The sequence below is a fragment of the Syngnathus typhle genome, linkage group LG13, assembly GCF_033458585.1.
Source record: "Syngnathus typhle isolate RoL2023-S1 ecotype Sweden linkage group LG13, RoL_Styp_1.0, whole genome shotgun sequence".
Taxonomy (NCBI): Eukaryota; Metazoa; Chordata; class Actinopteri; order Syngnathiformes; family Syngnathidae; genus Syngnathus; species Syngnathus typhle.
In genome coordinates, this window is record NC_083750.1 from 5,014,014 (window position 1) to 5,068,576 (window position 54,563).

General features: G+C 39.0%; 2 protein-coding genes across 7 annotated transcripts; one reads left to right on the top strand and one right to left on the bottom strand.

Annotated features, from left to right (window-relative positions):
- Window positions 1–262: 262 nt before the first annotated feature.
- paxip1 (PAX interacting (with transcription-activation domain) protein 1) lies at window positions 263–9,113 on the top strand. The gene is made up of 23 exons (XM_061295769.1): window positions 263–481; window positions 1,206–1,340; window positions 1,522–1,565; window positions 1,685–1,748; window positions 1,965–2,075; window positions 2,194–2,269; window positions 2,567–3,085; window positions 3,381–3,484; window positions 3,592–4,468; window positions 4,700–4,794; window positions 5,122–5,217; window positions 5,443–5,580; window positions 5,994–6,115; window positions 6,221–6,405; window positions 6,483–6,526; window positions 6,665–6,732; window positions 6,817–6,919; window positions 7,090–7,258; window positions 7,423–7,523; window positions 8,106–8,240; window positions 8,354–8,429; window positions 8,516–8,575; window positions 8,849–9,113. Exons 1-23 carry the CDS (start codon window positions 401–403, stop codon window positions 8,863–8,865), a joined length of 3,420 nt encoding a protein of 1,139 aa, XP_061151753.1. The 5' UTR covers window positions 263–400; the 3' UTR covers window positions 8,866–9,113.
- A 2,474-nt stretch (window positions 9,114–11,587) lies between these two features.
- On the bottom strand, window positions 11,588–28,595 carry LOC133165503 (SRC kinase signaling inhibitor 1-like). 6 transcript variants are annotated; one of them, XM_061295217.1, is made up of 23 exons: window positions 28,402–28,595; window positions 26,429–26,597; window positions 26,087–26,285; window positions 25,764–25,857; window positions 24,372–24,660; window positions 24,003–24,273; window positions 23,328–23,639; window positions 23,110–23,214; window positions 22,954–22,979; window positions 22,428–22,594; window positions 22,176–22,351; window positions 21,408–21,544; window positions 21,137–21,284; window positions 20,760–21,063; window positions 20,447–20,608; window positions 19,728–19,983; window positions 19,528–19,590; window positions 19,069–19,198; window positions 18,615–18,699; window positions 17,971–18,135; window positions 15,794–17,302; window positions 15,398–15,508; window positions 11,588–13,660 (listed from the first exon to the last, which is right to left on the bottom strand). In XM_061295217.1, exons 2-23 carry the CDS (start codon window positions 26,535–26,537, stop codon window positions 13,643–13,645), a joined length of 4,836 nt encoding a protein of 1,611 aa, XP_061151201.1. In that variant the 5' UTR covers window positions 26,538–26,597; window positions 28,402–28,595; the 3' UTR covers window positions 11,588–13,642. The 6 variants fall into 6 exon arrangements, with proteins under 6 accessions (XP_061151201.1, XP_061151199.1, XP_061151198.1 ...); XM_061295215.1 differs by having other exon boundaries at window positions 19,069–19,216; XM_061295214.1 differs by having other exon boundaries at window positions 19,069–19,231; window positions 28,428–28,594.
- Between the last annotated feature and the right edge of the window lie 25,968 nt (window positions 28,596–54,563).

Consider the following 54,563-nt stretch of genomic DNA (forward strand, 5'->3'; position numbering starts at 1 on the left):
CAGTGGGGCGGAAAGGGTTACCGCAAAATGAGACAAAACACTAACCCGAATAGTATAGGGGTATCAGAGGTTTATAAGAAAAACACGCATGATCTTCATGATGATGAAGTTCACTCAATGTTTTTTTTTTCTGCGCAAGGTGTCTCCGTGGCTTGATTATAATTCTTTTTTGGACTGAATTCATGTTCGGAAGATTGAAAAAGCATGTAGACTTTGGCCTTTTTTTTACACACCCTCTTCATTTGAGAATGATCTAGTCCATGACGCGCTCACCGATTTGGCGCTAGAGAAGCCCGGGTCTCCTGCTCTAAGCACACAGCAGTCGCAGTAATGTGCAGTTTTTAAACCTTTAGCTTTAGGATCGCATAAATGTTTTATCATATGAATTTAATGGACAGTCATGTCTGAAGAGGAAAGTAAGGTTGTTGATGAACTTTTTAAAGATGTCAAATTCTACGTGGTTGGGGACATTGACCCAAAGGTGAGACTGATGTTAGCTCCTCTTAGCTAGTATGATAGCATTTTAACTTGTTAGCACTATTGAATCTCAATGGGTTTTGTTGCACAAGCTAACTAGCTGGCTAACAGGCTGTCTTGCTACGCTCGAAATAGCGCGCTTGGTCGAGCGATCATTTGATTCAATGACGACATTACTATTCTTTCTTTCATAGCATCTCCCGTAAAGTTGTGTGCTTGCTAATAATTGATCACGCAGAAGAACTTTGCTCCTAGCGACGTTTTATACACTCAAATCTCAAGTGTACTGACGCTTAGGTTCTCAGCTGCATGTAGCTCCTCAATGATCGCTCCGTTTTATAAATCTGTTGTCTCGTGGCGTAACAATATAAAGTTATGTTGTCATGCATATTGAATGACTAAAGTTGATCTGAGCTACGTTTATGTACCAAAGTGAATAACTTTGACGGTGTTGATTTGCATCAACCTGTCATTATTTTACTCCATCTGCGGTGTTTTACTTCCTGCCAAATAGTGCACCCTCCTCTCTCTTCATGTAATAATTGTTTATTCTTCCTCAAATCATTTCTAAAATGTAATATAGCAATAGACAAATGAAGTTTTGGTGGGAACTAGGATGACATAAGGACGTCATGTGGGCGTGACACGATGCTGAAATTGCGAACGGAATATGATGTTATATGCTAATCGTCATGTGACTGGGTGAACTCTTTATGGCCATATTTTAGGTGGTGCAGTTGTTGAAAGACGGAAAAGGCAAAGAGGTCTCCTACAATGCTCTGGCTACTCATATTATTGCAGAGGATGGGGACAACCCAGAGGTGGGGGAATCTCGTGAGGTTTTTGATCTTCCTGTGGTAAAGGTAAGAAGTCAATCCAATCTCGTGTTTAGTGAGCATAAAAATTGACAATTGTAACCGCTTTGTTTTGGTCAATCGGGAAAACCAAAAATAACTTCAGTCTGCTGCAGAGAAAGTCTAGTTACAGACACAGTGGGTATTTTAATGGCATGATTAATTCATGATTATTACTCCTGTTTTCCAGCCATCCTGGGTGATCCTCTCTGTTCGATGTGGAGACCTTTTACCGTATCCTTCCGAAATGTCGAATTTATGCAGAATGCGTATTCCCTGATATGATTTAAGAAAAATCTTCTAATAATTTCATGATAGAGTTGACTAGGTTTTCTTAACCAATAACCCCGCAGTGTCACAGGGTTCTCTCCAGAATCGGGTCAAATATTCTTTGGAGTGACAGCCTGTCTTCCTTGTGTGAGTGACTGCATACTATACCCATTTCTGAAATATGATGCAACCTTGTGGGGCTAAACATAGCAGAGATTTGGATATGATTGGTCAAAAATTCATGTATGGACACATTATTTTTAATAATGGAAATAAATAATTTCTATATTAAAAGTCATAACTTCTTCCACGTTTTTATTGCTATTATGTACTACTACTGTCTGACTCTTTGTTTTTCCACAGCTTCCAGACGACCTCAATGCATTGTGGGCATATATAACTTTTTATGGCGGAGAATGTCAGCTTAACCTTAACAAAAAAGTAACTCATTTGGTGGTGAATGAACCAAAGGGGGTAGGTGGAAGATTTGTTTCTGAATTTCACATTTTCTAAAAGTGAAGTGATTTTATTATTGCAAATGCAGGTATTTATTCTTGCCGAATTCAGTTATGTGTTTTTCTTTTCACTCCAGGCCAAGTTTGAGTGTGCCCTTAAACATCCTGGAATTAAGATTGTCACTCCAGACTGGATAACAGATTCAGTAAAAGGTAAAGTTCAGGTCTCTCTGCTACTGAGGTTTTTCTTTTCCTGTCTGAATAATTTAATCAAGAATTATAATTCACAACTTTCAAAAGAGTAACAGTTCATCTCCAGTGATTATTCCAAGTCAGGCAACAATTCTGTGTACACTCAAGTCTCCCTGTACTTTTCCATTGCTACACATCTTTAAAGTCCACTACGCATGTAATTGTGAGATGCATGACACACAAGTCCCTCAATTGGGCAACGTTATCTTGCCAAAAGTTCCATTATGAATGTTAAAATTTCCAAACTTTCCACTACAGCTAAGAGCCGGAATGATGAATCGCTCTATCACCCTCGACTTACTTATGTGGAGCCAGAGGAAGCGGATGAGAGTGAGCCAGAGTCATATGACCAACACTCCCATTCAGATGGAAGCTACAGTCCACGACGCTCCCGGATGTCCAGTGGTGGCTCGTCAGCAGAGTCAAGTCCTCGCAGACGACCTGGCCCCAAAAAACTGAACTCCATCTCCCCGTCGTCCCCACGGAAAACTGAACGCCGCAGCGAGCGCATGTTTGACGACTCTGATGATGACTCGTCCACAGAAAAGGAGGGCACTAACCTCAACTGGACACCTGCTGAGGTTGTGACACCAACCCCTCCATTTGCATCAGGCACTGCCAGGCGGCGAAGTGGACCACCTGGCAACAAGGATCCCGTATCCTCAACAGGCAGTGGGTTGATCAACCTGTGTGCCACTGTTCCTCCAGTCCCTGGCGCCGGACCCATATCAACAGAGGTCCGCACTGCTGCTGCCATCAGTCAAAATGCACAACAAGGTCAGTAGATACAAAGATGCAAGGCTTTGTTGACATAGTAGAGGTATAGTAAAATCTTATGCAATGTATTATTTTATTATTATCATTTGTCATTATCAATCAATATTGTGATTGCAATTTTAGATGTGATTTTTTCCAAAGCCACTTTACTATGTATTCTTTTATACAAGCAGTAAATTAATCTGTAATATTAAATTTAGATTAGTATATTTTATACATGTTTGCATACATTTTATGTTATGATTAGTTCAGTTACTTAACTTGTGGAATATTTGTCTTTTTTTTGGTGTATCAGTTCCAGACAACATGCCCGGTTGGAGCCCAGCCGCTAGAACACTTCGCAACATTACCAACAATTCTGACATGCAACCAACTATTCGACCCACTAATGTAGCACATGTAAGACATTCTAAAAGTGGATGTTTTTTTCTTCTCTTTATAATTGTTCTTATATTACTGTTATGGGACAAATTTGATAGATTTAAGATGCTTTATTTCTTTCACAGATTATCCAGAATCTGACAGCCAATCAGGGAAAGCCAATAGAGCAACAAACCAATCAAAGCCATGCTCAGACTCCAAACAGTAACAACCCCCTTCTGTTCAATCAGTCCAAAATGGCTGGGCAACAACTCACTGCGCAGCAGCAGCAGTTAATGCAACAGTCACATCAGACAGTTCAACAACATCATCAACAGTTACCCCAACAAGCGCAACATCCAGTGATGCAGCTCCAGCAGCAGCAGCAGCAGCAGCAGCAGCAGCAGCAGCAGCAACAACAACAGCAGCAGCATCAAATGATGCAGCTACATCACCAACAGCAACAGTCACAAGTTGTACAACAGCAGGGGTTCCCTCAGTTGTCCCAACAGCATCAGTTCCTTCAGCAGCAGCAGCAGCAGCAACAGCAGCAGCAGCAGCAGCAACAACAAATGCACCAACAGCAGATGTTTTCCCAACAGCAGCAACACACCTTCTCTCAGCAGCAGCTGCGCCCTCAGCAGCTCTTACGCCCTGGTCTACAGCAGCTGCAACAGCAGCAAGCTCTGCAACAACAGCTCCAGCAATTCCAACAGCAGCAACGCATGCAGATCTTACAACAACAACAACAGCAGCAACAACAACAACAACAAAATCAACAACAATTACACCAACAGCATCTACAGCAGCAACAACAGCAACACTTCTTGCAACAGCAGCAACAAATCCAGCAGCTGCAGCAACAGCAGCTGCAGAATCATCATCAGCAGGCCATACAGCATCAGAACCAACAGGCCATGCAGCAGCAACAGCAGCTTCAGCAGCAGCAGCAACAAACTATTCAGCCGCAGCCACAGCAGCCTGCTCATATCTCTCTTTTTGGACATGAGCCAGGACAAGAAAGTGAGTAGGAGATTGGCTTTTTCGATATACATTGACCTCTGAGCAAATTTAACGTTAGCTCCAAGCCATTCATTTGAAATAAGCATTATCACTTCAAAGTAAACATTGAACGCATGACTTTTTCAACATACAAAAATAGTACTAGTACATAGCCTTTATCAAAATCGACCAAGTTCATCCTTCTTGTGTAAATGTATTTATGAACTGTTTTTCTTCCCCCCAATGTCACAGTTCCACAGGACGGGTTTTTGCTGGGATGTGTGTTTGCCATTGCTGACTATCCAGAACAGATAGCAGACAAACAGCTGCTGGCCACATGGAAACGGGTAAGATGATTAAGTTTCACCAACAAGCAGTACATGATTGTTAATAACTCATTCACTAACTCATTTTAGAGCAATCGTGGCCAATTTATCCAAACGATCAAATGAAAAGAAAAAAAGACTCTTTTCACCAGGAAGAATTTTGCCTCTTTCCATTCTTTTAGAATTAGTGGTAGGAAGAAAAAAAAAAAAAAAAAGGGTAGTTATTGCTTTGCACAAATATTTCTCCCAGTGGACTCACAAACTGTGCTGATCTCATATTTAAAATGGAGCATCAGCGTCATCAAATGGTCTTAAAAGAACATTTTCTGCCCTTCCCTCCACTTGCAGGTGATCCAGTTCTATGGTGGTGTTGTTGACCCCTCCCTGACCAGTCAATGTACTCACCTGCTTTGTGAGAGTCAGGTCAGCAACATGTATGTCCAGGTAAGGATGCTTGTTTCTGTGTCTAGATTGTGAATAGAGTACAGCTGCATCAAACACTGGCTTTTCAAAGCAAAGAGCTTGTCAGCAAATGATTTTAGCTAACACATACCAACCAACAAGACGTGATACGTATGTTAAAGATAAAACATGCTTACGCAGCAGCATGTCAAGCTATTCTCTTTTTTGGCATCCTTGGCATTGGGTTGATTGTCTCTGACCTACCAGGCCCTCAGAGAGGGAAAACGCTGTGTGACAGCCCACTGGTTAGACACAGTCCTCAAACGGAAGAGGATGGTCCCTCCTCATCGGACGCTTCACCTGCCATTTGCCTTCCCTCCTGGAGCCAAGCCTTGCTCTCAACATGTATGTCCTACTACCATAAATTTTAGTAAAAAACTATATATAGTTATATATATATATATATTAGCTCCTGTATATATATATATATGCACTTTATGAGTCTAGGTCGTATATGACTCATAAAGTGCACTTTATGAGTCTAGGTCATATATATGACTCATAAAGTGCAATGTTTTTTTTTTTTTTTTAAAGCTCCTCTTGATCTTTCTGTCCAACATTATTCTCTTCTGCAAATCTTCTGTTTTGGTATATACTATGTCAAACTAAAACAGTTACTTTTCTATTTAAGTCATGTAGGGTTGGCTATTTATTTTTTTGGAAATGCATGAATTCCTTATTGTTGTTTTAGCTTTCTATTTCGAATGTCTTGATAATATTGCATGCTTCTTATTCTAATCAGCCTTTCCTCCTCTTAGATTATATCTGTGACTGGTTTTGTGGATGCTGACAGAGATGACTTGAAGCTGATGTCGTACTTGGCCGGTGCCAGATACACCGGGTACCTGTGTCGGAGCAACACCGTCCTTATCTGCAAAGAGTAAGGAGGGACTTGCATTGCCATGTTTTTTTTCTTTTTATTTTTTTTTCTTCTTGTCACTACCACAGTGTTATTAATTTGTCTGTGCTGTGGGTTTCTCTTTAGACCCACTGGGCTCAAGTATGAGAAGGCCAAAGAGTGGAAGATTCCATGCGTAAACGCTCAGTGGATGTGCGATATTCTTCTGGGAAACTTTGAAGCATTAAGACAAATTCACCACAGCAGATACTCAATTTATACGCATCCTGAGCCGCTGGTGCCAAACCTCCAGTTGGTCCAGAACTTGCTTGGTGTGTACTGTTTTGAGCAGCCTGCTTACTGTAATTTAAACATAAATTAAGATGTTTTGATTTCCAATTTTACATAGCCCCTTGGAGAACACCCGTCAAAGTATCTCAAGAAGCTTTAGCGGTGAGTTTGTTGCCACTTTTATTGGTTTCCTTTTAGTGCTTTCTTCAAGTTGTTGACATTTCAGTCCGATTAAAGACTCGAGGTACAGTTTTGTTGACTTTGCTTGACTTCCTTGTTCTCTTTATGAACTTTGTTTAGAACCTGCTGCTCATCCAGAAACAGAAGCTGGCTGACTCCACAAACCAGCCAGCCAACAAAAAGGCGAGGTTAGGCTCTCAGATCTCGCTTTTGCCTTTTTGCTTTGTGTACTTTCTTTTAGCCAGTGCTTATTTTGTGTGTGGTTCACACAGATTGGAGGAGATCCAGTCTCCCAGTAAGAAGCTTCCACCAGAGTCCACTCCAAGAGTTGTTTTCACAGGGTTCGACCCCACTGAAGTTCAGCAATACACAAAGGTGAAACCATCACAAGAGTCCAGTACAATTTCCTTTCTACAATTAAAGATTAAATGGATGGATGTACTACGGATGGATACTAGATAGATAGGTTGTTTTAAAACCACAAAAGCATTGTTCTGAGACTGCATGTAAACATCTAACTTAAGCTCCCTCCCTCCCTCCCTTAGAGGCTGCACGCTTTAGGTGGTGAAGTAGCAGAGGGCAGTCTGAAGGCGACTCACCTGGTGGCAAGTAAAGTGATGCGCACCATCAAATTTCTCGCCGCAATGTCTGTGGTGAAACATATCGTCACCCCAGAGTGGCTTGAAGAGAGCTGGAGGAGCCAGAAGTTTGTTGGTATGTTTTGTATTGATATGAGCAATATACTCTTAAGTGCAACCCTTTCAAACTAGTAGTTAACAATTATGATGTGAGGGCTAGCTATAGCCTTGTTAAGTTCACTTATCATTGTAGTTAAAGCTAATGTGGATGACAGCGCTGTACTTGTATCTGTGTTCCAGATGAACAGAACTACATTCTGCGGGATACCGAAACCGAGGTCTTGTTTGGTTTCACTCTGGAAGAATCACTCAAGAAAGCCCACAGTGCACCACTCTTCAAGGTGATATGGACAAAAGTTTAGGGACACTCACAATACAGTGGGTCCTTGGCTTGCGACAATCCTGACAAACATATGACATTTTGTGGTTATGAATGGCGGCACCATAAGACTACGTTATCACGTGGCACAACAAAAACAATTACTTCTGTACTTCTTGTTGTTAAGCCGAAACACACCACATGATATTCGTACCTACAATATTGTAGTAGTAAAGTCAAATATAATTATAGTAAATGATTTTTGATATTACTGAAATGAAATTCAATGGTGTGCGTACTTCCTCTGATTGATTACTATATTTTTTTAGACAGTAAGGTGCACTTAAAATCCTTAAATTTTCTAAAACAGGACAACTTTTGTATGGATGTCGATTCAAGGTTGATCAAAATTTGACTGTAAGTTTTCGGTACTGTTTTTTTTTTTTTTTTATGTGCGCCTTATGGAGATTTCTCAAAATAGACCTGTTCATTGAGATTGCGCCTTATAGTCTGAAAAATCATATTGTAAATGACCCATTTAACTCCCCACCTCTTCTTTACTCTATGCTTTTCTGTCTTTGTACCTTTTCTTTCTGGGATGTAGGGAAAGTATTTTTATCTAACCCCTGGAATCAGCCCCAGCCTCAGCAGCATGAAGTTGATTGTAGAAAGTGCTGGAGGGAGAGTCGTCGCGAAACAACCTTCTTACAGGAAGATAATGGAGCATAAACAGAACAAGGTGAGTTTGGTGCTTCACCTGATAAAGGATGATGACAGGGACAAAAAAATAATAATGAAGAAATAAAGTATATATACTGTGAGGACTACAAAATGCATTTTGTTTTGCTGCAGAATCTCCCAGAAATCATCTTGATTTCATGTGACAATGATCTACACTTGTGTAGAGAGTACTTTGTCAAAAACATTGGTAAAGTCTGCACACACAAACGCACACTGTGTATGAGGAGCATCTGAAAGTGTGTGTTGATTCTGTGACGTGTTTCTGTTGTCCAGATGTCCACAACGCTGAGTTCATTCTGACCGGAGTTCTCACCCAGAAACTTAACTATGATTCATATCCTTTTACAGTTCATCCATCTCTATGACTTTGAATAAGGGCAATTTGATTAGGGTTTTAGTATTGATGATTATTCTATGAAAAAACAATATAGATCAGTGTTATGAGAAATTTCTATGGCACGCACGCCCAAGCACAGAACAATATTTCAGTATATCATTTTAAAATGAAAAGTTACAAAAGAAGAGAAAAACGGACTTCACAAATGCTACAAACTGAGATGCAATTATTGAATTAATATAGCAAAATGTGATTCCTTGACATTCACACGTATAAGTTCACTTGATGAAACAATGAAGACAATGAAGAGGAGCAATCCGTGTTAAACCACACTGACTTTTCTATGTTTTTACTTTTGTGCATAGATAATCCAGTGTTTTTTGTAGTTTTTGGTATACGTTTCTGAATAAATAAATAGATGTTATTTTTGTCAGATTAATGTTCAAATTTTGGACTGTTTTAAATCTTGTTCTCACTGTTCAATGTGTACAGGCTTAATATAATGCTTTTTTGGGAATAAAATTGATAATTATTTGTGAAGTTGTTTTCCTTTTTCACTTCCAACATGTGTAGTGATGATGGTTGTCAATTTGTGACCACTGTCTTCAGATATTTATGCTTCGAATATACTAATATTTTAAGATAAAAAGGCAGACTTTTTAGAACAAAAGCTCGCTCTCCTCATTTAAATTAGTCTCGAAAGCTTTCTTGAAGGTATCCCTTCAAGGTTTGAGCCCATAATTCCTGATAGATTTGATTTAATTAATTGTTAATAATGGTTTGGGGTAGTTACTGGTGAAGTTCTAATTGCAGACTGTCAAACAGATAGCCTGAGGCCTTGTGTAGGCGGGGAGGCTGGTTAGGAGTGAGGCACTTCATGTCGCTTGCGGTGCTGCCCTCAAAACTACCAAAGACTGAATTAGACAACCTGAGCCAAGGTCATGTGCTACATTTTGTATTAAGTTAATGCTGCCATCTCTACCCAATGTATTGTATTTGTTCAGATCCATCCATCTGCTGTCATATGGGTCGTGGGTGAGCTGCACCCTTGAGGTCAGAGCTGGGCTACACACTTTGCATATCAACAAACAACCATTCACATCTAGTCCTCAATAAATGTGTAGGTTAGTTGAAAATGGACTAGCCTACAAAAAAACAACCTATGAGAATTAAATAGAATAGAATAGAGTAGGAATAGATTTACTTAAGGTCACTTCATTCATTTAACCTTTTAACTACATTGTTTTTACTCACTACGCCAAAATATTGTAGGTTCAATGTGATTGTACTGCTTTATGCGTTGTATAAAAAAAAAACAGGGATACTTAAAACTAAACAAAATATTTTGGATCTCTTGATAGTGAGATCATGTACTAATATGAAAATATCACCTCCTTTAAAGATATAATTTTGCAGTACACACACACACATGCTCACACCCACACTCACACACATGTAAAATCCTAATTAATCCCAATTATAAATGCAAATGAGGACCATCTTTGATTAAGAAGCAGCTAAGTTCCTTGTTGGTTTGTGATGTCCTCCTTTGATGCAGCCCAGTTGTGGAGGAGGGAAGGTAGACAAAGAAGTACTGGGACACTAAAAATGTTGTAATTAATATACAAGTGCTTCATGTGAGACATTTCTAATTACTCCCAGCCCCTCCCTCTGTTACATCAGACACACTTTTGGCCCACCAACTTCCTCTCTGTTCCGCAGGATGCTGTGGAATTACAGGCTAATTATGCAGAGGCGGGCACTGGGATTCATCCGGCCTCACAATTTACATATGCACTAATTATACTGAAATTGAACTAATTATGAATAATTTGGCCAATTATTGGTGCTTTCTCATTACATTTTTTTTTAAATGAAGAGTTATAGGAAAACGTATTGTATGTAAGAAGACACACAAAGGAAAGATGAGAACTCATTTAATGTGGACAAAAAAGAATAGGTTTTCTGTAACGTATATATATATATATATAAATAAATATATATATATATACGTTACAGAAAACCTATTCTTTTTTATATATATATATATTTTATTATTTATTATTTAGATATATTTTATTTTCATTTTTTTAATATATATTATATATATGTATATTATATATATGTGTGTATATATATATATATATATTTATATAAAATATACAATAATAAAGGAAATCTATTGGATTAGGTGCCACTCAGCACACAAAGTATTGCAAATTTTTAAAATTGTGATACATTTAATGTAAACTATTAACAACTATTAGCAATTGTTAAAGGTTGACTGAGAAATTTTGACAATAGAATAGTTTTTTTTTAAAAATCAGTATAGGCATCAAAGTTAATTTACTTTATTTGCTCTTTGGGCGAACATTTCTTGGAGGTCAAATGGGGCATGCTTGTGTCGCCTCTCATGTCATGTCATGTCAATCCCGCATAAATGACACATTGCCCTCTCTCCAGTTCATATTACTTTATTCAGATTTAAAACATCTTCAATCTTTACAATGTACATCATTCCCTTTAATTCAGTGTAGGTGCAAAACAAACAATGGTTTCCTGAATCACGACAATACGGCCTGCATAGATGTGTACATCGGAGGATTTGGCTTTGTGGGGCTACACTGCCCACTTCTGGACAGTCATGGTAGGAGCAGCTTCTTCTGCAATAATCTGGAAGACCTTTTTTAGAAACCTCATATACGTTTACAGTCTCATAATTTACTTTGACAAATAAATATTTACACCTATTTATAATTGAATGTTTTAATATTTCAAAGAGAAAGTGAAACAGTCAACACCAGGCATGCAGGTTTCAGCTATTTCCAACAAACAAACCGGAAACTAAAGTATACTGCACTCTACGTACATTTCACAATGAAGACAGTGAAAGGTCCATGCAGTGTGTTTTACAAAGGGGGTGTAAATAACACATTATTATATTGATTGTCTTGTGTGTCCTATTTCATACAGCATTTGATACAAAACCATCTGGAAACAAGCCTAGGTCTCTGCATAGTTTTTTTGTTTTTATTTATTTTTCACAGTTGCATATTAATTGTGCTTGCAACAATACATAATTGAAATTTGACATGATACTGACAGAAATATCACCAAGTGCATTGTAATTGATTAGCAAATATGAAAAAAATCTACATTTAGATTTTTAGCAGTAACAATAAAGACTTTTTTTTTCTTTTTTGCTACCTCAGGTTGCCTTTCCTTTTGAACCACTAGTAAATGACTATCACTCATTAAGACAATCATAAGTGCAGCATCAAATCAATATTAAGCGTTCACGCTTCATATTGCAAATTTCTTCTGTGTTTATTATCAAATAGGGTTTCAAAATTTGGGGAATTAAAAAAAAAAAGGATATTAACATAGTAAATATGTGAGAATGTATTAGACTTTATGAGAATAAACTGAAAATTGGTAATACAAACCAGGAACATGTAGAAGTTGTTATTGATTGTACTGAAGAGGACTTTAAAGTTAGCATTTCTGGGATTAAAGTCAGTATTTTTTACAGCAAAGTTTTTTTTTTTTTTTTTTACTTTAGGCTTGGTAGGTTACACATTACCATTGAAGTCACATGATCGAGATACTATACAAGAAACAACTGAGGGAACACAATAGCTATATTACATTTTTTATGTGGTAGTAGTATCTAAAAAAAAAAACCAACAACAACGACCTGAACTTTACATAGATCAACAAGAGTATTTGGAATTGGACATACTCTTTTTGATATAGAGCGGTGCCCAATACATTGTATATTCATCATCCCAATCAGAATTTGTAAATTACAGTTTATTTTTATACAGTACAACTTGACAGTGTCACACAATTAAAATTAGACTGTAAAAAAAACCACACATACACTCACTCTGCTCACATTATACTTAATAATCATATACTAATATTTTTGCATCACGGCCTGGCTTATCATATAAAAGGCAGTTTCATTCTTGGTCCATTCCAAAGGTTCAAATCCTTTCAAGCAAGTGATGGATGAGAGGTTTGGAAAAGGGAAAAATGAAAGTTTTGTTGTCGTGGGAAAATGATCATGTCACATTTAAATTGTAATTCAAAAAGAAGAAAACTCAAAAATAAAGAACAGTTAAATGAAATTTAAGTGCATTGAGCATGTGCTTAACAGTAATGCCTAGATTTGATCGCAATAGTGCATAACAGGCAAGCAGACCCTAATAAAATACAAACAAAAATACAAATACTATCGAATTGCTCATGGACTTAATAAACATAATGCATATTTTGAAACATTTAACAAAAATGGTCCAACCAACCAGTTACTTCTATGTATTAATTATATGTAAAATTTCGGGTGTAAAACTGTGTCACCATTTGAAATGGAACTGAAAATATCTATAGGCAAAACATGCCTTCCACTATCTGACCATAAAAAAATAACTTTGCCTCAAACAATTATTAAACTAGTGAGTAAAATAGTGCCATCATGTGTCATAGAATATTTGTATATATATATATGTTTTAGTTAAACCTGCCAAACAAATCATGCATGTGACTCCCTGCTGAAAGGTGCCAAACATCACAACTACAATACAAGTCCGCATTATACATCTATATTCAACATATAAATCCTCATATATAAGCATAATATCAGTGCTGCAATGATCATTTTGTGTGCAATACTGTGTTAGGATGTTGTGTCATAAGTAAACCATCACACGGTTTCTTTTGTGGCAGCCGCCACTGTGTGTTGGGTGTGGCTGAACTTCTTGCCACAATTGGGGGAACTGGGGTTGAACACAGATGCTTGGCTGCTCCCCCCTCCATGAATTACCACTGGCTGGAGGAAGGAGGAAGACGGAGAGAGTGGAGAGGATGAGGAGGACGTGGGCGAAAGGGAGGAGGAAGTGGAGGAGGATGGGGATGACGAGGAGTACGATGATGAAGAGTAGGAAGTGAGCTGAGACATGGCGGCCGTGGCGGTGGTGAGCGTGAGGCGACGATTCTGATGTTTGCTGCTGCCGCTGCGAGAACCTCTTTGGGCGAGTCTTGAGGTCGCCGGGTCACCGCTAGCGAGGGATGCTTTGCTAGATGAGGGGAGCAGACGACTCAAATTCAGAGAAGGGATTAGAGACTTGTGAGGAAGTGGGGAGGAGGACACAGACGAGAAACAATCTGGGGAGCTTTCTGAGTTTTTAAGCACTGACGAGCAGGAGGTGGGGTTAAAGTGTGCCTGCTTGGACCTTGGAGTGCCAGGAGAAGACAAACGGGAAGTGCACACGGAGGCTTTGGAAGAAGGGGATGAAAGAAGTAAGTGTTTCTCAAAGGAAGAAGAAGAAGCTGTGGGTGATGAAGCAGAAGAAGAGGAGGAGGAAGAGGAGAAGGTCTGGAGGCTATCGGTGGCATCTGAGCAGTGAGGAGTGGACAGAGAGGCGGAAGATGAAGGGTGTTTCCCAGAATTATGGCACAAGGCTGGGATCTTAGAGGCACGCAAAGCAACGACTGAATGGTTACTATCCCCAGTTGCTTTTATGCCTCTGCTGTCAGCCTGCAAACAGGAATACTGTAGGTCAACAAATGTCATCCAATTAAAATGCTGTGTTTTCCCGCGTCAGTATGTGTATATCTATTCATCTGTCCATCTATCTATTCCAGGGGTGTCAAACTCATTTTTTTCGCGGGCCGCATTGTAGTCATAGCTTCTTGCGGAGGGCCATTATGACTGTCAACCCAAAGAAATGTATGCGCACCTCATATTATATTCAGTAAAAGCTACAAAACAAACTGACAAATAACTCGTTTTCAAATCAAACGGGTAAAAACTGGTCAAATATTTGAAAAAAAAAGATATTAAAAGTGAAGACAATTTGCAATTCTAGTCATGACACATGAATTTGATGCACAATTTGATATCGCGGGCCACATAAAATGATGTGGCGGGCCGTATCTCTCCCCCGGGCCTTGAATTTGACACCTGTGATCTATCCATTTATATATCTCTGGATGTTTGGTATTTGTGGACACTATATAATCCTCAAATTTGTATATTCGGTATTAAAGTAAGCCACTTAAAGCTAAAAATATTTGATATACTGCAGTCTGTCACTGACAGAAACAAAGAAACATGCCTGCCTATCTTGCGTTTGTTTGTTATATAATGTTTGTTTGACTGCATTGACGGCATATGTACAGTAGGTGGCGGCATACACATGCAAGAACTAGTAGCTGATGATTGTGCTAAGAGCTAAGAGTGAACTTCATGGGGTTTAAGTTTTAAATGTCTATTTTTATATTAGAAGTGTAGGGATTGGAAGTTGTGGCATGTATATGCAGCCTCACACTCCTTTTCAGAAGGTGGCAGCAATGTACCGAAGGTTGTTTGCCAACTACTTAAAGGCAAAAGAAGTAGATGATAAATAGAGGAAGAATTGCTATGTCCAATGAACATGCAGGATTACAAAAATACACTCTGTAATGTGACGGTAAAAAGTGTATTTTGAATGGGGCATGCCAGAAGGAAGATTTACAGCAAATGAAGTCAGAAAAAAAAATATAGCAAGAATTGATATCATAAGATGGGAGGATTTGGAGAATCATGCAACACATATTGAATACCATAGGAAAATAAATCTCTATAAACTTATTTTTGGGTATTTCAGGCACGTGACACACTGACTGTACTTTTAATGGGTTAGCATCAATGTGTTGTTGGCTGTACGGTTACACTTGATATGATTCAAGGAAAACTACTGCCATTTGTCTTGTGCCTGTGCTTTTTAGTTTAACTTTTTTTTGTTTTTTTGTTAGTGAGGCTAAATATTTACCTGGCTCGGTTGCTTGGGAGAAGCCTCTTTTTGCACTTTGGTTGTCTTTTCAGGTGAGCCAGAAGAGTGATGTAACCTGGTGTGAGTTTGCTGAGTACAAGACGTGGTAGTCTGGAGGGAGATTCATGAACAAAAGTAGACAACTTAACCAAATAGCTATTTTAAATAGAAATGAAATAATGTCATGAAGTTAAGCAAAGACAAGATGTTATAACAGAAACTCATGATAAAACGAAATTAAATAATTTGTACTCTATAACACCAAATACTTAAAAGTCCAGTAAAGATTTAGTAGAAAAAAAACCCCTCACCAGAAATCACAAAATAACATGAATGCACAGAATAAAGAGCCCATCCATCACCAATGAAGCAAAGCAGCTACTGTAAATTTCAGACCTGTTTCTTAGTGGAGGATTTCACACAGTTAGGCGGAGGCTGTGCTTTAACTCTTTTGCTTTGGGGTGAATTTGAGTTCTTGAGGATCTGAGAGGCTGGCCTCTTTGACGGGGTTCCTTCTCTCAGTTGCTTGACCTCATCTGACAGATGAGCTCTGTCAATGGACTTGGGAGGAGGTGAAGGAGGAGTTTTTATGCTGTCCATGGTGATTTCCAACAGTTTGATTGCCTCCTCTAAATTGCCAATTGGGTGACATGCTTTCTTGCACAAGTCTTTTCCGTCCGCTATCGACTTGCCGTTGGATATTAGTTTCACGTCAACAGGAAGTGAGCTAATTTGAATGAGAGCGCCTTTGTCACCTTTATTTTGGTGTCGTTTGGTGCTGTGGTTTGTAAACCTGCTTGATTCCTTATTCAGCTTCTTGGGTGCTTTTATTGGGTCTTGCTCAAATATCACTATGTCCTCTTTATGGACTTCCGCTTCAAGATTCTTCTTTCTCGTTTTTGAAGACCCTGATCGTATAGCCTGGGTAAATCCTGACAATTTGATTTTGGGTAAGTTGAATTTGCGGTTAGTCTCTGCATTTTGGAGTAATTCTGGTTTAGTTTTGTCTTGATTTTTATCAAATGAGTTTTCTGTATGCTGATTGTGCTGAGAATGTTGATCATGATCTAAAATGTCCTTGACGTCTAAGACTTTACTTTCTTCAGACATGTTTTTAGTATCGTCAATTTCATCCTCTTCCACAATGCCCTCTGGAGAAACAATTGGGTCAACATCCTCCTCAAACTCGAAGATAGTTGATAGACGCTTAAAATCTGACTCTAAATCTAAAGGCTCATTCAAGGTATCGCAGGAATCATTTTCCTCAAAACCTTGGTTCTCATAACACAGTGCTTTCTCTTTTCTGTCTGAGCCCTTCATCTTGTCCATATCTTGAGTTTTACACTTGACTCTAATTTTTGAGATTTGCTGGGCAATCTTGCCAGATGGAGGAGGAGGAGGGGGAGGTCCCCCATCATCAACAATATCGGGACTCAAACTACCTCCTTCTTCTTCTGGGAATTGTTCTTTGTCTCCAGATAGCTGCAACTTGACCTCATCTGATTGTGTTTTTGTATCTTGCGTGCTATTTAGTAATTGTTGTTTAGAATACTCTGTAGTGTTTTCTTTTTGTTCATTATCTGGGCTTGTAATTCCCTCCATTTTCTGTCTATCAATATATTGTGAGGTTACATTTGGAGAATTCCCGCTATTTAAATTTGTTATTGTTCCCTTTTTAAGCATCATTTTCCAGTCAGGCGGCATAGGACCTTTTCTAGATTCATTGACTTCTTGTGGTACAGCCATTGAATCAAGACAACCATTAGTAGGTTGTAAATGAGGTGCTGACGTGGTGCAAATTGAAAGGATGTGCTTCTGGCCAGATTTTGAGGATATCATTTGTTGTCCTTCTACCAGACTATTTTCAACAAGCCATTTATCATCGCTTGATGTTTCTAGTGTCACCTAAAAAAAAAAAAAGGAAATGGAGATTGAATAATTGATCTCTATTCATATATACTTGTCTTTATTTATATATGTGTGTTATTGATATTGGTAATATGTATATAAGAGAAAGCGAGAGCGAGAGAGAGAGCGAGAAAGACAGAGTGCCAATGTTGGGCTCGCTTTACCGTCCCTTTACAGCAGACGTACTTCACGTGGCTCCATGTCATACAATTGCAATAGTTCTTCAAAGTTGATGTGAACATTACTGTACTTCTGTCAACTTAAAACGCCCCTTGCAAATATCAGATTGACTTCAATATTTTGAATTTCATGAGCAGAATGTTTTCCTCGCCACACTACAGGTTCTCACAAGAGCTTACTGTCAAACACGTTGATTACTGTACTTTTTTCAATAATTTATTTTAGTTTTAAATATGCATTATTATTATTGTTATTATTATCATTATTATATACCTTCGACTCAATCTCTTGGCTCATGCTTAAAGGCTGAAAGTTTCCTCTTAGTGTGATTCTGAAATACCTTTGTGAGAGGCAAAGATGTTAAAGTAGAAGGATGAAGGGTACTGGGACAGTTTTTGTGTGAGTGACCGGAGACATCACGGTGTAATGAAGTATCAAAATAAACGTGTGAGCTTCAATTGACAAACTCAATGAAATGCACATACCTGAAGTTCTTTCAGGACTCTAATATTGTCATCTTCCTTATCATCCATATTTTCTGAGGCAATAGCTTGAGTGGTGCCTGAAGGTTTGGGTTTGGGTTTGACCTCCGGTGGTTGTCTCAGAGGTTTGGGTTGAGGAATAACAGATGGTTCCTTCTCACTAACACCCTTCAAAAGATTAAACAGACATAACAGAATTAATTCTTTGTTTCTATAATATAGTACTTGATTAACTAACATATCTGCAGTGAGATTTGAAGAGCTTAAAAAAACAAATGTGAAAAAATAAACCACCCATCCACGACACATCTTCCTTCGCTCAAATCTAACAAGTTCACGTTACCTACGCCACAACGTAGACCTGCTTGATCTGATTTAAGGGTTAGTCTACTTTCTGTCACCAAACTGTTAGGTGCAGGCACGGAAAGGAAAATAACCTTGGTGTTCGGAAACGCCCAGCATGGTGCAGTTTGCTAAATTCCCAAACATGAGCACAAATTTACCGCCGAATTTACTGTAGACGAAAGTAGAGCCCATAACGGCTTATTGTTTTGTTTAGGTTTTTTACCTTTTGATGTGAGAAGCATGGAAAATTCTGTTAAGAAATACAGTGCACATACAGAAAAGTAAAACCTGCAACCACACACCTGTTCTCCACCAGATTCTTTCATGGTAGTAGAGATCACCTCTCCAGTTCTTTCAGTGGTTAGGCCGACAGTGGCTGCATGAGACCTGAGGATATAATGAACAACTTCACAATAGAGGTGACAGTTTAGAGCATTGGTGTCAAAAACAAGGCCCGGGGGCCAGATGCGGCCCACCACATCATTTTACGTGGCCCGCAAAGACAAATTGTGCATTGCAAATTGTCTTCACTTTTGAAAAATAGAGAAATATTTGAACAGTTTTTACTAGTCTTTCATTTCAAAACTAGCTATTCATCAGTTTGTTGTGTAGCCTATACTGTATATAATATAAGGCGTTGACAGTCATTATGGCCCTCCGAAGGAAACTGTATGACTACAATGCGACCCACGACAAAAATGAGTTTGACACCCCTGCTTCAGAGACTGTAAACAGGTCATTCACGGTGATAAATACCTTCTTGGGACAACTGGAGGAGACTGGCCACTCCTATCAGGACTCTGTTTCTTTTCCACACTGGAGCGTCTAGGTTTTTCCATTTGTGGACGTGTGCCCCGTTTGGGTCCTGGGGAAGCTGCTGGAGAAGCTGATGATGGCAGTTCCACTGTTGCGTGAGAAGCTAAATGCAATCAAGAACTTATTTCATGGCTGAGATATTAGATACGGTATTATAATATATTTTTTCCATTTCATTGTAGATTAATACAGCTGGAACCGTAAGATTAAATTTGTGTTTGAAGTCCAGGACTTTATAAAAAAAAAAAAAAAGTCTTTTGAAATAGATGACCCCCACCCAAAATGTGTGGGTACAAAAAAATCTTAGAACTATTGTCCTTTTTTAGGAAACATGTCAAATGCATCACAGAGCCAAGATATTGTTGATCCAAATGCAAAAATAAAAATAATATTTATTACCTGGGGGCTTCACTTCATCATTTTGCCGTGCTGGCTTTTGATGCTGAGTTCCAGACAGCAAGTCTGCAATAAAGAACCACAAGATTTATTGACCTAATTTCTGACAAATTCACACAGCTCAAAATTTGCTTTCAACTACTGTGAGCATTTGTGCTACTTCAGGTTATGTGCGTATAATTTTCATATAAATCAAAGTCAACCTTGCGGTGTGTCCAGAGGTTTAGCCATCTCAGTATGGGGATTTATGTCTCCAGAAGCCAAGTCCGAGTGACCCACTTTTGCATCTGATACATTCAGATCAGGAATGGAATTCATCAGAATGGCCTTGGCTTCCTGCAGGACCTGGTTTAGATTTTTGGTGGCGATTGAGGGCTGTTTTTTTTTATGGGTGCTTGGCTGGCTTACACTGCTGGCTTCTTGACTTAGACTTCCTTCCGGAGATTCTCGTTCAGTATTCTGTCAAACAGTCAAGTTATGTTAATAGTCATCATGGACGCTACATTTTATAATAAAGTTTATTAAGACATTAGGAATAATCAAGGTTAGGTTAAAAAAAAAAACATGGACCAGAATGATGACGATTATACTTGAAATATAAAATTATTATTAAATGCGCAATAACAAACTTATAAAACAACTTACAAACTTTGCAGTAATTCGGTGTTCATTATTATAATGTACAGCTTGACAATTACAGATTCACAACACAAAAAACATACAATTCGCTCAACAAAAGTGCTCATAAAAAAAAAAACTAATTAAAAGAATATTTGTGAATACTGTACCGTGCACTTCTTGAAATACATATAAGGAGCTTTATCACGCAAAAAAACGAGATGGTCCGGTAAAAATATGACAAAAAAAGCACTAAAATGTAAAACCTGCACACGTGATCTTTTTCAGTAGGTGTAACACTCACCTCAATAGGTCTGGCAGTGGTTTTCAAAGAAGTCTTGACTTGGTTTGTTGTGTGATTCTCCTGACTTGTTTGCGGCATGCTTGATCCGTGAAGTTCATCCGACTGGAGAGGAGTAGGTCTCTTCTGCAGGGCAGGGCTGCCCTCTCTGCTACGAGGGCTTACCTTCACGACACATGATATCTGTCACTATATATTCAATCTTCTTATACCATAACATTGGTGTCAAACTCAAGGCCCGGGGGCCAGATACGGCTCGTCACATCATTTTATGTGGCCCGCAAAGACAAAGTGTGCATAGAAACAGTGTTCACACCTCAAAATGTAGACCGTGTACCTTGGCCACAGTTGGTAGATCTCTTCCATGGGTGAAGTTCAGTGGTGGGCTGTGCTGGTGGGCCTGGATTACAGTGACTTGAGTCGTCTTAACTCTGCGTGCTGTGGCCGGGGAGGCTGAGGCTGCATTGTTGAGCTCAGGCTGAGATAAAGCAGATGATGGAATGGGTTGAGGGCTTCTGACTGAAGATCGAGGCTGTGGTTGAGGGGAGGACTGAGGACTCTGGGTCGGCAGGGGCTCAACTTGGGTGCCTTTAGATGGGGAAGTTGATTCCGAGACACATCTGTTAACAATAAATGTAACATTTTACACTTTGAATGTGGCAACAGCAAATATAATGTGAAACAGTACAATACCTGCGAAGAGAGCTGAGAGCTTCAGTTAGGGCTTTGACTCTTTTTAACATGCAGTCCATTTTATGAGGCTCCTCCTTCAGAAAGCGAACTGCATCTATCTCCAGTCTAAGCACGGAACGCATTTTGACCTGCAGTTCTGGAAACTCCCCTGTAGGGAAAAAAACATAACTCCTCATTGCAACCAGCATTGGTACTGTTTATTTCCTGTGTCTGAAATCTCAGCTCATCAGTGAAATGAAAAGATGGATGGATTTAAATTACAGTCATTAACCTTTAAGGATGGCCAGAGTCTCCCCCACACTGCGCAGGTTCATCGCCCCCTCTTCCACATCTTTCAGAGTGATTGGCAACTGGCCAGGGAGTGATACCGTGTTTTTTTGCAAATGGTTGACGTAATCTTCTAGTTCACTGAGAAATGGAGATAAAATAAAAAAAAACTGAAATATACAGTACACTGGCACATGCAATTATCCTGCTTTTATTTCTGCAAGCAACTCTTCTCCCTGTGGTGTGTACTGTTTTGTTCACAGAAGCTGTAGTCAGTCGAGAATACTTTTCTAAATGCCACTATGTCGTTTTTACTGACTTATATTTCTTGTTTGGGGACTGTTGTCATATTATGGCAAATCATTTTCTATTGTCCTGACTCTACTATGAAGTATGCTACTTCACATTTTCTTTCTGCCTGGATTGTTAGGGCATTGTGACATGTTTGCCATCCAAGATGAGCTTTAGTTGTGCTCTTAAAGCATTGGGCGTCAAGTCTGAGTGTGTGTAGGAATTTCTAAAAGACTAAATAATCACTGCAGAAACAATAAAATCAAAGCAAAAAAAAAAAATGCTATAACCGACGCATGAACTGTAAAATAAACTTAATTAAAATCTGAACAGCTTCCTTTTTCCATAACAAGAAGTTCAAGTTACATTTTACTAAAAACCTTCAATAAGTGTGTTTTCTTTTATTTCTTCAATTTGTCAGTTTTCAACTACACACTTGTTGAAACAATATTGTTTTAACGCGTAGTGACCAAAATATCACCTAAGGTGTTTGAGTATTTTCTCTTCTGTAGCAAGATATTGAATCCTCTCCTCTTCCATCTCAGCTCTTTGTCCACATGTTCTCTCCTCAGACTGAACCAGGCGATCACACAACAACACTACCAGCTCCTGGCCAGCCATGCGCAACATGGACTTCATGGTTTGCTGTTGTGATATCTGTGATACAACAGTGACAGGTAAGGCTGAATTCATCGTGAACACTGCTAATGCACGACCCAGGACGGACAGTTACCTGTAGGTGTCGGAGTTGATTTAATTGCAGTCGTAGTTCAGACACACTACTCTTAACTTGCAGCAAGTGCTGCTGCACCTCATTATCAGTGGTTGGGGCCTGAAGAGCTAAGAAGGCAGAGCTGATCACGTCATCTACAGTACTTGTTGCCTGTGGCTCAGGTGGAGCTGTTGAAAACCAAAGAGACAATATTGAAATTATGTAAAATGTCACAAATGTAGCTATTTGATTTATAAATGAATAAAGCAGTACTCTTACTGTACAGTGATACCTTGACGTTTGAACAAAAATTGTATGTTTGCATTGGACATCAAAACTTTTTTATTTTTAAAACTTTTATTTTCGGATTATCCTAATCTTGTGATGGAAAAATGGATTGGATTTAGCAACAATTTATTTCCAAAAATGACAGGTATTAGAAGGTGCTAAGCTTTGTTTGCAAAGTCAACCAATTTAAAATTAGACCTGCGTCACAGAATGAATTGTCTGATTGTAATGAGGATTAAGTAGATTATCAAAAACTCACCAGGGTGACTTTTCCCAGTGCTTCCACTGCAAATACATATGTACATAGTTAGTATAAATATATTATTTATATATATATATATATATATATATATATATACACACGCATGCACACGCACACACACAGACACACAACTACAGACGGTCTGTAACAGACCTGACCGGGCCTTTATCACTTGGAAGATCTCCTCCCACAGACAACGCATGGTGAACCAGCCCTGCTAGACTGGCTATTTGCGCCTCCATTGCCTTCATTCTCTCACTGAAAAAATATTTTTTAGAAATAAAAGTTACTATATTTTTCCTAGGTAGTTAACCTAATTAAATATAACCCCCCAAAAAATTGGGTTCTTGAAAATCCACATATGTGTTCACCTTTGAGCCTCAAAGGCAGTCATGTGACCCTGAATCAGCATTTCTGGTTGTCCCAGTGGGTTGTCCATAAACACAGATGAAGTGGATGATGATGAACCACTCCCTCTGCTTCTGTTTATAACCCCCACTGTAGCTCCATTATTTTCTCGCCGCAGGGATCGACGAATTGGGGACATCCGCTCAGGTGAGACCAGGCCCACGCCTCCAATGATCTGTCCCTCATTCATTCTGACTTCATTTAATCTGTGTGGCGAGGGAGGCGGGGTTGCTAATTGAGGAAGTTGGCTCTCACCAAATTTCCTACTTTTTTGTCTGTAAGAATAGAATAGAATAGAATAGAATAGAATAGAATAGAATAGAATAGAATAGAATAGAATAGAATAGAATAGAATAGAATAGAATAGAATAGAATAGAATAGAATCTCATTTGGCATTTTACAACATAGTTGTACAACGAAATTCAGATAGTTGCTCCCTTCCTAGTGCAAACATACGAAATTTAAAAAAGTATAAAAGGAAGTCTGAGAATAAAAGTGAAAGATCTTATTTACAGTATAGCTATTAGTCTAAGAATGAAGGTTAAAAAATCTTATTTACAGTATGTTCAATGTGGGTATATGTCAAAAATACAAAAAGTCTACAAATTTGTAATTCAAATGTCTTAATTCTGCATACCTGTGCAGGGAGTCCATCTGGTACTCCGTGATGTCACCATATCCCATCAGAGGCTTGACGGATGCACGGTACTGCTGTAAGCCCGCAGGAATCCCAGCGACTCCAGCATCTACCATTTCTCCAGCATGGGACAAAGAACCACTACACTGGGAAGAGGCAAAACTACTCCTCCCTCCATCTTGTAGGGATGAGCAGTAGGAGTCTGGGTAATGGGGGCCTCCCTCCCCATGCAACATCAGGGCCATGTTCTTGCAGCTGCCACCATCTTCATCTAAGGCACATAACAATACTAAACTTGTAAACGTCCCCATATGTCGAAAACATCACAGAGTAGTGAAATCTATTGATTTGCGTATCCATTTATTTTACCGGGCTTGACATCTCTCCTCTCTAGTATGGCACTGCTGCTGGTGCATAAACTGCTGGATCGTCCTGTGCTTGATAGCCGGTCTCGGGGCAATGTGGTGCTGCCTGCATCCAACACTCCCACTAAGCCTTGTGTGTTCCTTCCACTGTAGGCCATCCTGGATGGAGAAGAGGGCATGGAACGCACCATGGGCGGCGACATGGAGCCTTGCAAGCTCTGTAGGGCACCACGACTGGACGATGACAGTCTGTGGACTGGACTGTGGCTACCATAGAGTGCTTCTTTGGAGAGCTGCCAAAACAAAATGGTAATGGTATGAAATCTTTCTAGACATAATACGAAAAAGAATACGAAACTAGAATACAACTATCAAAATTGGAGTTTATAAATTAAGCTTGCTTTCCAAACCCAATGTTTCAAATTTGGTAGAGATAAGTTGCTATTTAAAGTCTCCCTCAAATAGTGGAAATGATTTCATGTTAGCTTGGCAATATCTAATGCAATTTATCTCCTTTTGCTCTATTAATCTTCTGAACGGGCAATTAAATGCCACTGTACAAATTTAACCCAACAGCTCATAATACTTGAGTAAATTGCATTTGGCACTTGCTCATTCCTATTCATTTCACCATTAACTTAAATGATGGCGGCATGAAAGCTGAAAAATATCTGTAAAATTAGTTGTGGAATTTTTAGATTAAAATTTGGGTCACTGCCCAAGTCATTTGCAATTTTGTTTTATTTGCGGACAAAGGAGGAGAAAGTTAAAAAAAAAATACGGTATATAGTTTGGGAAACTGACAGGGAGGCTGCTTTCTTTCAGTATCTTATCTGACAGACAAGTTGGCGTCAAAAGCTTGGAACCCACAATTACAAAGAATTAGACCCCCTTACTGACAGAAATTCTCAGTAATCCCAACAACTGGCTCCGAGTGATAGTGTATAATTGAGCATTTTGTAAACATTCATAATTCAGCAGCCCCAAGGACATGAAAGATGAATAAAAAGTAGCTTATCCTCTCAGAGTTACTGCGGGAGGCTCCAAAAAAAATATTAACTTTCATTGACCCCATTTTTTTTTCATGTTATGTGGACTCATTAGATGTTGTGTTCACTCCAGTAGATGCAAATATGTGTGGTTGGTAAGCCTTTTAACAGACGCTTTAACTAAACTCACCCCCCCACAAGGACACTATTGGAAACCATACTCAACCTGCTACACCCATTTTTGCATGTGCAAATCTTTTAATCACTTGGAGTAACAGTGTTGTTAAAAGAGTTTTGAAATCTCATCACAGCTTCACGATACTTTCGATTGAACATTGTTTTGAAAAAAGAAAGGCCAATTGTTGAATAAACATTCATTGTGAACGAGCCAGTATGGAGTGACTCACCCTTCCTTCTGTGCTGGTAGGCCGAGTGTGGCGGTTGAAAACATGTGATGGATCTTTATGATAAACCTTCAGACAGGAGTGGGATGTAATATTTCTGAAAGTAGATAACACATGATGTGACATGCCTGTGTGAAGAAACAAGGGTGCAAGTTTTCAGAGCTGGATTTGTGGTTCAGCACTTCCCGCCTTCAAAGCTTATTTTGCCTGACAAGGACAAAATAAGACAAAGAAAAAAACCACCCCGTACACAAATATCACACAGGCTCAATGAGATGTTTCTGAGATGCTTCTAATTGTGTTCGGCAGTATCTTGATGGCTTTACCTGATGTCCTCCAGGTCAAAGTAAACATTGCGACGTGTGTCTTTGATGTAAATGGCCATATTGGGAGATTGAAGCTTCTTCATGGTGAGTTGCTGAGGAAAAGCGGTGACAAAGAGAGCCCGCAGCGTATCCTCACTGTTGATCTCTACAGGCATCCGTATCTGTTTTGTCTCATCTCCATATTGCAGATACAGCACACCTGGACAGGAAAGTATTCAAAGTCTTTAAACAACCAAAATTAACACAGTTCACAAAAAAAAATCAATTTACAAGTATTTTCTGACATCTTTTTTATATTATGTGAAGGAATGGACGAATGCAATCATTTGTGTATTGACGTACCAACTGACTCTCTTGCCTGACTGCTCGACCGTCCAATCGGTAGACTTGATCGGGCTTTACAACCCCTTGAGAAAGGAACTGTCATGGTCAACGACTCTGCATCAGACATATTCTCTGCAGCCAACACACCTTCACAGATGGTGCTTTCAGGAGGTCGAGGGCTTCTTAACTAGATGGAAAACAAGCATGCAGTAAACACAATGAGAATATTCTATATAATTTAATTGTTCCGATATTTTAAAAAGAGTGGCAAGAACAGGTAAAAACATGAACTGATCATAATCTAGGGCGCTTACTTTAAAAAGACATTATGTAATCAAGCAGGTATTTTCAAAACAGTTCAATTGTGCCGTGCTTTCAGTTTTGCCGTACAATCTCTAGCACCTTCAAGGCAAGGCCCGCATCCCAGCTGAAAAACAGCTGAAAACTAAAAATTCATTCTCCAATACACGTCAATGAACAAATGCAAAACACAAGTAAATTTCTGCATTAGATCCGCAACTGTGAGGAAATAAATTAAATACCTGCCAAGACATTTTTAAATCAAATGCAAGACAGCTGTCACATGGAATTACTCAAACAATTGTGATTATGTGTTTGGGCTTGAAGCCCAGACTGCCATGTTTAATTTACTGGCTAAAGTGAGTTGTGTTGGTACGTATAACTGTTGAGACCGAGCACGCCTTCTCAGAAACAAACATTTGAGGAAAGGGCGTCAGATCGAACTTTACTAAAAAAAAAATATATGCATGGGATAAGGTCACATTTACCAGTTTCTAAAACAAAAAATCACTATATTAAATGTGGATATTTATTTTACTTCAATAACAAACCAAAATAAAATCATTTCCACTTTTTTTTTAAAATACATTTGTTTTCAGCAATCCACTGTTTACCTCAAGAAAGATCTCAAGAAAACACGACAATCATCACTAATCCACTGAATTAGATTGCCAATAAAATGACATGAAAATAGGGTCCCTCATCCCTTCACTGCATTATTCTTTATTGGTCCCAACCTTAGCTCTGCCCTAAAGCAGTTTACTGCTCGGTAAATTTGTACCCTCATTTTACAAATGCGTGTGTCCATTTGATGTGTGCTGTAAACATGAGCACATAAACAAGCCGTTCTTAGCCATGGCTCGTACATTACTAGCTTGACTTAAACTTCACTTATTTACTTAGAAGTAGAAGAGTATTTGTATGTAATTGGCACACAATATAGAAGATAATGTATCACTATTATTTGATGAAACAGGTTCACATGGACATTTATTCAGTTTTTCAGATTTTTGCTCATGTACTTAATACCCTAGTAAACATCCACTAATGCTAAGAAAAGAAGTAATAACATCAACTACTTCTGGAAAGCTAGCTTTCTTTTTTTCTGATCTAGAAAATATTGAGCTATTTTTTTTTTGATGCAGACAAATGTAATTCATAGGATTACACCCCTAAAACTAATACTTTGAATTGACAGTATATAAAAAAAATACCCATATTATATGCAAGCAAATAAAGAAACCCACATTAATGGGGAAAAAACACTGATGGAATAACTTGGGATGTCACAAGAAAGGAACAATCAAGCAAGAAGGAATGAAAGATAAAGCAACTGACACATATGACCTCAGGTAAATAATGACCTTCTTGGGCTCATACTAACAGCCTGATGTTGACTCACTACAAATAAACAAAGTTAAAAAACAAACATCTAAACCACAAGACATTGAGACAGTTGGCCTATACTTAACACCGTTACCAAAAATTAATATTAAGACGTGGATAAGAGAAGTAATTAGCAAGGCAAAATGCCTGAGCCACATTTATGCATGCAAAAAACAAATCAAACTTGTTGTCAGCTCATTTTACACATCCTTCAGGTAAAGCTGTGTCATGCAAGCCAAACAAAGCAAGTTTGTCAAAACTCTCTGGAAGACAGCAAATCATACACAAAATATCTGACAACTTACCTAACGATAGATATGACGTCACTTACAATTGTTAGCAGTCAGGTAAGTCTTCCCTTGCTTTTGAATGCACTGGAGTCTAAACTGTGGATGTATGTTTGCATTGTGTGTCCAAAATCCGATGGACTGACAAACCCCACCTCTTTTCTGTGACAACAAAACTCCACCTCGGCAAATAATGCTGGCTGTACCAGTTTGACTAGCAGCACAACTGTCGTATTTCACGTTATGGCACGACAAGACTCAGTAATGCACATGTGTCAAAGTCAAGGCCCGGGGGCCAGATACGGCCCGCCACATCATTTTACGTGGCCCGCGAAGACAAATTGTGCATCAAATTGGTGTGTCATTACTAGAATTGCAAATTGTCTTCACTTTTAATAATATCTTTTTTTTTAAATATTTGACCAGGTTTTACTCGTCTGATTTGAAAACGAGTTATTTGTCAGTTTGTTTTGTAGCTTTTACTGTATATAATATGAGGTGCTCATACATTTATTTGGGTTGACAGTCATAATGGCCCTTCGAAAGAAACTATGACTACAATGCGGCCCGTGAAAAAACACCCCTGCATTAATGGAAGGAAGTCTTAAGATTTCAGCAGCAACACACGCACACATTCTTGCACGCACAAACACGCACAAACACACACGGATACGCGTGCACTCGCACACACACGCGCACACAGCATAGTAGTCTATCATACTAATCACAGGGCACAAATAGACAAACAGTCACAATGACATTCACACTTATGAACAATTTAGAGCACAGGTCATCATGTAACCTGCGGTCTTGTTCTATGCATAAGTCACCATGTAACCTGCAGCCTCGTTCTAAACATAGCGTAGGCCTAATTATTTCACTTTTCAGAAGCGTGTATAAAACTTTGCATTTAAGTCAAGTGGTGCCCAGTGTCAAAACGTTTGGTGACTCTTATGCATGTCTTTGGAATGTGGGAGGAGTTTCCTAATTCTACCTTATTGCTATTTCCAGACCAGTACTTTTACTTTTGAATAAGCAATAGCAGAAAGCCCCCACTAGTCGGCAGAAGTGAGCAACATGAGTCACATCACTAAACAAAACAACATTCACTCAAGGTGCACGCTACAAAAACAATAGTTAACCATGTTAATGTTTGAACTCATAACTAAATAATTCTTCGGTTTAATGAATCAACTCCGTACCTGGTCTCTCATGCGTTCCTGATGTCCCAAGATGATGGCAGCATGGTGTGGATATTTCTGTCTCAGGTGATCCAGGAACACTTCCTTCTTTCTCTCCACTTCAGAGTGCTGCATCAGAAGGCTCTCTATCTCACTGTCCCTACTGTTGGCAGCATGGCTTCGGGGTAAAGTGCTAGGTGAGCGTGGAGATCCGTCCGGGTCGCACAGAAGGTTGTTGTTCATGTGATGTTTCTTCGGGAGCTGATGCTCAGTTTTTCTGTCAACGGTGGAAGAGGAGGTGGGAATAGACACTGCATGGCCTAGGTTGGATGGAGTTGATGGAATGCAGAGACACAGAGAAATAAAGAACAGAAGAGATAAATTGTAACTCTGACTGAGGAAAAAAAAAGTACAATGACATTTTTGTTTGATGAATCAAGGTGGTATCAAGGTTACTTGAAACTTTATTTAGGGAAGTTATTACAAAGTGGAACAAGCCAGGAGACTACCACTTTAATATTTTTGTTATGAAATGAGTAACACACAGTTTCCCCCAAACGCTCAGGCTTTGACAAGACTGTCCTTTTCACACTTTTCCACTGAGTTTCGAAAACGGCACTGAAAATCCAGGGCAAGATGCTGAGGAAAGGGAATAAGTATCCACATTGCTCCGTAAGTAATCCCGAAATGTTACTCCTCTTCTCCAAATGATCCCTGAAGGTTTAAATCCCTCGATACCACGTCATGCCATGCATGTAGCCTACATAAATATCTGCTGATGTGGGGTGGATTGAACAGAAGGTTCCATTGCTGATTTAAAATATCTCCCATTAAGCCCTGGAAGCACCACTTAGGCGTTTGTAAATAAAGGCTGAGACAGTGATTTGGACTCTTTGGGCTCAAGGAGTTGAGCATAGATGGAACTTGCTGTTGGATTTGTATAAAAGCCCAAATTATTGATCACAAGCCGTTTCTGCTAATTGGTTAACTGGACTTATTTAGGATATTTTTTTCCCCAAAGGAGATAAGCTGTTCTAGTTTCCAGAAAAGCAAAACAGACCAAAAAAACCTTCATCTTGGTCTTAATTCATTCTCAGTGAATGTGTTCTTTCATTAAACACTAAATCGCTTTAACACACTTACAATGCACTAAATGTCTTTTAATTTAATTAAGCTGAGATCTGAAATGTATGATCTGTAGACAAGCAATGAATGAATGTTAATACCAATAAAAACAATTTTTAAAATCATCAAGCGTAAACTGATGGCTTCGAATTTCTAGTGCACACATTCCTCTGCAAAAACACACGTGTGGGCTATAGTGACATTTGAACGAGAAAATTCAGGCCCAGCAGTGTTTGATGCACTCAACAGAGACTACTCATGACTGCCTTGTCACGTTCAGTCCTTTGCTGGAAAGGTCACATAGTGAGATCTTGTCTTAATGTTGTCACTTCAGCTTCTTATGTCCTCGATTCAACCACACAGTCTCACACCACATCAATTTCACAGTAATCACAAAAATGAATTATGTAATGCAATCTGTAATAATGGGACATTGCATCGACATCTCATTCAACCAATATGAACGGAATGGAAACAGCAAACTAAATACAAAAGAAAGTGATGAGACAAGGAAGACTTGAACAAGACACCAATCACAAAGAACGTACAAACAACCAATCACATATCAAATTCAACCTATTGACAATGACAATTCCGAGTCTTGAATTAAGCTACAACAATTAACACTACATAATTAAACAATACATACAATTAACAACAATACAATTAATTAATATTATGCAATTAACATAATACTTACAGTAGATATCAGTATTATCGGTAGATCTTGGGGGGGGGGGGGGGGGGGGGGTAGAGTACCAGGAAGATAATGCTATGAGCACATGCATGAAAAAACTTACAAACAAAAAAATACAAACTCCGCACAGACAGAACAAACATTTAAAATATACAATATTGCTTTTGATAACTTTTCATACCCAAATTAGTTTTCTACAGTAGCATTTGAAGCTATACAGCGTGCGTCAAACTCGAGGCCCGGGGGCCAGATACGGCCCACAGCATCATTTGAGGTGTCCCGCGAAAACAAATTGTGCATCGAATTCATATTCTCAATGTTGAATTAAAAGTCTGTATGTACAATTACAGTACTCAAGACATGACCTCCTTCACCCACCTTAGGGTTCAACTTAAGGATTTTTCAAAGGAGCTGGAGGAGAGTTGGGCATCAAACCTACAATCCTCAAAATGAGAGCTGCACATTTGGCAGAGCATATGTACATGTGCAAGACCTTAGCAAACACACTTTTGTCTCATCGAATTGGCCCACGTCCTTACCAGTAAAGTACACGTATGATTTTTCATGAAGACCAAGATCTGAGGTGACAAAGGATTGTTTACAATCTTGATGCTACATGTACAATCACAATTGCCCACCCCATTCCTCTTGCTTCCTCCTCCTTAATCCTTGACAAAGTAGATCTGATTGATCTAGTTCAGTGGAGCCCCGCAGGGGAATTGTATTTTTTTTTTCTTTTTTTTACTGTGCAGGGCAGCACTGTGTGGATATGTGGCTAATAATTTGGACAGCCACTCCATCAATTGTCCAATTAGACTATTTTGGAACTAAACCCAAAAAGGGTAGTCAGTCACTATGTGTTTCTTTGATTCCTCATTGGACCACAACATTTGGTCCTTACAAATTTTCTGTCACTTCCTCTCTTTTGTTTTCAGCCTGGAACATACTGAAGTATCTTTTTGAAGGGAACACATAGGGACACTACACATACCACAAAAGAGTTTTTGGTAGATTGGCGCTCAGATGGCATGACAGTCCATGAAACAGCTTTGTTCCCAATGCACCTGATTTGATGACAGAAAGTAGTCTGCGCTTTATTAATGCAGATGCATCATCATTTTAAAGCAGAGCCAATGATTTAGTTGGACCTATTTCTAAATTTGGTAGACACGCTATGCCTCACTGGGTATTCCAAAGAGACGTGCAAGTTGACATGGTACAGTGTGTATCAACTCATCATTATATCATCTAATAACTCCAGAAAAAAGTTATAACAATTTTGGAGAAATTAGTTAAGGCTTTTCTATATTTGGAGAAATCTACTCACGCATCTCGTCACTGCTGTGTGTAACATTTTGGGTTGGATGTATTACAATTTCAGTTCAATTAGATTCAGACTTATTGTCATTGTATCAAGTGCAACAAAAAGTGCAAACCATTCAGTGCAAAGAGAGAAGAAAATGAGACCTGACCATTCAGACTGAGGTCGTTTTGCAAAAAATAATACTAATAAAAAATCAGATACAGATCGCATTCGGGCAAAAAAAAAAATCTGATCTGTCACATTTGCCTGCCATGTGGACCGAGTTAAATCGTGAGTGGTGGATGTCATTGTATTTTATTCATAAATATGACACCAACATAGGACGATCCATCAGAAACATGCATTGAACGGATTTTAAGCGTCATCATCGTAAAAAAAGAACCCCTGTGCGTGTGTTTATGTGGGGACAGCAGTTCGACTGCCCTGATTTTCATGCAAATGAAGGACAGCACATGGCTTGGTTGTGGCCCACAAGGGCACATAAAGGCGGTGAACGCCCGACTCTACTGACGCAAAGTCTAGCAAAATGCCAAAACAGTTAGTCTGCGGTTTGCGTCCAGCAAAAAACTAAATATATATATATAATCACTCACCTGTTTGTTTATGTTCTATCTGGACATTCTACAATTGTAATTGAAATTAATTGGAATATTCACCATTTCCAAATGCCCACATCACCCAAACAGTGACCTAATAAAGTCATCATAAGTAGTGAACCCTGGGAGATGTCATGCATAAATTCAAATCTTTAATCACTCTTGACTTCATCTGCAAAGTCGTGCACGTAGCAACACATTAGCATATGACTTATATGTTACCTAATTAGTGTATAACATGCTGCTGGAGTAGTCTATTTGTGCACCCAAACAAACCTCCACCGCCACACATGCACATAGACACGCACATATTGCTCTGGGGTGTTTGACTCATGGGCGCGTGTTTTGGAGTTACATTCGCTGACTGCTTCAAGAAGACTAGGAATGGGTTGGAAAAAGGACGCTGTAAAACCTGAACGTGTAGAAATGCTAACATGTCGGTGAGAGACAAATTCTTCAGATTCCTGTGCAAATGCAGATGCAATGCATGATATAGCATCTACCGTATACTGCAGACAATAAGCCGCACCTGTATATAAGGTGCACCAGCTAAAATTAGGGAAAAATCCTGTTTTGCTTATATATAAGCCACTCTGGACTACAAACCGCAGTTGTTTTAAATGGACATAGAAAAAAAGTTGCGCCAATTGTATCGGGAGAAATACACACAGGTAACAGGTATTTGTGCCCGCTGGAGTTTAAGCCCCACCACTTGTCAATAATTGAAAACACCATTTTCTTGGACCTCTGTTCAGTCATGGGAGCTTAGAATTCTCATGAATTTTCTGCCCGTTACAGTGACCAATTTGTTGGTTTTATATATATTTAATATTTATATTTTATATTTCTATATACATACATTCTTTGAACTGCATTTCTCAACTGTCAGACTGAAGTGAACTTGAACTCCAAGTTGGTACAACTTGAAATACAAAATATAATAGACTTTTTACTTTGTAAAATACAATACAAAGTACAACTTAAAATACAGTGAATACACGTGCAATTGTGACTTGCCCTATATTGACTGACACATTTTGCTGCGTTATATTAATTTGTATGTACCAGCTTACCTTCATTGCAGTACTTCTTTGCAGGCTCAGGGGCTTTGTCTTCACTCTCAACTTTTGCTGCTCCGATGTGTCCTTGTCCTGCGCCAGAGGCTTTGCTTTGGTGCTGGTTCTGTGCTGGTAAGGGTCTTTGGACCAAGTTTCCCTCACTGCCTGCTCTCATCAGCCTTTCTCCGATGCGCAGCATGCAAGAGCGGTTACCTTGGAGGTCCTTTGTTGAATTGCAGTTCTGGACTCCAGGTCGACCCAGACGGGATGAGGACTTGGACATCTTAACCACAGGGTTGTGGAAAGTACTCGTCTTTCCTTTTTCCTATCTGGGGCTTTTCTTAGACTGACTTTAGAGTAGAGCTATACTTTCTTGTACTTTTTACCCATCTCCTCTTGTTTTCTAATTTCTATTTTGATCAGATTGCAAATTGCGTACAATGAATAATTGTGGCTGTTGGTTTCCTTCCGAGCATAGTCTCCGACTGCCTGCTCCCAATGAGTCTAAACTCCTTTGGGAGAGATCTGCGTCTTCCTACACTGCCTCTTTCTCAGTCATCTCCTGCTCCCTCTCTCCCGTCTTTATTGCTTTTAATCTTTTCCCCTTTTAATCCCCCTCCTGCATTCTCACTCTCTCTCTTTCGCTCTCTCTCTCTTTCGCTCTCTCTCTCTTCCTCCTTTCTCACGCTCCCTCATCATATTCAGGCTATGTTGGCAGTTTACTTGACACAATGAATCCATCCTGATGTCTCTATATTCACATTGTACAAGAAACAAATAATTTTTGTCTTTTCTTATTATTGTTTTCAGCGAACCTACTCGGTAAAAACTACCTTGTGATTATTTCCACTGGGCAAGCTTGGTGTTATCCCCTGCAGCCTTTGCAGAAGATGCTGTTTGCCACTTGTTCATTGAGGCAGAAGATCAGTGAGATGCGTGTTTGCATGAGAGTTTTTTTTGGATTGAATTGGCCTCCTGTCAGAAACAAAATTGTTATAATGCCAGAGCTAAACCGCATTAACACCAGTAATGTTAACAAGCAAACATGACATAATGTTAACAAGCAAACATGACACAAAAATATCTTGTTCACGTAATAAACATAAGGTATGGCTAGCACCAACAGGCTGATGTTTGTATTTATCTATTCTCAGTTGGAATCAATATTTATCAAAGATTTGAAAATGAAAGGGTCAATTTGTGATGTATTATTGTCCTTGATAGTAAACTAAAAAAGCTTCTATGAGACAAGAAATTTTTAAATGATAATCTACACGTTTCAAAATGTGTGCGATACAAAACTCAAATGAAAATTGTGCATGGAGTTTACTTTTACTTTTGGTGTTCAATTACCCAGATTCTGATCCAGCAGTATAAAAATGGTCTGAAGCCTTTGATATATTAAAAGTTGTATACAATTGAAGGACTTGCTGAGTGTGATGATGGTAGACAATAACAAAACAGTTGTTGGCGTTATCTTCAAAAAATTTTATCTGCACCATCTTATTTAGTTTTAATCTGTGTATCATTTATCTTTTGTTATGCTGTTTCCCATGTGGTGTCTCTGGTTTTCTCTTTTCTTTGGTCTATTTTGGAAAAAATAAAAACATATTGTAACGCCCTTGAGTGTGGTCAAGGTATGTAGTCAAAGCCGTTGTAATGCCAAATGGACACTAGAGGGGGACAAGATCACATTTATGAGGAAAGGCGCCGAGTGGAACTGAGGCTTGGAGGAAGTTATTTTCATAAAATAACCGTTTGACTGTCCGTCTGCCAGCCCTCCTTGCTCTCTGCCCGCCAACCCCCTTCACCCTTGCCTAACCAACCCCGCCCCCTCTCTATCTGGCTAAGCTATGGTGCCATTAGAATTGTTCTTGACCACAGATGGTCTATTGTTCTCTGACAGTGGGGTCTGAACATACATGGCCCTCCCAACTCTGGATCACAATAATAATAATAAACAGTAAACAAAAACAAATATTCATGCAATATAATATAGACACAATTAAATGCAGAGATGATTAAAAAAAATGCGCAATTGGATTACAAAATTAAACAGTAATCGTGATTGTACTGATGCTGGAAAAATTGGCACGTAAATTTCTATGTATGTATGTATGTATGTATGTATGTATGTATGTATGTATGTATGTATGTATGTATGTATGTATGTATGTATGTATGTATGTATGTATGTATGTATGTATGTATGTATGTATGTATGTATTTATTTATTTATTTATTTATTTATTTATTTATTTATTTATTTATTTATTTATATATTTATTTATTTAGTTTAAGTACGTTTTCTCATGTGTGTTGTTTGTTATTTTACAAGTTTTACAATTAAAATTCTAAAATTCCGCAATGATTTCAAAACATACTCTTTAGCCACTAGAGGGTGCTTGAACAGCACAGAAGGCAATTACATATTGACACCTCTGTCCTTATGAAGTATAGCGAGCAAAGTTTGGTTTTGGTTTCTTTTTTTTTTTTTTGATAGTGCATTTAATATAATGGCGCTTCTTCATTCGATTTGAGAAACGTGGTAAACCCTAGACTGATTCCCAGTCAATAACGGCACACAGAAAACCACTTCATACTCACACTGAAGGAGTTTGGCAACTTGTCAAGATCAAAACAAATGTTTTAATAGTAAAACAGCCAGATTTCAAGCCTATTAAATTTTTTCATTTGTGTAAAACGACATGTATATTTGACTATTGATTTAAAAAAAAAACATTTGAATTTTCCATGGTATGTAGACTAAATGGGCTGGTAAGAAATACAAAAAAGAAATGAAAAAGAAGTATATGAATACTACCTCGCCCCCCACTCTTGCTTCCTAAAGGATATAGTGATCTTTCTCTATGTACCATTTAGTTTCAGTTAAATTCCGGACCACTACACCTGTCCTACTTTTTGATGTCACTGCATTTTCAAGGGATGTTCATTTTCACACTGAAGCTTGGACTGCACTCTTAAAGTTAGTATTGATGGCTGGTTATGGTAGTACTGAATTTACCATTTTAGTACATACAAGGAAGGACCAGCGGGTGGGTCTGTTAATATTAACAGGCATTTAAGGAGGAGAATAAAATGGCTGAATTAACATGCATCTTAAGTGCATGAGCAATCAGGACAGGAGAGGATAGAAACAAGGACAACTGACAGACGCTAAAAAGGCGGGGCTGGGGTTAAAAAAGTGAAGGGAAAGGACAACTGAGAAAAGACACAACCTCAACATACATCACAGATCAAAAATTACCTGACAGATTGTGGAGACACATAGGTTTAAGTTTGTTTAATTAAGAAAAATAGAGGCATATTGTTTAGCCCCGAGGGCAGACTCATACGGTAGAGAAGCTACGCCAGAGGAGACGGGCGGGGGTGGGGTCACATCTCCAGCCACTAGTGGAGCTATCCAATAGATGGGCCAGTGGGGGCGAGGGGGTCGGTTGGACTGCTCCTCATGCAGGGATTATGCAGCTCAATCAGACTCTGGCAGATTATGTCTGACCGAAACAGACTCGACATGAAAATGAGATTAACAGCTATTTTCAAAATAATTTTCTTGGGTGAAAACAATCAGCTTTGTGATTAAGGCGAGCACTGCAGGCATCAAATGGCTCACAGATGTAAAAGCGATGATTTAAGAAGATAATTCTTGCCACACAAATCCTCAGAGATCCAATAGTTTCAATATGTTTGGAAGGTTTTGTGGTAATTAGTCTGATTTTACTAATCCAAAAAACTTTAATAGAGAGCTTCCATAAACCAATTAGAGGCTTTGAAATGTGTTCCCCTTGAACACAATTATGTCCTTTAATCCCAGCTAAATTAATAAAAAATACATAGACAGCAGTAGTTGAACCACAAAAGGGAATGACCAAAAGTATTTTACAGACTTGTTTAACTTCTATAGAATCAACAGTTTGAAATAATACCATAGAAATGTTGCAGTTTGAAATGTTGGTTGGTTACTTTGGACACTCCAAGTCTTTAAAACACTCTTGTGATTAATCTTTTTACTTGAATCAGTGTCATGTTTTAGTTTTGCCCAATGTCTCAGGATTAACTCAGAGTTTAATGAATAACCATATTGAATCGAATATATAATTATTGTATTTGTTCCTTGCTGTTGACATAAACAAACTGACCAACTATCCATTCCAAGGTCGAACTCTTTATTAACTGTGGATACTTTTTAAAAGTAACATTTTCTATCATTTCGTCCACTAACTGTATCTGAGGTTTAACAGCACAATAAAAAATATATTTAATCAATGTTAATGTTCATTTTTAAAAACAAAAACATACTAGAAACTCGATTAATAAGTGGTCATGTTCATAGACAGGTAAGACCAAATACTTTTGCTGCTTTGAATATAAATCCGCTTGACATAAATATCGGAAAGCGTAAAGGTGCTTGAAAGGATTTTTTTCTTGTTACTTTTATATTACTATTACTATTAATAAAATGTTAATTTGTGAACTCCACAGGTATTTCATAAAACTGTTTTCCATTGAATAATGATATTTCAAACAGGCCATGTCAATCCTATACTGCTCTGCCATGACCAACACTTGTTAACAATAGTGAAAATAGGATTAGGCCTGTTAATTCATGTTATTATGGTGAAATTGTATTAACCTCCATGCAATTTAAAAGTCTTTACTTGTTGGTGTTGCAGGCTAGTCGATAGAAAGAAGTGCGGACTGGAGGCAACGCTGGGATGATGACTGACACCCTGAATGTGCATTCCGCTTGATTTGCTCTCTGCTTCAATTCACTGATGGTAGTCCTTTCATCCCATTAGCTCCAAATTCCTATAACTAGGTCTGTAAATGCACGGGCCCCCATATCAAGGCCCGATCCCTGCTGGGAGGGCATATGGGCTGCTTTGTTGTCAGGAAGGGAGTGTGTGTGGAGGGTCCACCAATCGCTGCCCTCGCCTGGGGAGTTAAACAAATTGATTGGCAGGCTAGTGGCGGCCAGTTCCAGAAACTGTGGTCCCCATTCATCCCAACACTGAGCTCAGAAAGCTCTATGGTGAGCCAGCTGAAAGGATGGGTCTGAGGCCACTCCGAAGAGTCATATAGGCGGGCGGCGGTGGGAGTAAGTCACATATAATCATTTAGGTTAAACAAGTCACAAGTCATACCATCTTGTTCTTGCCGTCAAAAAGTCAGTTTCGACCTTATAAAAGGTAAATTTGGTTCATCCAGTTATTCTATTGTTTTAAACAGTGACAAAACACCATCATTGAACACTTGTCATCTAAGGACCTTGATAATTATTGCTTTGTGTCATCTGCATAGTCATGATACCCAACATTGGCCTTCTGAATCATTTGACCTAAAGGCAACATATACAGACTGAACAGAAGGGTCCGAGGACTGACCTTTGAGGGACCTCACATGTCATGGCCATTCAACCAGATTCAGAACTTTCAATGGCTACAAAGTAATGCAAGTTGCACCAAAAGTATTTTAGAACTGTTCCATGTAGTCCTTTCAGTGATGAGATCGGAATCCTGATTGGAACTTACTCAAAATGTTTGAGTTCAAGAATGACCTTGACCAGCTTGACTTGGCTGACGTGGAATGTACGGGTGGACGCGAAGGGACAAAGCCAAAGGGACTGAGGCAGGCAAAGGTGGACCGCTGCAGGACTGATGATTTTGGAAATGGGGAATGGCCCCACAAACCATGGGGCCGACTATTACACCATTTGTTGGTCTTATTATTACTTATTTTATTCTTAACTATGCCAAACACAGTCCAACTCAGCTCTTCATTGAAGTACCACGAGGTTTGATTACAACATAGTCACATAGCTTGGGTCAATCTGCCTGTGCCAAGGTGAATGGCTCATTGCCCATACACATTAAACGCACCAGCAAATAGCAATGGCTGGCCAGTCATCCAGCAGGAGATCAACAAATGAACAATTACCAGTAGCTGGCCTAACATGCCACACAAAAAGTGATACAAGCATTGCAGATGCATCATCACATGCAACGCGGTGGTCAGTGTTTGTTTGTTTTTTGAGTGGGGAGTGTTTTTTGTTGTAGTTGTGTTGTTTTTTCCCGGCATGAGGGTCAGTCACGCTTCAGATAATTTGCAGTGTTCACACTCATGAGTATTTTTTGGGGGATCCAGACTGAAACTATTTCCCTCCCTTCCTTTCTATGTCCCTTTAAAAAAAAAGTTGTCTTTGACTCTTGCCGGGTTCTAACCTGAATGAATGTTGGTGTTATAGAGGGCTTTGTCGCCTATGCCATATTGAAAAGACTCTGGACTCTTTCCAGAGGCGAGAGAAAAGCCCATTCACACAAAGGTTTTTTTTCCTTTAGTCAAATATGATCTCTACTTGCAAAACACAGTTGATGGACTTCGGGGTGAATGAAGTCTAACTCAAAACTGTGGGAGGTTTGGAGGAAGGGGGGGCCACAGAGACCCCCCCCACCCACACACACACACACAACACAGTTTTATTGAGAAAAACGCATGGATTTCTTCAGTAATGTTGCTTCTAGATACAAGCTAACTTTGAAGAATGACTATTCTAGAAAATGTAGCAGATGAGTAATACTATAAAAATATTCTAAAATATAATTATATTATTTCGCCACATCCTATGCACGACATAATACAATGGCAATAAATTGTAAAATGGCTTGGGTATGTTTTGAAGAGGAACTGTAATTTAGGACATAAATACCATGTTACACAAAGTCAGAATTGAAGTTATGACTATCTTGAAGAGTATAATAACACAGTCATAACTGCACAATAAAATCTTAACCCTCTGTGAGAGTTTTGGACATTTATTCAGAAGGATATTAGCTGTTATTTAATTACCTAAATGTTACAATTACCTTCATTCTCCATTGGGAATTACTTTTCTGTTTAAGTCTTATGCTATCTGTGGTTGTTATAGTACAAAAAATAAAAATAAAAGCTCCAGACTTAGGGCAATTTGCAGAAGATTAATTAGTCCTTGTAGAGTTTACACAACTTTTATTTGACAATTGTCAGACTAAGTGTGGGAGCTCGCTGAGAAAAGATAAACAAAATACAGGTGGATTAACAGCTTTCAAGGGCTTCTTTATCTAGCACAAATGTTTGACTGCTGTTCAACATGCTTATGTAACCTGGCTGGTTTCCTCAAGGGCTCCAATAGAACTGCTAAAAAGACCTGTGCAAAAACATTCTGTCAGTGATTGATGAATCATTCACACAGAAGCAGCCCGTGTGTGCAAACATACACTACCGTTCAAAAGTTTGGGGTCACAAAATTGTTTGGGTGACCCCAAACTTTTGAACGGTAGTGTATATATTTATTTAGATAATTATTTATAGATTATAGATATAATCTTCTGTGTAAAAAATCTTATAATATATATGTATACTTATATTCATAGATTATATATAATCTTATACAAATATAAAATATAATTTATAATATTTAATTCATAATATTTTATTAAAATAATATTTACACTACCGTTCAAAAGTTTGGGGTCACCCAAACAATTTTGTGACCCCAAACTTTTGAACGGTAGTGTATTTACATCTAATAGATGAAAGATCAGAAATTACACTGCATGATCTTGATTGCCCTCTCACCAATGATTTTGAAGAAAGAAGAATTCTAATTGGTTCAAACTATTTGTATTCATTCTAAACAATTTTGTCGGACTAGTGAAAGCTGTCTTCTACTCCTTGTGTCAGCTTGTTTTTCAACAACCAGTCCATCCATTACATTTGATGCCAATAGAGTGGATACTGTTACAGCAAACAGACAAATGACTTTATTAGGTTTTATCAGCATTTTCATACCAGCACAGAGCGAGTTAATGATTAATAGGCATGTACCTATTGATTTCTAAAACACATGGTAAACAGATGATTTTGGGTTGTCACTTAGTATTTTATGAGGCTACAAAATCCTGGTTAATATTAGTTTGGGCGAGACAATATCAAATGCGATGATTACCACCTATCTTACATAGAATACTTTCTTGATATTGGGATGGATGGATTATATAAAAAAATAAAAAAGTGACAACCCAGACTAAACTGTTATTCTAGGAGTCCATAAATTCAGTTCAAATGTGTAATGGTAAAAGCTAACTCCACGTGATGGACACAAAAAATGATATATTTACGGCCGGACGTTAGTGGAGTTGATATCTTGACCTCGATATTACGTTGCTTGCCTAGCACAGCTGCATGACGCACAATATGATAAAGATAGATGCTTAACAACTCCAATTCATTTAAATAATTATATTTCTTGCGTAAGACTGCAACGTGCAACCAAGGTAATGTTCACTGCCAATGATTGCAGTTAATGCTTCCAAGGTCCGAATATATATTTCTTATAAGGTGTAGAAAGACAAGCAGGTGCAGTCATTTAATCATAGTATATCTTTTGCTCTCCCCCACAGTATTTCGCTGGACCTTTGTGTCCTAATGGTGGGCCTCTCAGTACTAGAGTGCAAACAAATATATATATACATCCACAGTGACAACATTACGCTGACAACAATAGCACATTTCTTCAATAATCACTCCCCTTCGTTCCTTTTTCCGAGTTTAAATGGAAAACTTCTTTTTTTTTGGTAGTTGACTCGAGTGGCTCTTTCTTAAGTGTATTACGAGTAAACATGAACATCCCCGGAAGATCTCTTTGGCCACTAATCATCCTTGTGAGGACAATGTAGCTTTACTAATAGGTGCTATATTCAAAGAAGTGGTCAGTCTCTGCGGGGCCTCAGCACAAGGGTTCATGATGGCAAGGGCTTGTAGTTGGGTGTGAATGGTGTCTTATTATTATACAACACAATTGCCATGTCTGAGGCAAAACAGCAGGCACATTTTTATTTTAAGAACTGCTGACTCGGGTGATGAACACAATGAAGCAGGTGAGTAATATGAAGAAAATGACTTGGGCATCTCTAATAAAAAATAATTAGCAAATAATTAGCACAAAAAAATGACACATCTAATACGTGAGTATTTTGTTGTCAATTGTGTTTAAAAACAGCTTTCACAGCTAATACAATTAATTTCAAACTCTTTTTGGCATTGTAACACATCTATTATATCTCAGTGTAAGACTATATTGAATGTGTATTTTTCTTTTAACGAAGAGAGTAATGAGTGTTGACACAATGGCGGTAAAACGTGCCAGGAATCCACCTGTGCCCTCATGATAGGCAGGTTAAAGTCTGTCCGGCTTTTAGATGCTTAATCAACACCTCACGAGATGTCGTGACTGCATTAGTGCTATCAGAAAAGTTTTTTTTGCTCACATGTAGCATTCTCGCCAGTATTGATTTTTTTGTTAATGTGCAACTGCTGGTTCAGCACAAAGTCAACAATGAAGTTCTTTATCCAATCAGCATTTACCAACAACATCAGGAATGTGTACATGTTATTAAAAAAAAAAATCCTTGTAATAATTTTAGTAATCCCTAAATATGGCTTTGAATTATTATTAGGAATACATTTCATGCAGAATATTTGAATTGAGATGACAAAGTAATGACTCAATTGCATTAAAAAAAAACTCGAGAAGTGCAAACAAAAGAGCTTGTGTGGTGGGACCATTCCAAGATTATTTTGAAGCTGTCATTTAGACCTCTGTGGTCATTGCCTTCGTTGTAGAGTCTCCCCCCCCCCCCCCCCCCCCCCCCCCAAAAAAAAAGTACAAAACAGCATCCATCCATTTTCTCTGCTGGCTGCCCTGGCCAACTGCATCAGTCCTAATGGTCATTACAACTCCATCGACGTGACTGCAGGCATATTGAAATGGACTAAATCGGATGTTATGGTGTTGACCTCGACTGCCCTGACCTTCACCTGCTTCTCTGACCACATGCTTTAAACAGCCCATTCACAGTGGTGGTCAGGGGTCCCTAAAGAAAGGGCAGCACGGCCTTTGACAATGCAAGACCATGGGCCATGAGAAAGGACTGGGCTAGCGAGGTCAAAGGAGTCTTTTTTTGGATGCGACAAGTAAGCACAAAACCACACAAAAATGCCTATTGTCTGAGTGGACCATAAATAAATGAAGGAAAACACACAAATGTGTTCAAGAAACATGTGGCAACGCCTCCATAATCATCATCTAATCTTAACCTGAACCATGTCTGAATTTAATTCATTGTTGCATACTCACTTGATGATATGGATTGATCAATATTTTACAGTTTATGCCGGTGGATTTTGTTGATAAAATTCTACATAAGCACCTGCTGCCTCTGAGTTGACAATATCGACACAAATTAACTGCTTGACTGCATGCTGTCTTTTTAAAGAGAGAGCATCTTTGGACAAATCAGAAGTGCAGACTGCAGACTTTGCTTCCATCCAGGCCGGTTAAACAATTAACACTTCACTCAATGACGTTGCTTTAATTTATGCAAATATAATAGAGTCAAACCTTGGTGTTTGCATGCTTTGTGGTATATTGTGTACGTATTTAGATCCAAAAGACCCTCCTCCCCAGGAGAAAACACCAGAAAGCACCACTGGTACAAAGCAACGTTAGCAGCACTTGATCCATAGGAAATTACAAACATACACGCGCTAATACACACAGATGCATGCCCGCGAACACGCACACACTCACACACACAAATTTTTAATTAATTTCTGTTACTTGTTAAGAGTTGAAGTTTGACCAGGTGCAGATTGTGCAAAACCCAGCTCATCTCAACTAGCTTTTCACACAACCAATGAATATTCATACTACCACCCTTTTTCATTAAGACTTTAATTTGTTGCCTCAGCCACTTACATCCAAATATATTCATGTGCGCGTGTGTGGGCGTGCAGTGGTGCACACACACGCACGCACGCACGCACTTCATGTTTCGGGTTCCAATCAGAACGGAACGAGTTATATTCATCACTCTAGGTTCCAATGTATATCTATAAAAGGGAAAATTAGTGACCCAGATACAGATAGGAATATACAATATATATATATTATTGAAAAGTAATGCTGGGGGACAACATTTATCTTATAATTAAGGCTGAGAAATTCACCACTTTTGCTTTAAAGTCTTGTAATGGTTCAGTATTTTAATTCACTAAATCAAATCTACTTTGAGCTTTGTTGCAAACCTTTATCATATCTATCGAAACTTCCAGTCAACACTAGCGTGACACAGTTTAATCCTTGTCCTTGTGATGAAGTGAGAAGAGAGCAGAGGTCACCGCTGGGGTTCCTGCTGAATCTCTTGGTGAGGAAACTGAGACTTGCACTGACCAGGTCAGCTGAGTAAAGACATAATCTGCTAGCCTGATATTGACTTGGAGATAATTGCCTGTGTCTTTAATGAGCTTAGCTGTCATGACTAAATCTGGGGGTCGTCGGTAAAGATCACCCCTTTGTCAATATGGGAGCTCACAGCGCAGAAAGCCCTATCAGATGCACAGAAGCCAGCCTATTAATCAGACCAGATTATGTCTTTGTTGTTATAAGACAGTCTTAAAATCTCAACAAAAGGATCAATCACAATTGGCAAAGACAAACGCTTCTCCACTGCATGGGAGTCTCTTAAGAACGTGACCTCAAACACCTGCACCAAGCTGCCCATCGCTCCTGTGTGTCACAGGTGTGTCTCACTTCATTGAAAAAGAAAAAAGAATCGTCAACTCACTATACAAATTATAATCCTTGAAATTTTTTACTTACTTGTCAGTCAATCTACATCTCTCTTTTGCACAAACAAAAGGTGATATACTTAATTCTCTCATGTTCCAATGTAAAATAGTTTTTGAACCATCATTTTTAGGTTTTATTCATCCATCCATCCATCCATCCATCCATCCATCCATCCATCCATCCATCCATCCATCCATCCATCCATCCATCCATCCATCCATCCATCCATCCATCCATCCATCCATCCATCCATCCATCCATCCATCCATCCATCCATCCATCCATCCATTCATCCATCCATCCATCCATCCATCCATCCATCCATCCATCCATCCATCCTACTACAGCTATCCAAACTGAGTTGGCAATAGCCGTTGGGCCTCTTATTGTTCATCAATTACTACCTCCCTGCACATGTCCATCCATCGGAGCTTTGCAAGTCCACTGTGCTGTGCAGTCCAGCAGTCAAGGAGAAGTCAAGAAGCCTGACAGGAATCATGCTAGAGGGCAGTCACCCACTGAAAAGCTACCTGCCTTCACGCACATTGTGAAAAACACAGCGTGACCCCTTTGGACCACAGACTATTTACCCCACCCCTCCCTCCGCCTTCATGCACAACACCAGTCACTCCTCCAACATGACCTGACCATGTGGATTCAGGCCACCTCCAGCCAAGCCCCAGCCAGCCTATTCATCCCTTACTCCGTCTCCTTCTCTGACCCCAACACCCACACCACCTCCTCAGCCTCCTCATCCAAGGGTAAACCGAGAGGGTCCAAGCTCATAGATCACTGCTGACACATCAGTAATTGAGCTCGGATAGATAAGGGCCAGCAGTCCAGGCCTTGGGGTCTTGACACGGCTGAAAAGCCAAGAACAAACATTGTGTGTCACTGCATAACCTGTTTGACTCGGCTGCCACTGGTCTACATGCTTCCCTTGTTACTCTCATGCTCAGTTGCTCTTGAAGAGTTTGATCTTTGGTCTGAGTTGAAGGCCAGAGCCACCTGTCGTTTCTTCGCTGCTGAAATTTCAGTGAGAGAGCTATATATTTCCTGTAAGACTATATATTTTTCCCTTGAGGTGTTGTGAGAGCCTGAAAGTTAATTGTTAATTATAAGAAATTTTATTGTATGTTAAATGTTAAATAATATTGGAAATATTATTTTGATTTAAATTTGTTTTTCCACGTCATTTTGTAATGTTATACTACAATCTAATATAATATCAATATGCTGACCTAGCTTAAAAATGGATGAAAATTGTATAGAAATGTGATCTCTTTTTGTCGGAAGCTTTTTGACCAAAAGCACGAGTAAACATTAAAGTACGCACAAATCTATCGCTTGCGAACACAGACTATTTACAAATAAGTTGGAATGAACATGCCCGGAACCTTATGAGCATGTTTCCCATCAGTATCATAGGTTAGTGAGGTCTCAAAGAAAACCAGTTTCCCCCCCCCAAAAAAAACAGGACACGTTGTTAGCAGGACATACAAGTGTGATAAATTTTCGTTGCTCTTTTGTCAGTGAATACGTCTGGGCCCATATGCTAGAATACAAAGCAATGTGAAAGCAGCATTTAAAAAGCCAGGCCTACCGCATTAAAGCCTATAACAATCTGCGTTCATGGTAAGTTATCACTCTCAATTAATCACCCCCCACAATAGGATTTCTGATGTGCTCAAGCACTCTGAAAGCTGCGGGTCAGGCTGAGGGCAGACCCCATTTTCCTTCTCCTCACCACCCCACACCCTTTCACTTTGTCACATTTTGCAGCCACTGCCAACTGAAGTGCCTTCACATTTTTCTTTTTCCCCTTCTCTGTGTGAAGAATGAGAGTAAAGCATCACATAGACCTAAACAAACACTGCGACATGGCTGTAGATGTGAAGATGTGCTCTTTATGTTTACACAGAGGAGATGACCGGCTAGCTTTATGGCTGACAGCCTTTTCTGCCCGATGAAGCCCCTCCCTTGTCATTCCTCTGCTTGTGTTATCCTATGAATAGTATTGTATTGTAAGAGTGCTCCCCATTCCACTACTGCTCAATAGGTTGAACTACTTAGTTTAGATTCAGTTACACGCTTTTGCTTGAAAGTGTACCCCTCCCATCGCTTTGGACTCCATGGTTCCCTTGGTTGACCTGTTTAGAAGCTGCCGTGGAAATGTCATGTCGCCCCTCCTACAGGGTGGAACCAACATTCACTTTGATAGGTAACAAAAAATGACTTGGGAACCAAACCAATGTGATGAACTGACAATTTAGAGTGGAGCGTTCCCGAGTGGCACTGTGGTTATTTTATTTTTTTTTACCACTGAGAGGTGATCATAACCAAGTGATGGTGAATACATTTATGTTTTATTTGTAATGTTATTTTTACAGCTTCACCATCTTCAAATAAAAATGTATGTACAGCGTACGCTTGGTTTAAAAAATACTTATTTTGTATGCAACTGTCATGTTAGAAGGAAAAAGAAATGTTTCTTTCCTCCCTTTGTGGAAGACAAACAGAAGGAATGCCAAGAAGGCTTGACAGTGGTGGGAGGAGATAATATCACATTCTTCTTGTTGGAGTTTATTTAGAAGCAGAGAAGCAGAAGCAAAATGATGAACTCCCTGCTTTTGTATGACTGCATCAAGAAGCGTTGGGATTCCCCACTGTGTAGGAGGGCTTTTCCACAACAAAAACTGAAAGAAATTGTATGCTTTGAAACTCCCTCAAATCTCTGGACACGGAAAAGAAGGAACTGACTTCAGAAAAGACTTCTTTTTGACACACAAACACCTCCTTCAGTCTCCCACTATGTTGAAGTAGGACAAGCCTATATAATCAATTAGCTGCTCTCCCTTCATGTGGCTGTCAATTATCCCACCAGCAATCGGGATATGACTGTTGTATTTGTTGAACCTATAGCTTTTCCACTTTATTTACTACATAACTAGCAACCGCTAACTTAATAATAGAATTTGTAATTGCTGTCCATCCAACTGTGTCACAAATGGATGGAAGGGCAGCCATTTTAGCTCTACGTTACTTCAAAATAAAAGCCAAAGTTACTTCAAAATAATCTAAATAAATTAAAATTATAATGACAGTCCAATAACAACTCTATGTAAGATCAACACAAAGTAAACTAAAGTTCAAAGTACCAAGTGTTCCTGTTGCACAATGTTTCACGTGGGTATAAAATGTGGGTATAAAATAAAAAATAAAAATAATAATGATTAATAATAATAATAATAATGATAAAATAAATAAATAAATAAAAAAATAAAAAAATAAAATAAAAAATAAATAAATGAATAAATAAATAAATAAATAAATAAATAAATAAATAAATAAATATATATATATATATATATATATGGTACAAACTGAAAGTCTCAGCAAAACTCAAGAATACACTGTGTACAAATAGTAAAAAGCAGCAATAATACTTTGTATATGCTTTATAAAGGACTTTGTGTGTCTTTCAAACTGCTCTTCCACAAGTGTGGGTCTCCATGGAAACTGCCTGGTATATTTTACAGCCTGTTGACGCAGCTCAGGAGGGTTTCCTACTCAGTGTCTGCCACTTCTTTTACAGACATATTCTATTGGTCTGTAAGAACAACACCTAACCTGATGGGGAAGCGGCTTGCTGTAAGTTAATTGTTTTTTATTGGAAAGTGGCTAAAAAGCGTGACTGGTTGTAGAAAGTTTCCTGCAGAGTTTGATTGCCCCATGGTTAATCACGGTCCTTGTGGCTGGATTATTTCCCAGTCACTACTGGCCACCAGCCACTTGTGGAAGCTTGAAGTTGTCTGAAAGATTGACTGCAGAATTGTCAGGCTATTTTGTTGTGCCTTGAAATTATTTTACTTGGACATTTTAATTTAGGGTTTCCCATGCATGCATGGTGAAAACGTAAAGGTCAGTCTTATGTCTTGTATTGTGGTAACCAAACTGTCTGATGTAAACATCTGCTTGAGAGTGGTCTTTTGGACTGAATGTATAAATGAAAAAAATATGAACAACAAACAGGTCGGAGAAAATAACCAACAATCCAACCTTCATCTTCTTGAGGGTCATGGATGAGCTGGATTCTATCTCAGCTGCTAATATGTTAACTTGTTAACGCCCCCCCCCCCCCAGATCTACGCCCCTGCCGATAGTACTTAGAGCATAAACACACGCACACGCCGAAATTTTTTCATGTTGTTCTAAGTGGTTCCCTACCGTCTTTCATATTAAAACACACCACCAAACGGTATTTAGCAGTTTGCCATTCCACCGGAGTAGGCTATACTATATTCAGCATGCAGGCTTTTGTTTTTGATTGATTTGACGGGTGCATAATGCTGACTTTCTCCATCCCATCGGCAGACTAAAACGGCCTTTTTGTGCCACTTGACTCCCTCGCACACACACTGTTGCATTTGTCTTGCAAATCAATCCCCGCTGCGCTGCGCTGAGACGAGGAAAAGAGAGCAGCCGGACATCAGTGAAGTTCAAGCCAGCGAACAAGCAGTTCCTTACTGGCTGCTTTTGTCGATAGCGAAACGGAAAGCTGGTGAAAAATGATGCCTGCTTTTACTCATTTGAATCCTGGCAACGATAGAAGACGTCGAGGGGGTGATGGAGGGTTAAAAAAAAAAAAAAAACGTCGTTCCTCTTGAGCCCAAAGTCAGAATTGTAGAGGACAAAAGAGCCCTAAATGAGTGTCCTTTTATGCACCAGTGTAACTGAAATTACCATATGAGCGATTTATCACTTTTTGGCTTGAAATTTATTTTATTTATTAATTCATTTTTTAAGAACCATTATGCCTAACACTAAATTGCGCACAAGATTCTCTGCAAAATAAGACAATGCACAAAGACATTATTTCTGCTCATGGCCCACTTTTTAGTGTATTTATTCCTTTATTTTCTATCTGATTTATTCTTTCAAATCAATCCAGTCTACTTCATTTCCATATCTTTTCATGTGGACTTCTTTTGTGAATAGACTGTAATATTTCATGATGGGGCACGCGAAAGCTGTGCACAATGCCTCTCATATCCACCGGGCTTTCAGGAGTAACAAAGATCATAGCAAGACGTCTTTATGGCTAATTCAGTCAAAAGCGTTTCTCCCGCCCACTTGCGTGGAGGTCAATCCACCGTGTTCCGTTTGGTGTAGGGGGGCTGGAAGGGGATCTGGTTGGCTGCTTTCAAAAGCCAGTGCCCGGCCCCATGCTTGTGTTTTTCGTCCCCTCCTCGCCCGGAATGAGCTCGCTGTTATGTTCAATAAGGCAGGCACGACGACCGCGTGATAACAAGAACTATTTATCTTTTTAATACGCAGACCTCCCAACACAACTTCTACCATGCGTGCACCACGTTCACGGATTAAAATAAAGCACTCCTTGCGCACGACATGCGTGTTTGACTTAACACAATTCGTCACAGAACGGCGTGAAAAAAATAACTTAATCGGGAATCCACTCTGTTTTCAAGGATAAAATGAAATAACCCCCCTCCCCACACACACGCACTCAACTTTGGACCCACCCAAGTCGTTAATGCGTGCGCAAACCTACACAGCAGTTCTATTTTGCCCATTATGTTCTCTCATTAAAATGTGTGGACAATCTTACATGTGTGCATGCATGCCTGCAAATAATTTATTATTCTATTATAATTAACACCCGCCGATGTCATTTGTGATTGCGAGAGAGTGATGTTCCCGTGCGCCCTGGCCACTTGTTGGCGCGTTAAGTTGGAGCAATTGAAGTTAAATATTCTAAAAAGAACACGCGCAGTATTTCAAAAGCTTCAGAGAAACTAAAAGACCAGTGGCTTAGCACCATATGCTTAATGGTCACAGTCGTCGGGCTATTATGAGGGCAAAACGTGGCCCTTTAAAAGTTGGAAAGGTTCCTTTATTTGCGTTAGATGAAGCACTTGCGCACCTATTTGCCATTGACTCACACTCCCTTTCTCTTTCTTTTGGAAGGCTGGAGCGGCCACCGTCGTCGCCTATTTCACTCCCGCATAAGCTTTTCATCACCCGGCTTTGTTCTTGGGGAAAGTAATGCCTCGAATCAAAGAGGTGACAATATTTTCTATCAGCTTGAAGACCCTGGACAAGAGCCCTCGAGCTTTGGCAAAAATCAGAGCCGGTCATTCATCCTGTCACTGCGCACCTGTGCTCCCGCATTCAAAGTATACAAAACTGTCCCTATTAACATTAATTATTCACAAACAACACAAAGGCTGAAATAGAGTAGGTTGAAGTCTGTTTATATGGCTCCAATATGTTTTATTCCTCTGAAGATGTGCCCAAAGCTGTCTTGCTCGCAACTCTTTCAGTCTTGAGTAGCTCTACAGTTTGGATTTGACAATTGCAGCATCTGCTAAATGTTGCGGATGACAAATATGACAAAACAGAGTTAAATCCCTGTATAGTGAATGATCAAGGCTGGAGACAATGGCACAGGATGGGGACAGCCGTATGGTTGCGGGGGCACCAAAGGAGACAGTTTGCTCTCTTGTGCCGAGAGCGCCAGGTGATGGCAAGAAAACGCCGTTTGGAGAAGGAGAGAATGCAACGAATCCTCCTCCTTTCTCTCCTTGAGAAAATGGCACACATAAATTTAATTGTCTTATCGAGGAGCGGCGAAAAGACCTTGCTGTTAATTGGCTGGGACGCACAAAACAAACGCAAAGGCGTGTTTAGTCTGGCTCTTCTGCGCTGCATGCGCTTTCAGCCTGGTGTCACGTCATTGAAACCATGTTTTATTCTTGCAAAACGTCAAGCTTTACAGTTGCCATATTGTGTCCTGCACAAAGGGTAATGGAACATTAAAGACGTGGAAAACGGTGCCAACCCGTCTCGAAGACGCTTTGCTTGTTTTTAGGCAGCTGCTCTCCGCAGACTCGGGCGCAAAGACGTGGAAAAAAAAGTTTAAACTACCAGGTGCATCCTCCAAGAACACGGCAGAGATCCGCTTCAGTGGGGTTAGCGCTCATAAAGATGTAATTGAAATTGAAAGGTCAAGTCGAGAAGAAAAGAGCGCGCAGCAAGCGAAAATGATGCTCTCAACCTCCCCTCGCGTCTCACCTCCCCCTCTCGGCTGCAGCCCAATACAAAGCTTTTGGCCATAAAGATTTAAGATGACGCCTTGACACGGGGCTGAAAACAAAAACCGAATGCCTTATACTCAATCTGCAGCAACTTCTAAGAGGATTAAATAGCATTAGAGGCCAAAGCTGTTATAATTTCCATCCATTAAACATATTTGAGAAAAGCTTCACCATGGGTTTAAATGTAATTTGCACCTAATAGCCACTTGCAATTTATTTAGCAGTGGAATTTGTATCTGCTAAAGCGTGCTTATTAACGTAGCTCAAAGGAAAAATAAAAGCAAATCTGTACTTTGTTTCTTAAGAATTGCATATTGTCGTTCAAAGTTTAAAAAACATTTTTCATCGCTGCAAAATGGTACACTGTGATTTGAGTCGTTTGAAGAGAGCTGAATATATAAAAAAAAATGAAAAAAAAATACTATCAAATGATAAATATTGGGATACTTGGTTCAGAAAATTAATGGATGACAACCTAAAATTGTTTCACTTAAATCGAATTAAATTTAAATGTGAACCTCTCTAATCGGTAGTAAATAAATAAATAAATAAATAAATAAATAAATAAATAAATAAATAAATAAATAAATAAATAAATAAATAAATAAATAAATAAATAAATAAATAAATAAATGTTTCCCTATAGTTATATATAACAGGCTACATGTTATATAGCTTTCTATATACTTCCGATGAAATTACTTTTTTTAAATTTGATTTTTCACCAATTTTTTTTATGCTGTAATTAAACATCGCCAATCGTCTGTGCACCCCACCAATACATTACTCGCCCCCAGGCCATGAGATTTGTTTCAACAGTCTCTGAGCTGATTACGAAAGCTTTCTCCTCTCGATGAATAAGCATGCAACTAAATACAGCGGCGGGCCTTTCTCAAAGAAATGGCTGCCTGGCATGCCCCTGTCCATAAAGGAAATAAAACCTGTCAGACGCGGTTAAATGGTCCTTTAACGCTTTGCCAAACCCACAGCCGAACCGAAAAGATAGCCTAAAGTAGCTCTTTCCGCTTGGCTGCGAGTCGATCAAAAGATGTTAGAGGCGCTCTGCAAAATTGCGTTAAATTGCGAGGAAATACAAAGCAACGACTGTTTTGAACACCGCACGAGTGCCTCGCAGTCAAACTGGAACAGGCCCCCCTGCCAAATAAATGAAGTTGCCCAGCATTGACTCGCTAACATCTGATTTACTAATGTCTGTAATCGGATTACATGATCGCTCCCGCTGTTAAATTCACTGAAAATCTCGTATCAAGGGCGCAATCCGCATTACCAGAAAACTCAAAATATATTACTGCATGGATACTAATACTATACGAAATTGGTAAAATATTGGCACTGTTAAATGCATACTATACATGATGTCTAATGTCGCTA

Bases quoted from the DNA above. Each gene is read 5' to 3' on its own strand.
- LOC133165503 (XM_061295214.1), bottom strand. From the start codon at position 26,537: ATGTCTGATGCAGAGTCGTTGACCATGACAGTTCCTTTCTCAAGGGGT. The intron at 21,285-21,407 runs GTTAATGACTGT...TTTTCCCTACAG, and splicing joins GACTCTGGCCATCCTTAAAG to GGGAGTTTCCAGAACTGCAG. The intron at 15,509-15,793 runs GTCTGAAATTTA...ATCTCCCTCCAG, and splicing joins AATCCTCCACTAAGAAACAG to ACTACCACGTCTTGTACTCA.
- paxip1 (XM_061295769.1), top strand. From the start codon at position 401: ATGTCTGAAGAGGAAAGTAAGGTTGTTGATGAACTTTTTAAAGATGTC. The intron at 1,749-1,964 runs GTGAGTGACTGC...GTTTTTCCACAG, and splicing joins TGACAGCCTGTCTTCCTTGT to CTTCCAGACGACCTCAATGC. The intron at 6,406-6,482 runs GTGTGTACTGTT...AATTTTACATAG, and splicing joins GTTGGTCCAGAACTTGCTTG to CCCCTTGGAGAACACCCGTC.